General features: G+C 34.6%; 1 protein-coding gene across 1 annotated transcript; it reads right to left on the reverse strand.

Annotated features, from left to right (window-relative positions):
• Positions 1–13,927: 13,927 nt before the first annotated feature.
• On the reverse strand, positions 13,928–51,860 carry ICOS (inducible T cell costimulator). The gene is made up of 5 exons (XM_051983754.1): positions 51,618–51,860; positions 23,136–23,474; positions 20,972–21,081; positions 18,886–18,976; positions 13,928–16,212 (listed from the first exon to the last, which is right to left on the reverse strand). The coding sequence occupies exons 1-5, from the start codon at positions 51,673–51,675 to the stop codon at positions 16,199–16,201; spliced, it is 612 nt and encodes a 203-aa protein (XP_051839714.1). The 5' UTR covers positions 51,676–51,860; the 3' UTR covers positions 13,928–16,198.
• Positions 51,861–72,089: the final 20,229 nt, after the last annotated feature.

Below are 72,089 nucleotides of genomic sequence, written 5' to 3' on the forward strand. Positions count from 1 at the left end.
TCTACCAAATTCCTTTTATGACACTGATATAGTGTTGATAACTAAACCAGGTAGGGTCAAAACAGCAGGACAAAAATAGCCCAATTTCCTTAATGAATATTGATGCAAACATCTTGAACAAAATATTAGCAAAGAGATTACAGCAAATTATCACCAAACTCCTAAGAAATTATTTTACAGAGCTAGAAAATATAATAACAAAGTTCATCAAATATAATAACAAAGCTAGAAAATATAATAACAAAAAATCAAGAATTTCAAGGGTAATAATGGGAAAATGTAAATGACATGACCTAGCTGTATGAGATCTAAAACTATATTCTACAGCAGCAATCATTAAAATCATTTGGTACTGACTAAGAAATAGAGTGGTCAATCAGTGGCATAAGTTAAAGTCACAACACACTATTTTAGGTTCACAATATAATAATCTAATGTTTGATAAATCCATAGATCCCAATTTCTGGGATAAAAATTCACTATCTAATAAAAAATTGCTGGGGAAATTGGAAATTAGTATGGCAGAAACTAGGCATTGACCCATAACTGAAATCCCATACCAGATAAGGTTAAAATGGGTTCTTGATTTAGACATAAAGAGTCATCCTATAATCAAATTAGAAGAACAAAGGATATGCTATCTCTCAGATCTATGGAGAAGGAAAGAATTTGTGATCAAAGAAAAAGTAGAGTACGTTATAGAATGCAAAATGGATAATTTTTATTAAGTTAAAAAGGTTTTTGTACAAACAAAACCAATGCAGACAAGATTAGAAGAGAAGCAGAAAACTAAGAAGAAAATTTACACCCAAGGCCTCATTTCTAAAACATATAGAGAATTGATTCAAATTTACAAGAAGATGTCATTCTCCAATTGATAAATGATCAAAGATATGAATAGACAATTTTCAGATGAAGAAATTTAAACAATTTCTAGTCATATGAAAAAATGCTCTAAATCACTATTGATTAGAGAAATGCAAATTAAGACAACTTTTGAGGTATCACCACACTTCTCAGATTGGCTAAGATAAAAGGAAAAAATTTTGATGAATGTTGGATGGGATGTGGGAAAACTGGGATACTAATACATTGTTGGTGGAGTTGTGAATGTATCCAACCATTCAGTAGAACAATATGGAGCTATGTCCAAAGAGCTAAGAAACTATGCATTCCTTTGATCCAGCAGTGTCTCTACTTGGCCTGTATCCCAAAGAAATCATAAAAAGGGAAAAGGACCCACATCTGCAAAAATGTTTGTAGCAGCCCTTTTTGTAGTGGCCAGGAACTGGAAACTGAATGGATGCCCATCAGTTGGAGAATGGCTAAATAAGTTATGGTATGTGAATGTAATGAAATACTATTGTTCTCTTAAGAAATGCTCAGCAGGATGATTTTAGAAAGACCTTGAGAAACTTACATGAACTGAGGCTAAGTAGAGTGAGAAGGAGAAAAAATGTTATTTACCTCTAGAGAGAGAACTGATGAACTTTGAATACAGATGAAGAGTGATTTTTTTAAACTTTGTTTTTTTTTTTTTTAATAGTGTGTATGTGTTTTCTTTTGCAGCATGGCTAATATAGAAATAAGTTTTCATGATTTCACATTTATAATCACTATCTTATTGCTTGCCTTCTCAGTGCGTGAGGGAAGAATACCTGAGGGAGGAAGAGAATTTGGAACTCAAAGTTTTAAAAAGTTGAATGTTTTAAAAGTTTGCATATAATTGGTAAATATTTAATGAAATAAAAATTTTATAGGTCACAGGTGCAGTATTTTGTTTTGACAAAGAGGGACACTTCTTTCTCCGACAGAGGAGGATGATGGGTTGTGCAAAGATAAAGAGTAATGTTGACAAGAAAAAGGAAGGAAGTTGAGGAAGCTCATTTCAGATGGCCTTGATCTTCTTTGTTAAGTAGTGCTAAGATCATCTCTTGAGAAGAAAAGGGGAGGGTTAGGGTGAGGTTAGGAGATGGGGGAGCTTAAAAGGTTTAGAATAGCTACTGTAAAATTTCACAAATGAGTTAACCAGAGAAGGATCCAAGATTTGCCCATTAATAGTGAAGACCCAGAAGATATTGGGCACAGAATTTTGAATTTATATGGTGTCCCAAAAGATTTAGTTCAGTTTTAAGCTTTAATAACTTAAAGCTTCAGTAAGACTTTGGAGATACATGTATAGTGGATTTCATCAGTGTGGCTAACAAGATTTTTTCCCAAGAATTCTTAGCAGCCTACAAGCAGAGAAAAAAAAAAAAAAAAGCATTGGCTATTATTCAGGACAAGAAATTGACAAAATTTGTTTTATGGAAGATGAACAGGAGAAATGATTCTAGGATACTAGAGACAAAATGGTGGAAATAATTAACTATCCTGTGCAATTTTCTTAGTCTGTCAAAAAAAAACCAGGAAGGGGCTTAGTGGCAAAAACAGGCATCACTTCTACAGAAAGTCAAGTTGTTCTGTGGAAAAAATTGCTTAGCAAAAATTTCTCTTTGTGGGAGTGGCACAGTTTCTAAATAGCAAGTATCAGAACATAGTTTCATTATGCTTGTCCTGAAAGTGGATTTTTCATCTCAGATATGCAGCTAGTCAAAGTTGTTTGAACTGCCCATATGCTGAGGCTGGAGGTGAAGCAAAAGGATGGCCCTGCATTTCTCAAGCTGGTTGAGAGTATGTGAGTTTGAAATAACTCTAAAAGAGGTCTCCAGCTTAAAACAACTTCAAAAAAGCAGTGCACATAAAAAAATGATTAAAATAGTGATAATTATAGGGAGGTAAAAGCTAAACAAGATCACACAATCAATACTACACTTTGAAGATTCGGAAGGAAGTTAGAAATAGATAGCCCCAGTACTCTAGCTTGTTTTTCAACATTTTGTGTTTTTGCGCCTTGCCTCTATTCATCTAAATTGAAGGTCTTTAAGAGTATGTGTCATTTCTTATATTGTCATATCTTACAGTCTTTGTTACCACCACAGTATGTAGCATAATGTCCTACATATAGAAAGCACCCAACAAAAAATTGTTTATTAGTCATTAAAACAACAGTCCTGGTCCCTCCATTCAAGTAAAATTTCTTTCAAATAAAACTTTAAGCCCTGCTTGGTCTGGCTCCAGTTTATCTTTGCAGGTTTAATACATAATATTCTCCTTCTTCTGCATTACAGACAAACTGGCTTTCTATAGCACTGCACATTACAAACCAGACTATCCCCTCATGACCATGTAATTGGATAGGATTTAGAATAACTTCCTCTCTGGACCTTGGAATATGTCAATTAACAAGCATTTATTAAATACCTACTATATACCAGGCATTTGTTCACTGGATTCAGTGATTAGAGCCGATATGCCTCAGGAATCCTCAGTCTCAGGATAAATTCAAGAATATAATCAAGGAGTAGGATAGAGATGTGAACAAAGAGAGGGCTAAGTAGTGGGGATTCCTAACAAGAGAAGAAAGGTGTGTTCTCAGAAGAATGGCCAGACCCTGAAGGGAGAGAAACAATTCACTGAGCAAAACCTTAGTTTCTAGTAAGGCATGTTAGAATGTATTCTTTCTATGGTTGTCCCTCTTTTGTATGCTTTGGGGATCAACTCAAGTCCCACCTCCTCAGTTGCTTGGTAGCTATCTCCATTGACCAAAATTACTATTTATCTACATTTTTTTCATTTATTTCTCAGTCATGTACAGCTCTTTATAACTTCTTTTTTGGCATTTTCTTGGCAAAATACTGAAATGTTTGATATTTCCTTCTCTAATTCATTTTGCAAATGGGACAACTGAGGTAAAAAGGATTGAATGACTTATTTAGGGTCACACAGCTAGTAAGTATCTGGGGCTGGGTTTGAACTCAGGAAGATGAGTCTTCTTGATTCCAATGGCACTTTTATCCACTTAGTCATTTAGTGTTCTTTCCCTTCTCACTCTTCTTCTCCCTCTCTCTCTTCCCTCTTTTCCTTTCTTTCTCTCCTTCTCCTTCTTTCTCTCTGTCTCTCTGTCTGTCTGTCTTCTTTCTCTTTATTCTCTGTCTCCTAAATAAACGTGTGTGTGTGCGTGCACACACACACACACACATACTATTCTGCCACCTCCCCAAAAGACTAAGAGCTCCTTGATCTCCCTTCCACATCATGACTTTCCCCATCATAGTTTTGATACATCACAGGGCAATATAAGAAATTAAATGGGGATTTGCAGGGAGTTTACAGAAGCCACAGACAACATGCAAAGGCCAGTAAATGACACAGAGCCTATGACAAAATCTTTAAACCAAATTTATAATAAGTATTGTAAATACCCCATAAAATAAAGAGAAAAAAATCAAACCTTCTCTAGTGTGAAGGGAAGGCCAAAAAGTTTTATGCAGATTTTCCAGATCAAGGAGTTACCGTGACCCTACTCCCTACCATAATGTGGAAGGGACAATTATTTAATTTTTGTCTTTGTATTTCCAACATCTAACAGAGTACTTGGTACATAGTAGTTGATTAATAAATGCTTATCAAATCAATGTATAAATAAAATATCAACTAAATTCAACAAATATTTATTAAGATCCTATTATGTTTCAGGCACAGAGCTAATCAGGTTCATATGTAAGGGAATAAAAACACTAGACTTTGGATCAGGAAATCTCTATCATATAACTTTCTAGGCCTCAATATCTCTATCTGTAAAATAGATAAGTTGGACTAAGGAATTTCTCAGATCCCTCCTATGATTCTATAGCTCAAAGACAGAGGTCAGGATTTTAGGATATTTTAAGAAATGGTGTCACTAAATTGCCACACTAAGCGTCCATCTTGTTCTTGAGTTGTGTTTTTATAAAAGATAAAAAGGCAAAGAGTCTTTTAAGAACATTTAGCCTAGAGAATAAAATTCCTTGAAAATTAAAATTGATGAAATGGAAAAGGAAGTACAAAAGCTAATTGAAGAAAACAACCCTTAAAAGTTAAAATTGGGCAAATGGAAGCTAATAATTCAATAAGACATCAAGAATCAATCAAATACACTCAAAAGAATGAAAAAATAGAAGAAAATGTAAAATATCTCTTGGGAAAAACAACTGATCTGGAAAATGGATCCAGAATAAACAATGTCAGTATCATTGGACTACCTGAAAGCCATAACCAAAAGAAGGCTCTTTCTAAAAATTATCAAGGCAAACTGTCCTGAGATCCTGGATCCAGCAGGTAGATAGGCATTAAAAAAAATCTGCCAATTTAGAGCTATAAGCCAAAAGAAAAAAAATACTGCAAGTGGCCAGAAAGAAATAATTCAAATATTAGGGAGTCACCATCAAGATTATATAGGAAAATTGGGAAAAGATAATTTGCTCTTGGTTAGGCTGAGCCAATATAATAAAAATGACAATTTTGCCTATTTCATTTATCCAGTGCCATACCAATCAAACTACCAAAAATATTTAATAGAACTAGAAAAAGTAACAACAAAATTAACCTCGAAGAACAAAAGGACAAGCATATCAAAATATAAAAAAAAGTGGTCTAGCAATATCAGATCTCAAACAATAATATAAAGTAGTAATTATCAAAACTATCTGATACTGTTGCTTCTTTCACAACTGTGACTGATATAGAAATATGTTTTACCTGATAGCATATGTATAACCTATATCAAATTGCTTACCATTCTTGGAATAGGGGAAAGGAGTGATGGTGGAAGAAAAACTTGAAACTCAAAATCTTGTAAAAAAAATAAATGTTAAAAATTGTGTTGACATGTAAAGGGGAGGAAATGAGATACTATTAATAAAATAATTAAATCTAGGGATTTTGATAGATTCCAGGCACTGTGAGCCAACTGAAACATGGTAGCCACAAAAAGCTAAGTCTATACTGGGCTTCAGTAAGGAAGGTATAGTGTCCAAAACAAAGGAGATAATTGCTCCCCTGTTCTATACTATAATCAAGGCATATTCATAGTTCTCTGTTCAAGTCTAGGTCCCTCATTTAAAAAAAAAATCTCTTTCTGTAGCATATCTAAAAAGGGTGATTAGAAGGGTGAAAAATTTAAGGTTATGCTGACCATAGACCTATTGAAGGAGTTGTGTGTTTTTAACCTGGAAAACAAAATCTTGAGTCTGTTCAAGTATTAGAAAGTTTGATATTTTGAAAAGGAATTAACCTAGGGAAAAAGCTAGAAGCTAACTGTGAAAGTTGTAAGCAGATAGATTTAGGCTCAATGGAAGGGAAAACTAATCATAATGAGTGCTATCCAAAAGTGGAAAGGGCTGCTTCGGTGGGTTATTTGGATTCCCTTTCATTATTGGTCTTCAAGCAGAGGTTGAACAACTGTTTTCAGGCAGAAGTGATTCTTGGTCAAATATGAGTGAAATGGGTAGAATGCCCACTTCTGATTCTTTCAAATAAAGTAAAGCACATATAAAGTAGCATGTGTGAGTACACACATACAAAAATACACGCACAATAAAACCAGAACAATGAAATGCACAACTACAATCATAAAAGAAAAAGTATATAAGAATGAATGGACAAAGAATCCTGATGGAGATTTAAGAAGTGACCAAAATATTTCAACTTTGTGAGTTAAATATAATTCATTTGAATGTAAATAATTATTAAGCAAATTTGTTTGCTTGGATTGTTATGTCAAAATTTTAATAAATTAAAAGGCCATGTGAAAATGTAAGAAGGGGAAGAGAGGCAGCTAGATGCGGACCCAAGTTCAAATCCTACCTCAGCTCTTAAAACTTACCATTTAGTAGTAGTTAAATGAGCAAATCACTTAATCCTAATTGCCTTGAAAAAAAAAATCAGGTAAGAATGTGGGAAGGGCCACCATTAGGAATTTGGCAGTTAGGTGGCTGAATAGGTAAAATTCTGTCTTGGTAGCTATGTGACCCCAGGCAAACAACTTGACCTCTCTATACCTCAGTTTCCTCATCTATAAAATGAGGATGTTCCATTTGCTGGCATATGATTTCCCTTTCAATTCTACATCTATGATTCTGTGAAAAGGAGAGACAACCATGGCTCCCACCACACCTGGAATCAATGTGTTCTCTTAGAATATAGGCTAATAACCTCCACTCTTCTTGATTCAAATGAAGCAAGACTGAGTATTTTCAAGAATTTTACTAGTAAACAGGAGGAAATAGAAGAAAACAAAATTGCCAGTGAATCTACAGAGGAGAGATTTCTATTCCTGAGGTAACTAAAGCCTAATCCCAGATTGATTTATCTGATATAGCATTAGGAATATTCTGCGTATTCTATGCCTCAATATTAAATCTCAGATCCTGGATCCTTCAGAGATGCATGGTGGTTTTTATTTCTTATTCTATGGGACCTTTTGGCAGACTATTGTCTAACTGCTAAGTTTTTTTTTTTTTTTTTTTGGTGGGGGGGTGAGACAATTGGGGTTAAGTTACTTGCTCAGGTTCACACAACTAATAAGTGTTAAGTATATGAGGCTGGATTTGAAGTCAGATTCTCCTGACTTCAGGCTGGTGCTCTATCCCCTGTATCATCTAACTGCCCCTGTTTCTTAATCTAATCTAGCCACACAGCATTATGGCAAATAATTCCATTGCTGGGATCTTTCTTCTTTATATCAGTTCCTTCCAAGAACCAAAGATAGGTTGTCTTCTTGTCCTGTTTCAAATCAATCTCTCTCTCTCTCTCTCTCTCTCTCTCTCTCTCTCTCTCTCTCTCTCTCTCACACACACACACACACACATACACACACACACAATTCGAGTTTCTGATCTGAGAGATGACTTCAAATCTAATATCATCAGAGCATACATGATTGCCATACTCTGATCTCTGATCAAGCTATTGCCACAACTAGAAAGGCAAGAGCAATTGACCTGGAGGATAGGAAGGCAACAGGAATTGCCAATAACCATGATGAGGGCATCAACCTGTTCCCTGGCCCCTGCAGAAGCAACCTCTGGCCATGCTATGAAAGTAAAATTAGCCCAAGTTTCCGGGACAATGTTTATGCTGCTAAACTGACTATAACAGATGACAAGGTGAGATCTGTATGTGACATCAGGGAAGTTCTAGGAAAATCTATGTAGTTGGGTAGCTCTTCCTGTTTATCTAAATATATATTCTCCTTTGTGGTATAGTAGGACCCTCATGATATGATCTCACAGAACTTTCTGGTAAGATTAGATCCCCTTGCAAACTCTAAGTCAAATCAGCCAGTCCTAATACTGAAGGTTTGGGGGTAAATGAAGATGAACTCCAGTTTACATAGGTACAAATCTTGTCCAAATTAGGCATTGCCCAATTAATATCCAGAAAGTCTCATGTAGGAAAAATTCCAGAACTATGAGGACAAAAGCCCATTGTTCTATTTTCCAAATAATCTTCTATTCATCATGCTGCCCATTGTCCTAGGAGCTCTCGGTCTGGTGTTCTTTGACCTCATATTTTATGTTCTTACCCATATTCTTACTCATTTTTGTCCTAAACCTTGCCAAAGCTTTTTCTGCCTGACTTCAAGATAGAAAATCTATCCAATTCTCTTTTTGTTTCTGTCTCTGTCATAGAAAGAGTGTTTTTTTTCAAGTTACACATGCTACCACTTAGAGAACCCATGGCAGAGACATGAGACATAACTGAGTCAGCCTAGATCCTTTGGACACAGGAGACTGTGTATCACAACCATACCAGTAGATTTTGTCAGAAATCTGCAGATAGGAAAATAGGTCTGCTTCCATTCCACTTAGGTCTTTGAGGTTAAAGGCTAAAATTATTCTATTGGTCCTTATAACAAGGTTGAGTTTGAACCAAAACTCTATCCATGGATCTGTAGTGAATACAGTTAATTATGAAAAAGCAAGAAATTTCATGTCTAGGTGGTGATTGGCTCATAAAAATAACAATGCTATGTCTAATATCTAGTTGACTGGCAGAAGTATAGCCCAAAATAAAGGACAAAGGAGTTTATGCCCTGAAGTTGGTAGAGGCCTCCATGGTTTCCTACCACACCCTATATTTAATATTGTTATGCCTCAGTTTCCCTGAATTATTTTGCTTCAGTTCCCTTGGTGGTAACCCCCCTTCCTGGACATTAGGACTGAGATAATTAGTGTTATGGACCAGAGCTCTGTATTTGAAACAAGGATTCTTACAAGGTGTTAAATCAGTGGAATAGATGAGACAAGGGTTATCTAGTTTAGCATGGTGCTTAATAGTTTTCTAGTTCAGTATGATTGATTTAATCTTACAACAAATAATGGTTTCCTAGGGATATAATGATTGGCTTATACTCAAAATAGAACATATAAAGCTGTGATAAACTCAGCCAGAGTCAGAGTCAGAGACAGACACAGAAGGGCTTGGAGAGAGACTCAGAAGGGCCAGACACAGTTTCAGAAGGGCCTCAGAGCCAGATTCATTCACTTCATCTCACAATACCATGGTAGCTGGCCTCCTGCACTTCTCCCACTGAGACCAAGGCCTGAAAGGCCTCAAAGAAAGCTAGCTCAGGCCCCAGGCAAGGAAACTAGATTGTGAAGGAAATAATAAAGGATTTGGACTTTAACACCTACTATTCTTGTGGTGATTACTGAAATGAAGGCTGCTACAAGACCTCCAGAAAACCACCAAGAACATTACAAATTAGGGCTGCAGAGCTCTGGTCACTTTGGCATTTCAAAAAGTCATAAACCTCAAATACTTAGACGGAACTCTCTACCTTTCTGGCCCAGACTTCCTGTCTCTTGCTTAACTAGCTTCTTCACTCCCATCTTATAAGAATTTATGATTCTTCCTTCTTCACCCTCAACCTGTCAGAATTAAAAAGTTATGATCCTTCCAGGAATTTCCACTCAACCAGTGCTCTACCTCACCTTTGCCTTTTTTTCCCCTGATTGCTGGAGCCTTATAAGTGTCTCTGGAATTACTTGCTTGGTTGCTGGATGCTTTGAGATAAGCGTCCCATCCAACCTGGCTGGCTATAGCTTCGCCAATCTAACTTCTCCAGTATTAAAATATTAAAAACCTCTAATCTCTGTCTTGCCTTAGTTTCTCCAGCATTGCAATATCCACAGACATGTTCTATGGGGAGAAATGATATTTGATTGCACAGCTTCACTATAATATACGTTCACAAATGGATGTGATATATGTGTTGGCCCATGACTACACTGACAAAGAAAGTTTAGATGAGGGAAAGCCTTGCTTCAATAAAAGGATGATTACATTAAATAAATTTTCCTTTGGGTGACAACTTTGATGATATGAACCTCCTTATATCATGTGTTATCTCCTGCCTTGCCTCCTGTTCCCTTAGGACTTCAGAGTAATTTCTATATTTTATGATATAATCCTTTGGTATGGCTTTATTCACCACTCTGAAATTCAATTTTTAATGGTTGTAAGTGATGAGATAAGTGGCAGTCAGAAAGTTTTAAAATATCCTTATGATCAGCACAGGTTTTCCATGAAAGAATTTATGAAACCCCAAATTATTAACTTGCAAAAATGAAAGTTTATTGTTGGACCGAAAGCCAGTCTTGCTAAAAGACTGACTTCCATAGTGGCAACGTCCTATTAGAGAAATGGAGTCCGGCACTGAGAAGAGAATGCCTTCTCAGTGGGCAGGGTCCTAACAGCTGAGGAAGCTACTTTGGGCCTCTGCAGAGTAAGTTTAGAAACTGCCCTTTAAAAAGAGTCTTGAGGCTTCAGGAAGCCAAGATTCTCATCCTAGATGCTTATCAGTATCCTGCCCAGATCTACTAGAATTAACAACACTTCAAAAATTATGCCCAAAAAATTATCAAATTGTGCATACCCTTTGATCCAGCAGTGTTTCTATTGGGCTTATATCCCAAAGAAATACTAAAGAAGGGAAAGGGACCTGTATGTGCCAAAATGTTTGTAGCAGCCCTGTTTGTAGTGGCCAGAAACTGGAAAATGAATGGATGCCCATCAATTGGAGAATGGCTGGGTAAATTGTGGTATATGAATGTTATGGAATATTATTGTTCTGTAAGAAATGACCAGCAGGATGAATACAGAGAGGACTGGCAAGACTTACATGAACTGATGCTAAGTGAAATGAGCAGAACCAGGAGATCATTATACACTTCGACAACGATATTGTATGAGGACATATTTTGATGGAAGTGGATTTCTTTGACAAAGAGACCTGAGTTTCAATTGATAAATGACGGACATAAGCAGCTACACCCAAAGAAAGAACACTGGGAAACGAATGTGAACTATCTGCATTTTTGTTTTTCTTCCCGGGTTATTTATACCTTCTGAATCCAATTCTCCCTATGCAACAAGAGAACTGTTCGGTTCTGCAAACATAGATTGTATCTAGGATATACTGCAACATATCCAACATATAAAGGACTGCTTGCCATCTGGGGGGGGGGGGGTAGAGGGAGGGAGGGGAAAAAAAATCGGAACAGAAATGAGTGTCAATATAAAGTAATTATTAAATAAAAAATTAAAAAAAAAAAAAAAGGCGTGCTTTTTGTCCAGGATTTCTAATTGAATCAAAGGCTCTGGCATCCCCAAAAGATAACTTATCTGGGAGGATATGCCTTCCCCAGGAGGGGCTGACACTCCAAAAGGGATCACAGATCAAAAGGGAACACTGTTTCAGAATGATAATCTTAAAGGGAACACAGCTAAAGTAAAGGGAACAATTTCCCTCCCCCTTCATAAGAACCAGTATAACATTAGACTTCTTCCTGCCAACATCGCACACAATTCCTTCTTTGACCTAGTCTTCTCTGATTCATGTAGCCCCTGGCCAAAATCAACTATCATGAGAGTCTCATGATCAAGTAACTTTTTCAAAGAGTCTCCAGTGAATCAAATTATATATATTTTAAGCTATATATTCTTTTTGAGTAACATTAGCATTTAACTTCTCAGTAAACACACATTCTTATCCTTTCCCAAATGTCTTTGATATGTATCTCCAAAACCCCTCATAGGCCTAGTGGAGTCTATACCATGTAGATTACTAAGCTTGGAATCTCTGAACCAATCTTCTACACTTAAGCATTCCTGACATACTCTCATTCTTAGCTAAACCCAATTTCTTGCTTATTCCTCTCTTATTTCCTCTTTTTCTTCTTGATTTGTTCAATCATTGGCAAATGCTAAACACTTTTTATAAGCTGACACATTTTCCTTTAGTAACTTTAAAGTTCTAATCCACAGAATCCTCTTCTCTCTGGAAACTCCATCTGGAATGCCATGAAAGCCATAGGAAATAGATGCCATCCCCTTGGCCTCTTCCTATAATTGGCTGGTTTGTCCTAGAATCAACTGTCTTTTATGTGTTTTCTTCCTCTATTAGAAGATGAGGTCCTTGAGGGTAAGGACAATTTCTTTCTCTATTTATATTTATATTTTCAGTGTTTGCACAGTACCTGGCACATGCTAGGTGCTTAATAAACCTAATTGATTTGTTGACAAGAACATAAAATATTTAAGTATACATATGTATGCACTTCTATAAGTCTATAAATTTTAGCTATCAAAAGATAATTACAAGATAGATCAATGGAATGTCCTAAACATAGCATACTTTGATTTCATAAGGCATGTGAAATTACTTCACATGATTTTGGGAGCCTAATATTGTGGAGGTAGGGAAAGGACCCCAAAAGTTGAGGTCATAGATGGGTGTCATGAGGTGTCTCAAAGAAATTTGCAGGCTTGAATCCATTTCCAATCAAGGGGCAAAGTTTATTGTAATTGTCATGCCATTGAAGCAGTCTAAATTCCAAGAGAATTTAACAAAGAAACAAAAGCAAGAAGACACATTTATCTAGTTCTTCATGTTATAGATATATTAATTTTATGGCCTAAGAGGTAGAACCAAGAAGTGGTCTCAAAAATTTGGTTATCACTGACCAACAGATTATCCATCTGACAGTCAACAATGAACTGAGGACTGGTCTATTCACTGTTATCTCGGGAGTTTGATTTATGAGACTATCCTGAGGCCAGAAGACTTTGGAATCAGATAGATTATTAGAACAGAAGCCCCCTATAGTCAGGGGATCTTAAAATTATTACTGTTTCCCCTAAAAGCTATATTACATCAATATTAAGAAACAGGAGCTGAATGATAGTATGATTAAGAGATTTTGTGACTTACTAGAGCCAAAAAATGCCTATCATCAGATGGATGTCCACTCAAAAGCAGATCAATCAGTTGATAAATAAACACTTATTAATTATCATATGAAACAGAGAGCTGAGTCTGGAGTCAGAAAGATCTGAATTTAACTCCAACATTTAATTAATTATGTGATCTTTGGTCAAGTCTATCCACACAAGCTTCCTCAATTATAAAGTGGGAGTAATTATAGCATCATCTCTCGTGTTTAGTAGAATATCTAATACATAATAGGTCCTTAATAAATGATTATTCCCTTCATCTTTCTTCCCTTTATATCCCCAGGACTTAGTACAGTGACTTACATATAATAAATACTTAATAAATGTTTGTTAAATTCCTTCAGTATTTAATTTGATTAATTTGGCAAATGTAAGGGGAAAAGAACTTGGAAACTTGCTCTGCTCCCAATTGTCTGTGTGACATTGGATAAGTAATTTCACCTCTCTGAGCCCCAGTATTCTCAAAGAAAAAATGAAAGATTACATCAAATGATCTCTAAACCCCCTTTCATTTTGAACATTGTATGATTCTGAATCAGGTACTAAGAAGGCAGCAATAGCAATCTGAGTTTGAAAAGTCAGGGACAGAAGTTACTGCATTCACACAGGTCACTTGTCTATGATTGCCTCTGGTCCTGAAATGAAATGGTGGCAGATAGGTCTCAAGTGAAATAAAGATTCCTTCCCTGTCACCCCAATCCAGTTCAGAAAGACACTTTGAGTAAAGTACTCCACCCCCCAAAAAATAAGAAAACCACTAAGTCTGTAAAACAAAAAAACAACTTTTATCTTTATTACTTTTGTAATTCATTCGAAAATCTAATACTATTAAACCAAATTCATTTCACAGAAATTTTGTCCTTTAATAAATTCAACTTTGAAATGTTCAGTATATTGACAGAAGGAACATTGTATTTATGTGCTGTTGGCCAAAATACCAGTATACCAAAGTTCAGTCTATCTGTCCACTCGACACCCTCACTCAAAAAAGACTTGTAGAAAAATCTCTTCTGAATAGAGTTGATCCAGGTGAATGTAAGGAAATAAACATCAACACTTGATTCAAATTACAAGTTCAGTATTGTACTGTACAAACTCAACACTATGCATACTTAAAGCACATAGGTATACATAATGATATTATTGACAACTTAAAACATTTAGAATTCTAGACGTTCGTTTTGCATACTAATAGAAACTCATTTAACATAACAGACAAAAGTACAACTTAAACACATTTTTTAACTTGGAAGCTGTGATTTTGTTAGTTCAGGTGAATTTAAGGCAGTAAACATCAACATGATTCAAATTACAAGTTCAGTACTATATTGTACAAACTCAACACTATGGATACTTAAAGCACAAAAATTATTAATATTATTATTGACAACTAAAACATAAGGATTCTAGATTTTCATTTTGCTTACTTATAGAGATTCATTTAACATAACAGGCAAAAGTAGAACTTATATACATTATTTAACTTGGAAGCTATGATTTTGTATTTTAAAAAATGAATCAGAGGGGATATTAGAACCAAGGATGACATTTTATATGTATTCCACCCAAAAAAGACCTCAAAAGAAATCTATCTTCTTCTATTCTATGTAACTAGACCTCCACCATGAATGTAAAGTTATTCTTAATAGTTTTATCAGAAATTCAGACCTTGCAAGTGAGGGTTTTTTTCCCCTGAGGCAAATGGGGTTAAGTGACTTGCCCAGGATGACATAGCTAGGAAGTGTTAAGTGTCTGAGATCTGATTTGAACTCCTGAATTTAGGGCTGGTGTGCTGTCCACTGTACCACCTAACTGCCTCCATGCTAGTGAATTTTAAATAAATTGGTTCAGCATAAGGTTCCTATAACTCATAAATTGTTTTTAAACTTAAAGCAAAAGGACCTAGATCTAAGGCATTCAACCTTTATGATGAAGACAGACCTCTAGTGCTTATTTCAGGTAGCATGTGGGCTATAACGAACCTTTTCATCTTTAATTCTTGGGTCTAGAAACTCTGGGAGATCTTATACAATATAAGGATATAAGATGCAAAGAACCCTTTTGTTAAGATTATCGGCCATTTAGCCAGACTAGAACTTTTCAAGCAAATTATCTGTTATTCTACTAGAAGGATGCCAGATTGCCACAGAAAATCCTCTGTTTAAATTTAATCTATGAAAATGACATTGCCTGGAAGCCACCAAATACTACAACAGAGGGCTGATAAAAGTGGGTGAAGCTACAGCAATTCTGAGTATTATTTCCTATCAAGATGATACTGAAGTAGCAGATATGGTTAGATAAATTTGAAGGAACAAGTTCGGTTTCTGTGACAGTTCAATTGTTTTAGGGAAACAGATTATATTTATCAAGGTCTCGAAGTACCATTTAATCTTTTTGCGCTTCAGAGAAATAATATAGAAATATCCCCTTGACTCTGCTTGATAGACAAGTAGATGCACAGAAGGAAATGAGTAAATAAGAGAGCACTAGTAGAAAATAAAAGATACTTAAGCCCTTCCTAAGTTATATCCTGGCATTGCTAAAATATTTGAAGTCAGAGCAATATTATAGCATTGCAGAACTACCCAGTATTTTCAAAGTTCTTAGGTATAGTTCAAGTATTTCCCCTTATTTTCCTGTGGGTGTATTTCAAGCTTCTAGGATGTTTGCTAAATACAGTAAATTGGATTCCACAGGAAAAAAAAGAGGTAGTCTGTCAGTGATATGAAGATAAGTGCTAGATGTTTTCCTTAGAAAAGAGTCCATAGCATTGGATTCATTCTTATTTTGTCTCTTTTTAAGGTGGATGCGTTTATTTTTGTCTGAGGCCAAAAATCCCATGAGCAAAACATGTCTGCTCTGAACAGGGCCCTGTTATCCCAACCTGTTGAAAAATGATTGACATATATAGTCGCTAGAATCCATGTATATAGTAAACCAAATGAATTCAAAACCCCGAGTTGAATAAGAATACAGAATTTCAAGTAGGCAGAGTTGACTTGTGTGCTTCTCCGTTGGACACCTGAGTTTCAGATTAGGTGCTCATGCCTGTAATGCAAATTTAGAATTAGTCATAAAGAGACCACCATTTGCCAGACTTCTATTTAATGAACTACCTAATGGAATGTTCTTTCTCTATCCTTTCAACTATCCAAATCTTGCCCATCTTTCAAGATCTATCTCAAATCTGACCTCCTTATTGATTCTAGGAGCTAGAAGGGACCTTAGAATCAATATAGTTCAACCAAGTGTATATCACAAATGAGGAGACTAAGATCTTCAAAAAGCCTTCCCCAACCACCTTATCCCACATTTCTGTGACTTTCAGTTTTTGGAACTGCAGATATCTGTGCCCTTCATTTGGCATTTAATGATATACTATCCAAAAGGAAATGCAAATTTCTTGAGTGGAGGAATTATTTCATTTTTGTGTTCATAGCCCAATCACTTAGTAGCATACTGACACATAGTAGTCTCTTAATAAGTGCTAATATATTAACAAATCATAAATGTTTATTGACTATTATGATAAATACTTATCCTAAAATCTTAATGAATGTTTATTTATTACATATTAAATGACTGATTACTAGCTGGCAATCTTCTGGGTCTGAAGGGCACTGTCCTAGAAGCTCTTCTGGATTAAGAAAAAAATATATTTCCTATTACGCTTACATTCCATTACCTTCTTTCAAGTTTTTTTTTCTTTTTAATTCTTGTACTTATATCCTTAATGTAGAATGATGACATGAAGTCTAGTTTTCAGGGCTCCTGGTATGGGAACCAAAAATATGATCAGATTTAGGTTTGGGGGTTCCCTTTTATAGGGAACCAAATGATAAGCTCTAGATTTAGGGACCAAAATGAGATTAGTATTTCTGGTGGTCAAGGAGTTAAATGATGAGGTCTAGTGTCAGTTTCAGGGTTCAGGGAACCAAATGGAGAGGTTTGGCTCCCCTGCACCCCCTTGGGATTCCATGCAAGGGTAGGGAGTTTTAGGGAACCCCCTTCTGGTGCCAGAGGGATTCTGTGTAAAGGAATTTACAAACCTGAAAACCTAGATTGATAAAAGAAGTTTATCCCATCAATTGGAGAATGGTTGAGTAAATTGTGGTATATGAATGTTATGGAATATTATTGTTCTGTAAGAAATGACCAGCAGGATGAATATAGAGAGGACTGGCAAGACTTACATGAACTGATGCTAAGTGAAATGAGCAGAACCAGGAGATCATTATATACCTCAATAACGATACTGTATGAGGATGTAGTCTGATGGAAGTGGATCTCTTCGACATAGAGATCTAACTCAGTTTCAACTGATCAAAGATGGACAGAAGCAGCTACACCCAAAGAAAGAACACTGGGAAATGAATATAAACTGCTGAATCCAATTCTCCCTGTGCAACAAGAGAACTGTTTAGTTCTGCACACATATATTGTATCTAGGATATACTGTAATCTATTTAACACATATAGGACTGCTTGCCATCTGGGGGAGGGGGTGGAGGGAGAGAGGGGAAAAATCAGAACAGAAGCGAGTGCAAGGGATAATGTTGTAAAAAATTACCCTGGCATGGGTTCTGTCAATAAAAAGTTATTTAAAAAAATAAAATAAAAGATAAAAGAGGTTTATTATGGGGATTAGGAAGTAAGGCTCAAAATCCTAACAGAGAGGCATAAAGTCTTGTTAGGGAAATAGGTGAGGATAAAGAGAGGATAAGAGAGCACTGGAAAATAATATTCTCCAGTGGGCAGAGGCCTTCTTGGCATAGTAAGCATGGCATAGCTGACATATCTAGAACCTCTACAAAGAAATGAGTTTTTAATTGCCATTTTTATAAGGAGGTCTTTGGCTGCAAGCTGGGTTTCAGCTTGAGCTGAATTTGAATAGAATTGAATGAGTTTCTTTAATTGAATAGGGTTGGAATTCTTTTGCTCTGGAATGAACCAACTCCACCTAAATAACAGAATGAAGCTGTTTATCTTGTTTCTCTTGGGCAGGGTTCCTTACTGAGGCAGAGTCCAAGGAGAATTTCTCCTTCAAGGAGTTTTAAAGTTTCAAGGTCCCTTCTCCATATAGCATAGTACCTGATACATAGTAATTGCTCAGTAAATACTGAGTTTATTAATTGAAAATGAATTGTTATCTGAATCTACATTCCAATTTTTTTCTTTAGAACCCAGAAAATGCAGTGCCAATCAGTGATTATGAGTAATATCTAAATAGAGCTGAGCTTGGGATACCCATGGTTGAGGGAAAACACTTAAAAAATTAAATTGTTATCCCTTCCAGCTCTTGGACTATTGTCCAATTATTTCTAAGGCCTTTTCTTAGATGGTTTCATGTCATTGTTCCTTTCCCAAAGTCAGTAGGATAATTGCAAAACTGGTAAAGTATGCTGCTCTATCACTAGATCATCCCCACCTCCCTCATATTTGCTCTCCCTCCTCACTCTAATCCTGGAGATTTCTGAGCTTTTAAACTAACAATGAAGAATTCAATTCAAAGAACTATCATAGACACAACTTCTGAGTGGTTTTTTTTTTTTCCCTCAAATAGTAAAATGAGAGCAAACTTCAATTGTATAGAAATTCTTGCTTCTATCAAACTTGCTAAAATCAATCCAAGCAGAAAGGGACCTTTACTCTGAAAAGAAAGCATAAATATTTAGATCCTAATACTCCAATCATTAATTAAATCCCTAAATTAAGACCCACCTTTGAATCCAGGGTTTTTAGCTGCAGTCACTGCTGCCATAGGCATGTATTCGCTATTAGTTTCATGCAAAAGAGATTGACTTTGGCTCATCTGAAAAGAAAGAGCATCCTATTAACAACATGAGTAGTTACTTTGTTTCCTAACTTCTGCCTTCCAGCTTTGTTCTCCACCTTTCTTTTCCTATTTGTTATAAATCCTTGCCAGATTCTGGGCAAATAATTCAACTTTTATGTGTCCCAAGAAACTCCTTTGAATTTTTCTAAATCATAGCTCTGTATTGGTATTTGGGGTAGGAAAAAAAAATTGTCACAGCTTATGAAATCGTGAATCCTTAGAGTGGGTCCCAAAGTTTTAGGAGCATCAAGTCAAGCTTTTAGAACAGACAGTAAAGTGAGTCAGTAAAGAACACATGGAAAGAGTTATAAATTGTGTGACTTTGAGTAAGTTATTTAACATCCACAAAATGACAACTCTCTTGCACTTTATAGATGACACAGAAATGGAATGGAATTATCATTAAGGTTTCTATATCTCTTAAGAACTTTGGAATCGATTATTTATTGGGAGATACAACATAGCCTGCTCTCATCAGAGAAGATGCTGTGCTTTATGAGCAAGGTGGAATTGAAGTAGCCCGAAGGAAATGTGAGATACGCCAAATTAGAGAAACTACCCCAAATGTTTATAGGGACTATTTGTGTTCAACCTGTGGCAGATATTGCTCTTGAAGGGTCGAGGGAAACTGTTCCCTCTACTGAAGCTGTGTTCCCTTTAAGATTATCACTAAACTGTGTTCCCTTTAAAATTAAATTGTGTCCCCTTTTTGATCTCAGAGATTAGGATCTCCCAGGCTCCAAAAGTCTAGAGAGAGGGCCCATCTTCCCCGATGAGAGAAGCAACATTATTCAAGGGCAAATCAACTCCCATTGATCTTTCTGAAATTCTAAATTCTCATTCAATTGAGAAATCCTGGTCTGATCACAGGCTGTCCCAGCCCCCCACCAAGCTACCCATATAACAAACTTCCTTCAGCTCAATTCCTTGCATAAGGCCTAAAGTAGCATGCTCAACTGCTAGGACTCTCTCTGCCCACTGAGAAGGCATTCTCTCAGCACCAAATTCCATTTCCCAATAGAACTCTGCCACTATAGAAGTCAGTCTCTTCACAAACTGGTTTCTATCCAACAATAAACTTTCATTTTGTAATTAATAATTTGGGAATAAGTGGATTCTTTCACTTTAAACCTGTGGCCGGCCAAAATCAACTATCTTATTGCCACTAACCTCATCACCATCTGGAATTGAGGGGATACAAACCTCTTCACTCTGATCAGCCATATTCAGATACTCTGTAACTTGACTCTAACAAAGTAATGTCATTTTGGTCCTCTTTGAGAATTAAGGACAATAACCAACCAGTTCTATATTTATGGTCCTACATGTGTGATGCATAATTATCATGCCATGATATCTTTTTTTAAGTGCGATTTTCCTCATTTTGGCCTACATTCCCTTACATACCCTATCTTGAAGTTATATCCCTTTCTTTCCTTTTTCTCTCTTCTTCAAAATTTAGTCTATCATGGATTTATTTGTTTCTTTTTCTTGGTATCAGGAATATTTGTGTATTTAACAGAATATCTTGTGTATTGAAACTTCAGAGCCACAATGAGCTATGAAGCTAAAACAAACCCACTGAATCTAGGAAGAGCAAGGCCCTCTCCCTGGGCCCTGCCATTCTTCCATGGTTCAAGTTCAAGAGACTGGGCAGGTAACTCAGTCTACTTGCATCTCTCTACTCCACTTATCATACTGTGAAAAAACCAATAGGCAGATTTCATTCCTGAGTACCTTACTGATTTATATTAAGGACTCTTCTTCCTTTCTGATCCAGATAATTAAATTAACCAGGAGCTACAGCTGGAGAAAAGTTGCTCTCATTTTCTTGAAATATTTTGGCAAATACAATTCATCCTTCCCCCTAATAAGCACATCTCCCTGATGTTTTTCAGTCAGTTAGGTCCAAAATGTATCATCTATCTTGTAGAGGAATGATTTTTACAGGAAAAGACAGAATCTTCTCACCTTTTTTCTTACACAGTAAGAAAATGTGCCAACAAATATTCCAATAAAACAGAGGAGACATGCAATTCCAATAGACAGCCATAAGATCATATGAAAGCAAGACTTTGATTCTAAATTGGAAAAAAAAATGAGACAAATGTTAGTGTTAGGAATGTAATTTTGAAAATCATTTTTCCTGTATTAAGAGAGCTCCTTAAGAGACTCAGAATATGCTTTTTAAACACTTGTGACACTCAATAAATGTAGAATAATATAAATATCAACTTAAGTTAACAACTTGGACAGCAAAAATTGCACATATACATATGTGTATATGTATGCATATATTTGTATATTTACAAATTTGTATACACACATACATATGGTCTGTGATTGGTAGATTAGCCTTCTCTACATCTACATAAAAGAGGTAACCAGGTAATGCAGTGAATAGTGTGAACTTGGAGTCAGAAGGACTTGAATTCAAATCTAGCCTCAGACATTTAGTATGTGAACCCAGACAAGTTATTTAATCCTGTTTGCCTTAGTGTCCTCATCTGTAAAATGAGCTGAAGAAAGAAATGGCAAACCATTTAATACCTTTGCAAGAAAACCCCAGATGAGGTCACAAAGAGTCAGACACCACTGAAAACCAGAAAAACAATATGAAAAAGTGAAGTGACTAAAACGACTGAAACAAGAGCAACAAATATCTGTGTAAGGAATAAGCATTGGATATGTCCAAAGTAATTTTTATCCACTCTATTTTGTTACTATGTCACATGCCATGTTATATTCTTATATTCCCTTTATTAGTAATAATTCTTAAGGAAAGGCAATGTGACAGTGTGAGTAGAGGGTGAACCTTTCAGTCAAGAAGTCCTCAATTCTAGTCTTAAGCTCCAACATATACTGGCTCATGGCCATGGACAGATCTCCTAAAATTTCAATCTAAACTCCAACACCCTCTAAGAATATATGTTGTGACGTATTTGCTGATTTGTATCAGTGTAGAATCAGAGTCAATTCCATTGCACTAAACTTTAGAGCTGACTGTGTACAAGGAACTGGGGAATCAAAGTTAAAAGTGAAGCAAGTCCTGGCTCCAAGGAGTTTAATGCTATTGGGAGGAAACAACATCTATAGGAATAAGTAGATGCTGAAATTTGAGGAGGGATTGAGAATTAATTACTGAGGAAATGTTTTGCCTAGAAGATGGTACTTATATACTAAGCAGGAAGGGAAATAAGGATTTTAAGAGATAAGGTAGTAATGGACTATGCGGTAGAGGTAAGGAGATTGTTATTATTAATAATTATTGTCATAATAATCTATATCATCATCATTATTCAAGAAAGGCAGTTATCAGAACTGGAATCTGAACCCAAGCTTCATAATTCCATATTCAACCCTTTTTCTACTAAACCACAGATAGTTCAGATAAACATTTTTTGAAGTTTCTGTCTATAACTTTAGGTTTTAGGTTTATGCTATCATCATTTCATGTGCAGTGATTATTTTCTTCATATTTTACTCAGTGGATTTTAAGTTCCTTGAAGCTTCTGTTTTAAATTTCTTAACCCCCAGCATCTAATATAGCACTTTGCACATAATAGGGACCAAAGAATTATATTTTGAATCATTATTGATTATTAGTTTTTAAGAACATGCTTTAAAAGGAATATGACATTAGGCAACTAAATGGCACAATGTAAAAAACATTAGAATCAGGAAGATTTGTGTTTAATCCTTGCCCCTAACTGTGTGACTCTGGGCAAGTCACTCCCACTCAGACTCAGTTTCATCATCTTTGAAAAGGGTATGATAATAGCACCTATCTTGGAGAGTTGTGTTGAGAGGGAAAAACAAAAAGGTTTGCAAACTGTAAAGAGCTAATAAATGTTAGCTACTTTTGGATTTTTTAATATCAATGAGTTAAAAATGTTTCTGTAACTTTTTAATAAAAACAAAATTTAAAGTTACCACCTTAAATTTTTCCATTAGAAAATAATTGAGACTTAGTGAAGCTAGAAGAATGCCAATACCAAAGGCATTTGACTTGTTGATTTATTTTATAATATTTAGCAAACTGCATGTGCACATGTCTCTAAGAAAATGGCTTTTTTCCCACTACTATTAGAGGAAATCTCCTTTTAAGCACAATAGAATTTGAAAGTTCTTTTACCATAGATATGTAAATAAGCTCCATTTGAAGTACTGTTCTGGAAAGGAGGAGGAAAACTAATATGCAGGCTACAGAAGTAATGATCAGTATGAGTGCTGTCCAAGTCGGTCAAGAAGAAAATTACACTTGTGTTGGAAAACTCGGGTTGACAAGATACCGACTCCTTGGTCATTTGAATAACATGCTTAAGCTTTTGGAGTTCACAGACTTTTTGCTTTCTAGTCGCTCTCATCAACTGCATTTTAAAGTCCCGGACGTTTTCAGGATAGTGGCAGGTCAATTTTAATCCTCCATTATGGAATTCAATCAACTTCAGCTGAACAGACACATTAAAATTCTCTGGGGGGAGGAAAAAAAAAAAACAACTATCGTTTTATGTTTAAAAAAAAACAAGTAGTATTTAATGTGCATGTATGTTTCTGAGTAATAATATAAGAATATAAGAATAATTACCTTTCACATCTTAGCTTAAGTTAGAACTTTATAAACCCGATAATAACAGCAAATTAGATCTCAGAAAACAAAAGTGAATGGCTATTGAAATCAGGGTAGTTTCTGTCAATTCATTATTTGAGGTTTCTTAATGGAAATCGACAAAAATGGCATGACTCCTAACAGTAAACAACAAATATTTATGTCTTTAGTTCTATTCCTAGTTCACCCCCTAATTTGGACTCATAGAATCTCACAAAATATCTTTGGTCATCTAGTCCTTCATATCTAGATAGGAATCAGCTTTACTTGGACAAGTGGTCATCATGTTCTACATGAAGACCTCACTGTCTAGTCAAGCCCATAATATGATGTCCCAAAAGTCTATATATATTAATGACCTAAACTGTTTCCCTCAAAACTAAAATGTAAAGACAAAAGAGGATAAATACATGAAAAATCTGAATAGGAAACTGTTAAAGTTGATGGTTGTATGTTAAATATCCTATTTGGCATAGAAAATCATTCTAAATTTGATGGAGAAAAAGGGACAGAGAAAGAGTGAATTAATTTACTCATAGCTATTCTGTCACTATGAGACTTTGAGTAATCTTTGACAAATTATTCCATTTCTCTAGGCTTCTATTTCCTTATCTATAAAATGAGAGTGATTGACTAAATGACTAAATTTCCACCTCTAAATCTTTGATTTGGTGCTCTACTTTGTTATTCACTTATCCCTAATAGGAAGAAGTCAACAACATTGACTCTTCCTAGCTCTCTTTTAGTTGTTTCTAGGTCAGTTGTTTGAACCACTGGGGATCTTGGAGGTGTCTGTGGTCCCAACCCTTATAGTCAGGAGGTAGAACAAGTAAATTACTAAAGATCTAAAATTTCTCACTAAAAAAAAAAAAAAAAAAAAAAAAAAAATTTTTTGAATCATTGCTCCAGTGATGAGGAAATCAAGTGCCCTCAGTCTATTTGCAGCATGGTACTTAGAAGAATCAATAAACATTTGAACAATTATAAGTTGACCAGTCAAAAAAGGAAAGATGTGATAATAGTACATAGTAAAAATATACTTCTAGAAGAACAAAATGTTCCAACCTAAATATGGGTAGAGATAATTATTTTTCAAAATCCATTCATTCTTTCACTAGAGACCCAAAAGATCAAAAAAGCTCATTTTCCAATATGAATGTCTGTGAACCAGGACATATGTATTGAGAAAATGGAGGAGGAAATGTAATTGAGAATGAAAGAATAATTAGTTCCATCATTCAGTCAACAAATAAATATTTACTATTTGTCAGGAATAGTAGGACTTTAGTGAATTCACTGCATGTTATATCTCCAGGCAGGTCTGAGTTCAAGAGTAGCCAAAGGAGGAAGATGTGATTTTCCTGACTAAGCTATAGAAATCTCAAGATTAAATAAAACTTGATACCTAGAATAGTTTTTATTCTTTGAGTCTTATAAAAAGTACAGTTCAAACACTTCTGACCTTTCTTTTTTTTTTTAAGAGCAATTCCTTGTTGAAAAAAAATCATCCAAAAGAAAATTATAAACAAGGTATGTCATATGTAAACTGGGAAATGGATTTTCATTTAAGGATTTGATGCGAGAGAGAGAGAGAGAGAGAGAGAGAGAGAGAGAGAGAGAGAGAGAGAGAGAGAGAGAGAGAAAGAGAGAGAGAGAGAAATAATGTTTTAAAATGTATGGTCTTAGGCATTTACAAAAAAAAAAGAAATGATTTGGGTTATGCATACCTAAATAAGTATAGCCCTCTTACTCAACATTAATTAGTTCTATGCAAATCTGAGGCTAAAGCAGTAATAATACAGGCTGACATTTTTATAACATTTTAAAGTGTTCAAGCCTTTTACATATATCGTATCATTTGATCTTTATAATATCCCTGTGAAATGTATTCTTGGAATTCGGGCATTGGCAGCTAAGGCAGAGGCAAAATAGACACAGGCACCTTTAGGGGTGACTGTTACCCCTAAAACACTCATCCAGAGATTCTAAAAGAAGTATCAGGATCTTCCCCTAATGCTGGTATTCATGACAGAAGTAGATGTTGCTCAGTTGGCCTATAGGTGATTAAGGAGAATTGTGGTGAACAGATTATAGGATTTGCTATCCTGACTGGGATAGAATTTTGTGATCATGCTGAGTTCAAGCAGTACATGTACCCTGGATACGAACAATGAATGGATGCATTTCTTGGTGGGAGTTGGGAATCAGTCCTTTCATCAGGGAGAATATATCACTGTTAAAAGTAAATCTAGTATATTTCTATGTAAACATACCCAGATGAAGACTCCTAGACAAGTTTAAGGGAATATGAATTTTCTGGCTTTTCTGGATACTCTAGAAAATTATGGGTACAGTATGTATATGTTGAGCCATCATAATTTAGAACTTCATCAATCCTTATTTAGATCATTCTCCTTATTGGTTTAGTGTCTCCTCTCTTCAATCTATCCACCTCACAGCTATGAATATATTCTTCCTACAAAATTCTTCCCACAAATGTGACAGGGAAATTCTATTTCCATTGGGTGGATTCCAATTACATCTAAATAAATGGCAACATCTTCAACTTGGTATTTGAAACCTCCCATAATGTGAATCTAACCGGCCTTTCCTAGTTTATTTCCTGTGAATCCTGAACTCATCACATCTCTTGCCTGCATGCAAGCACATAATACGCTTCTTCTCCATGCTATGGAAGTGAACCAAAGCCCAGACAATCCATTATAATCCATAACATGAATATAACAACATTTTTTTACCACCATGCTTTAGAATCTTTAGTTTCCTTTAAGACTCATCTACCACCTCCCCTGAAGTTTTTTCTAATATTTGTCTCTACCACCTCTTTGTCTCTGTCTCTCTCTGTGTCTCTGTCTCTGCATGTTTCCGTCTCTCTCCTTCCCTCCTTCTTCTCCTTTCCTTTTCCTCCCTCTTTTTCTTTTTCCATCCCTTTCATTCTATCTTCTTCCCACCATTTCTCCCCTCTAAATTCCTTTGCCCTCCCCTCTCTCTCCCTTTTCTTCCCTTTCTCTCCTTTTCGCCTTATTTCTCTTGCTCTTTCCTGCCCTCCCTGCCTCCTCTTAGTACTTCTTTGTATATGAATGTGTCATTTCTCCCAGTAGGGTGTAAGAGGGAGATGCATAAATGGGTTTCTTTTTTATCACTAGCTCTTATTTTATATCTTTTTATTTACAAAACATACGCATGGGTAATTTTTTCAATATTGACCCTTGCAAAACTTTCTGTTCCAAATTTTCCCTTCCTTCCCCCACCCCCTCCCCTAGATGGCAGGTAAATTGTAACTTAAAAAATTTTTTTTGCTAAGGGAGTTGGGGTTAAACGACTTGCCCAGGATCATACAGCTAGGAAGTGTTAAATGTCTAAAGGCAGATTTGAACTTGGGTCTTCCTGACTTCAGGGCTGGTGCTCTATCCACTGCACCATCTACCTGCCTCATCACTAGCTCTTAATGTTGTGCTTGGTATATAGTAGGTATCCATTGAGATTGAATTGATTTAAACAGTTTGTCTAATAATCTTAAATTCTGATCTTATATTATATGTTTGTGTGTATGTTGTGAGTGTGTTTCACTTTTTTCTTGCACAGGGTTGGATAAATCACCTCTCAACCTTTTTCAGAAAGTTCTTGTGGATGTCCTGATGACTTTAGAGTAGTAGCTAGAAATCACAAAGGAGCCTGAGAAGACAAGGAGCAGTAGACATTAATCACGCAGGGAGAAGCTATTTTAGTTGACCTTTGTCTAAAACAGATGTCAACAACTCTGTTCTACATTTGTGATCCAATTTGCCTTTAAAAATCTAACATAACCCTCCCTACCTAGTTACATTTGTAATCAATTATTTTTGCCTCAGACTTCTGGAAAGATCTAAAACCAATGGAAATCTTAACTTGACACTGATGCAGCCTCCCCCTTTAGGGGTAAAACAAACAAAAACTGTACTGAGTTTTTTTCAGCTTCTGATTTACCCTTAGACAGTGGATTGTGATTGCTATATATCTATCTGATAAGCTGCCTAGCCTCTGCCCCATTTTCCAGAACTATATCTATGTTTTATCTGGCTCACACATAGTGGGCTAGAATATAGTCCAAGAGGGTCAGGACATGACATGCAAGACTGAACCCTCAAAAGTAGAGGAACTCTCAAGTGACCCCATGGAGAGAAAAAGTTGTGTTAACAAAATTCTTTTCCTGTCCCAGTAGTCTTTTAATTCTTTTAATTACTAGGCTACTTCCATTCTACCCCCCCCAAAAAAAAAAAAAAAAAAAAAAAGGAAAAAGAGAAAACTAAACTGGATTTCCTTTTAAGCCTCAACCAAAACAGAAAAGGGAAAAAACCTGAAATATATTGCCTTGTGTCAAAAATGTGTGAAAAAGTATAATGGTATAATGTAGCCTAGCAAGTCCTGAATGTATTTCTTGGCTATTTCAAGTGTTATCAGTAATAATAATAATAATAATAATGCCAGAAGTATTCTGGAACCAATTCAAACTGCTTCTCTCAGATTAGTTTATTTTCAGCATGAACATTTATATCTTGGGAATCTGAAAAAGCTACAAATCAGGATTTTCTTTTTTTTTTTTTTTTTTTGCTGATTATCTGAATTTTTAAAAATTGATGGACAAAATGTTAAAAATACATATTAAACTTAAGTGTGTTCTGATATGATTTTTTTCCCTTTCAGAGAGCCAATTGTTAAGTATTTGCCACCATGTCCTTAACAATAGTTCATATTTTTACTATATTTTTCAGTTTATAAAGTTTTATATGTATATGTGTCTATACATGTATAGTTGTGTATTTCTATATCACTTGAGGCTTACATCTATCCTGTGATGAAAGTATTACAAATTTTTTATCCCAATACATGAGGAAACTGATTCACATGAGAACGTTACTTCCCCAAGTTGCTACTGTTAGAATTGAGACTTGAACTCAGATCTTACTGTAATTCAATATCCATTGATCTGCAATATTGTCCTTCTTTTTTGGTATGAGACATAGAAAAACTTTAAGGTATAACAACATTATGGAAATCCCAATGGACCAGGAGTTATTGAGCCTGGGATCCAAAGCCTCCTCTGTAAGAACGATCTATGTGAATTTAGATAAGCCATTTATTTATTATGCCTTTATGTTGATTTCCTTGGTCTCCTCATTTGTAAAATGAGGATAACTTTGAGAGTGCTTGGAGTTCAATCCTATCAAGATATTTGAAGGGGAGGAGCACACTTAAAAAGGAATAGTTATAAAGGGATTGAAGTGCCATGGCTAGGAGAAAGGTGTTGCAAATGCTGTTACACACCTCAATGGTAGTGAGGGAAAGTTGAGAAAATTAATTTTTGCTCATTTTAATCAATTAAAATCAAATAATTAAATTAAAATGTTTAACGTGTTAAAAGAAAGAAAGAAAGAAAGAAAGAAAGAAAGAAAGAAAGAAAGAAAGAAAGAAAGAAAGAAAGAAAGAAAGAAAGAAAGAAAGAAAGAAAGAAAGAAAGAAAGAAAGAAAGAAAACACATTGAATTTGGATTCAGAAGCCCTGCGTTCTAATGCTAGTCTGCCTGTGTGTGACTTGAGGCAGGTCATTCTATCTAACTTCGGCATTTGTGAAATGAGAAGATTGGACAAGATCCTTTCCAGTGATCCTATGATATAATCTGCCCTATTTTTCTCACCAAGTGGTAAGAATTTAAGGAAATGCTGTATTCTGTTTCAAATAAAGAGCAATTATATTGTGTGAAGTATCAGTAAATTAGTAAGTAGATGGAGGTGATAAGAACCCTCCTCCAGAATCAGATTCACTTCTTTTCTAATCCATAAATGTTTATAACTTTCTTTGAAAATATTCTTTTTCTGTTGTTCCTTTTGGAATCTGCTCAGTAATTCCAATTTCGATTGATATTTTTCCATCTGGTAAAGATCCATCTATGGCTACTGTTTTCCCTTTCTGCAGTTACAAAGATATTTCTTCCTTTTGATTTTTCTTGACCACTAAAAACCTCTGAAGGGCCTCAAGATTGATCTGGAGATAGTCATTTCACCTGGTCTTTTCCAAAGTCTATGATTTTAATACCTTGTTTTAGACCAAAAATACCTAAGAAGTCTTTCCAGCTTCTTTCTTGCCCCCATGCTGTTTTTGGCATGCTCACTTCAATCTCAAGTTTACCATAAGCATCATATTCTAGTATCCATAGTACTAGGCTGGATGAAAAGGAGGAACTTCCATTTTTGTCTCTTCTTACTGAAATTTAATTCAATAATAGCTTTAAAAATAAACTTCAGAAAGTTGTGCCTCAGTTCCTCTCTGACAGAAAGAATCAAAAACATTTTCTATGTGCCTCAAAGGAATGTCAAAGGCTCATAATTGGTCAGTTGTACATTTTTACCTCTCTGTATTTTCATCACATTTTAAAAACTAGTTTAACCCTTCTTTCATAAATATCAGACTTTAATGATTTCCAATGATTTGTTTATTTTTAACTATGAGTCTAAGGAAAGCTTGATCAACCAGATTAAATTACTCTTCATTCTAGAATTTGAGTATTTCTTTTTGGTAAGAATGAAGATTCGGGACATGACTTTGTTCTGCCTTTAGTTTATAAATTATATGTTCTCCTACTCTCTGTAGCTATTTTTGGCATGTATAAAACGTTGCTAAAGAGAGTTAGCCCTTTATAAATAAAGCATGTAATGTAATGGCAAATAGCATAAAAATAACCAGGAAAAAGACTGGGATTTATTAGCCTTTAAAGCTTTGAATGTAATTTTTTTCTTAATCCCACTTTTTGTTTTTTCTTATGCTCTCCTGCCTCTTCTTTTTCTTTTTTCTTTATCTGCTTGTTTTCCTCTATCCTTAGTCTATAGTTCTTCCCCTTATGTTAATATATACACATCCTTCTTTAATATCTTGTCTTAGTTATCCTTACTAATATACAATCTATGATACCAAAACTTAAATATGTTTCAATTATACTTGAACATTTGATACTGCTTTCCACATAGACTAATTCAAACTTATTTCCTAACATAACTTATGCCTTCCTAAACCCTAGCCTCCACTCTTTATCGTCTTTGTTCTTAGTCTTGCATTACTGATTTATGCTGGAGAAAGTCACATAACTATGACTACTGATATGATCATTTTACATATCTTTTATTTTTATATTATTTAATTTCAACTTGGCTGTCACAGCTGTATGGCAATTTTTTTATTCTTCCTCATTGATTCATTATCATACTCTTCCTCTCTCTACAAATATCTTCTATATTCCACCCTAATTCTTCCCTCTCAGAAGAGCACCCCAGCTCCTATTTTATTAAGAAATGATGTCTTCCATCTTGATCTTCCTCTTCAGTACTACTTCAGACTTTAAAATCCTGAACATAATTTATTGCTTTTTCTTTTTTTAATGTTTAAATAACTTAGGGAAAAAGATGGCCCTTCTTTTTACTGAAGTCTCTTCTTATCTTCTCAATATCATCTCTTCCCACACTTATCTTCTCAATATCATCTCTTCCCACACTCATTTTCTCTGGGAGCTTGCCCACCTTAAATATGCTTTCTCCCTCCCTCCTCCTCTCTCTCCCTCCCTCCTTCCCTCTCTTTCTCCCTCCCTCCCTCCCTTCCTTCTCCTCCTCCTTCTCCTCCTCCTCCTCCTCCTCCTCCTCCTCCTTCTTCTCTCTCTCTCTCTCTCTCTCTCTTTCTCTTTTTCTTTCTTTCTTTCTTTTCTTTCTTTCTTTCTTTCTTTCTTTCTTTCTTTCTTTCTTTCTTTCTTTTCTTTTTTCTTTCTTTCTATTAGAATTAAGTGATTTGCCCAGGGTCATGCAGTTAGGGAGTTTTGTGTCTGAGGCCAGATTTGATCTCAGGTCCTCCTGACTTCAGGGCTGGTGTTCTATTTACTGTGCCACCTAGCTGCCCCACATGCTTTCTTTTTCATCTGAAACTTCTCATATATTGATTTCTTTCTTGTTACCTACAAGCTATGCATTTTTTAAAAAAATCATTTACTCTTTTTACTTTCATAGCCTAGTTCCTTGGAAATGTTATCTATACTAATTGGCTCTTACCTCACACTCACTTTTCAATCCTCTACAATTTTTTTGTGACCTTACTTTTTTACTGAAATAATTTTTCCAATAAATTGCCAATGAACCAATGACATTTGTTCAATATTTATTCTTTTTAACTTCTCTACACTTTTTGACACTCTCAATCATTCTCTCCTTTTTTGGCTTCTAAGACACTACTCTCTCTCTCCTGATTCTCTTCCTATATTCTTGGCCATTCCTCATACTTTTTTGTCATGAATCATTTCTGCGATTTTATACACACATGTTCTCTGAATCTCTGAAGGCTTTGGCTGTCTTGTCTTATCTGTCTGTCTCTCCATCTCTGTCTCTGTATATGTATCTTTCTATCTCTGCAGTCTCTCTCTCTCTCTCTTCTCTCTCTCTCTCTCTCTCTCTCTCTCTCTCACTCTCTTCCTTTTTTTCTCTGCTCCTCCTCTTCCTTCTCCTCTCCTTCTTCTTTCTATTTCTCTGTGTGTGTGTCTCTCTTTATCTCTCTGTCTCTGTGTCTCTCAACTCTCCCCTGTCTCTCTTCTCTCTGTTGCCTTTCTCCTCTCCTCTCTTTCTTTAGATGGATAGATGGATAGATAAACAGACAGAAGGATAGATAGGTAGGTAGGTAGGTAAGTAGATAGATTACTATTATAAATGTAACTCTGGCATGTAACTAACATGCACTTGCATTCAGGAAGGCCCAAATTCAAATTCTGCCTCAGATACTTAATAGCTATATGACTACAGGCATAACATTTAACTTTGATGAGTATTGATTTCCTTATCTATAAAGTCGGGATAATCATAGTGCTTATTATACTGGGTTGCTATGAGGGCCAAATGAGATACCATATGTAAAGCACTTTGTAAACCTTAAAGTACTACATCAATACTATCATTATTATTCTTTCTCTTATTTATTTATTATTTAATGTTGTTATTTATTTATTATTATTCTATCTCTTTCTTGGTGATTTTATCAGCTCCTGTTGTTAATGAAAATTTTAATGCAGATGATTCAAAAATCTATATATTAAGTCCTAATCTCTCTCTTTTAAAAAATTGAAATGAGAAGTAGTTTGGAGTACTGTCCTTGGACTTGAGAAAAATCTGGATGGCCATTCCACCTCTGATCATTAGCCATGTTATTTATATTATTTAATCTCCTAGTGGTCCAGGTAATTCTATAAGATATAAATTTTAGTACAGTTGTTGGTCTTTATTGGTAGAGAGAATTTTCTCACCAGCATATCACCACACCAATGAAATGTTATTCTACACTATCCTCTCTCTTGAACTCCATTTTCAAATTAGCAGCTCCCTTTGGGATATCCCCTTCTCAATGCTTTATCAGCATTTCAAATTCAGCATATCCAAAATCCATCTCTAACACTTACCTTGTGATATCTTTAAAAAGGGAAATAATAACACTTGCCTCACAGAGTTGTTTTTGGAATCTGATGATATAATATATTTGAAATGTTTAGTATAATATGAAGTAATATATAAATATCAGCTACAAATAATTCATTACATTTCATTTTGTTGCTACCTAAACACCTTCCTTCAAACTTTTTTATTTATTGACAAAGCCACCATATTTCCAGCTATCCATTCAGTCTGAGGTTTATAACCTTAAACTTATCTTTGACTCTTTCTTTTATTCACAAATACTCAAAATTTAGGCAACAAAAAAAGATTAAAAGTCTTAATGCAAGAGATAGATTTCACTTCTGAGGTAATGCTGAGATTTAGTGGAATGAAACCCATGTCTAAATGTAGTTCTGTAAGCCTATATAATATAGTGTCTTTTCAGATTTTGAAAAGATATAGGTTATGAGATAAAGATAGAGGCAATGGGAGTTTTTGACAGGAAGATTTTCATGACACAAAGAATTTATCCCCAGTAAATAGATTGCCTAGTATCTTGTTTCTTAGATATTCATTTTTAGAAATTCTTAGATATTCATTTGCTTAAGAGGAAACTTGAATTAAAAAAATAATAAAAGGAAGATTAAGAACCATTTGGTTATTATTGGGTATAAGATTTTGAGAAATGTGCTGAATGCTCATGTTAAATTAAAATGAGGATTCTCATTGGGGGAATACAGCCTTGACCCAGAAATAGGATTTTGAAAATTAGCCACTGAAGCCATATCTTTCCACATGGCCCCTACTACCTGGGAACAACCCCAGCTGAAAAAGGGTACAATCCAGCATAAGAATAAAGCAGTCACATAGTAACAGTGACACAGTCACACAGAATATAGTCACATAGTAACAGTGAAGCAACCCAACCAGCAAAGATGCTAGACCTTGTGAAAGGCAAACTCAGCCTAACATTAGAAAGACTCATCCTAGAAGCAAGACAACTGTACAGAATCATCCATCCAGCACAGATACCATGCACAGCAGTGAACTTGATGAGGGCAGTTCAAGAGAAAGAAAAGAAATCAAGGTCCTGTAGTTCCAGACTTCTAAGTTTAGTGCCACCTCTGTTCCTCATTATCATGATAATAAGTTGATATACACTCATGATAATGAATAAGTTGACACTCTCCCTGAAAAGGTGCTGATAGGAGAGTTCATTTCAAGTCTATGGGAGAAATAGTTTATAATATTTGTTTTTCTTATTCTATTTAACTTAAAAATCTCCCTTAAAAGTTAAGTCTACTGGTTGAATGTTAATTAGGAGCATATCAATGGGGTCTCAGAAGCTACAGTGTTATGATTCTGACTACTTACTAAGGTTGCCCCAGCAAACACAGAAGTAATAGTTGTCTCCCTTTTGGAGTCCTAACCTACAAGTGTGAATATGAGTTAGGGTTCTACATGCTTAATCCTATTCCAAAGAAGCAGAATAAATAACAGGTTCAAGAAGAGGGAAGGGAGGAGAAAAAGACATTGTATATTAAGAAGAAGTATTCAAATGAAGAAATATAGTAAACAGATAAGGTAAGGTATAGAAGCGTGGAGGAAAGCATTTGAATTAATGAAGGATGTTTAAATGAGAGCATACTTCAGACTACCTAGACAAAAAGAAGAAATAAATGAAGAGATCAGGAACAAATTACCAATGCAGCAATGAGGCACAATATAATAGTAATGGAGGATTTCAATTATCCATAAAACTGCTCAATGTCTTTTTCTGCCAAAAACAAAGTAGTCGTAGATTAACTATTTTAGGGATGATTTTATGTATTAAAAGATGGATGAGTCAACAAGGGGAAGTTCTATTCTGTGCCCGAGTAGTGAATTTGATAAGTTTGTTGAATTGAATTGAACAAGCAATCAGTGCTATCCTTATATGTGCTATTTGGTGTATAGTTGCTCCAGAATTTTTTAAAAAGATAAATACAACTTAGAGGAAAGATAACATGCACACAAATAACTAACTACAAAATGATGTCTCAATGTAAAAGAGCGAGAGAATCACGTGAACAATTATCAAGCTTGACTTGAATTCCTAGAAAAATTCTGTTATTAAAGAAAAGGTTACTAAACATTGAGAAAAGGAAATGGTGATCATAAAAAGTAAGTATGGCTTTATCATCAAGAGATCATGCCATACTAGTTATTTTTGGACAATTACTTAACTAGATGATTAGAGAAATGTTATAGACTTGCCTAGATTTCAGCAAGCTATTTAAGGAAGGTGCTTCCATTATCTTTGAGGACATGATGGACTGATGTAGACTAGATGATAGAATAATTCAATGGATTTAAATCTGGTTGAATTATTGTTTATAAAGGATAGTCATTATAAGGTTGAATTCAAGTTCGAGGGAAGTATCCCAAGAATCTGTGTTTGGTCCCATGCCATTTAACTTTTTAGAACAATTACTTGAAATTATGATATATTAATTTAATAGAATGTTTTCTATAAGAAATGAAAAACAGGCTGATTTCAGAAAAACCTGGAAAGACTTGCATGAATTGACATTACATGAAGTGAATAGAACCAAGAAAACATTATACACAGCAGAAACAACATTGTGTAATGAACAACAGCAATGGTCTTGACTCTTTTCAAAAATTAAGTGATCCAAGACAATTCCAATAGACTTTTTTGGAATAACTTTTTTTTTTTTTTGCTGAAGCAATTGGGATTAAATGACTCCTCCAGGGTCACACAGCTAAGAAGTGTTAAGTGTCTGAGGCCATATTTGAACTCAGATTCTCCTAACGTCAGGGCTGGTGCTCTATCCACTGCACCACCTAGTTGCTCCTAGTTTTTTATTTTCAAAATGCATGCAAATAAAGTTTTCAACACTCACTCTTGCAAAATCTTAAGTTCCAATTTTTTCTCTCTCCCTGCCCTGTAATCCCCTCCCCTAGATTCCCAAGAAATCCAATATAGGTTAATGAGTAATTCTTCCAAACATATTTCCACATTTATCATGATGCACACAAAAAAATCAGATCAAAAACATGAGAAAGAAAAAATGTAAGTAAACAACAACAACAAAGGTGAAATACTAAGTTGTATTCCAAAATTCAGTTCCCATAATTCTCTTTCTGGATGCAGATGGTTCTCTCCATCACATTTATTGGAACAATTTCAATAGACTTATATGGAGGGAGCAATAGGCATCTAGGGAGAGAACTGTGGAGACTGAATGTGGATCCAAGTCTAGTACTTTCATTTGTTGTTGTTGTTGTTTGTTTGCTTGCTTGGTTTTTTCTCATGGTTATTTTTTTTCACCTTTTAATCTGATTTTTCTTGTGCAGCATGATGGATATGGAAATACATTTGGAAGAGTCGCATATGTTTAACCTATATTGGATTGCTTGCTATCTATGGGAAGGGTTGGGAGGGAGAGGAAGGGAGAGAGATTTGGAGCACAGAGTTTTGCAGGGATGAGTGTTGAAAGTTGTCTTTGTGTGTATCTGGAAAAATAAAAAAAAAACTATTAAAAGCAATTATTTGGATGAAGATACAATTATCAGATTTATAGAAATGATTATCAGAAAAGAGTTAATACATAAGTCAAGATCCCAAAACATCCTGATAGACTAATACATTAGACCAACTCTAACAAAATGAAGTTTAATAACAAAATGAGTTCCAAAAATCCATTTGAAGAGTAAAATCTAGAGAAAATGTGGCTATGTAAGTTAAAAGTGATAGCGATGTTTTTAGTGCATTCAAAGCTTCATATGGCAAACAAAAAACCTTATGTACTTGTAAAGGCATGACATTTAGAATATGGGGAAGTGATAGACCCACTGTCTTTTACCATAGCCAGATTACATCTAGACTGTTGTGTTCAGCCAAGAATATCATTTTAGGAAGGTGCTTCCATTATCTTTGAGGACATGATGGACTGATGTAGACTAGATGATAGAATAATTCAATGGATTTAAATCTGGTTGAATTATTGTTTATAAAGGATAGTCATTATAAGGTTGAATTCAAGTTCGAGGGAAGTATCCCAAGAATCTGTGTTTGGTCCCATGCCATTTAACTTTTTAGAACAATTACTTGAAATTATGATATATTAATTTAATAGAATGTTTTCTATAAGAAATGAAAAACAGGCTGATTTCAGAAAAACCTGGAAAGACTTGCATGAACTGATATTACATGAAGTGAATAGAACCAAGAAAACATTATACACAGCAGAAACAACATTGTGTAATGAACAACAGCAATGGTCTTGACTCTTTTCAAAAATTAAGTGATCCAAGACAATTCCAATAGACTTTTTTGGAATAACTTTTTTTTTTTTTTTTTGCTGAAGCAATTGGGATTAAATGACTCCTCTAGGGTCACACAGCTAAGAAGTGTTAAGTGTCTGAGGCCATATTTGAACTCAGATTCTCCTAACGTCAGGGCTGGTGCTCTATCCACTGCACCACCTAGCTGCTCCTAGTTTTTTATTTTCAAAATGCATGCAAATAAAGTTTTCAACACTCACTCTTGCAAAATCTTAAGTTCCAATTTTTTCTCTCTCCCTGCCCTGTAATCCCCTCCCCTAGATTCCCAAGAAATCCAATATAGGTTAATGAGTAATTCTTCCAAACATATTTCCACATTTATCATGATGCACACAAAAAAATCAGATCAAAAACATGAGAAAGAAAAAATGTAAGTAAACAACAACAAAGGTGAAATACTAAGTTGTATTCCAAAATTCAGTTCCCATAATTCTCTTTCTGGATGCAGATGGTTCTCTCCATCACATTTATTGGAACAATTTCAATAGACTTATATGGAGGGAGCAATAGGCATCTAGGGAGAGAACTGTGGAGACTGAATGTGAATCCAAGTCTAGTACTTTCATTTGTTGTTGTTGTTTGCTTGCTTGGTTTTTTCTCATAGTTATTTTTTTTCACCTTTTAATCTGATTTTTCTTGTGCAGCATGATGGATATGGAAATACATTTGGAAGAGTCGCATATGTTTAACCTATATTGGATTGCTTGCTATCTATGGGAAGGGTTGGCGGGGAGAGGAAGGGAGAGAGATTTGGAGCACAGAGTTTTGCAGGGATGAGTGTTGAAAGCTGTCTTTGTGTGTATCTGGAAAATAAAAAAAAAACTATTAAAAGCAATTATTTGGATGAAGATACAATTATCAGATTTATAGAAATGATTATCAGAAAAGAGTTAATACATAAGTCAAGATCCCAAAACATCCTGATAGACTAATACATTAGACCAACTCTAACAAAATGAAGTTTAATAACAAAATGAGTTCCAAAAATCCATTTGAAGAGTAAAATCTAGAGAAAATGTGGCTATGTAAGTTAAAAGTGATAGCGATGTTTTTAGTGCATTCAAAGCTTCATATGGCAAACAAAAAACCTTATGTACTTGTAAAGGCATGACATTTAGAATATGGGGAAGTGATAGACCCACTGTCTTTTACCATAGCCAGATTACATCTAGACTGTTGTGTTCAGCCAAGAATATCATTTTAGGAAGGAATTCATTTACAAACTGAAGAAACTATAGAACCCAACCAGTAAATCCAATCTCCTCATAAAGATAAGGCACAGAGAAATTAAGTAATTTGTCCAAAGTGATACACAGCTTGTATCTCAGACAAGATTTAAAATCAGATCTTCTAAGTCCAATGTCCTGTGTTTCATATTATTCTGCTTCCATCTTTTCTTCTCTTGTCCTAATTCTTTCTCTTGGTGATCTCCTCAACTTCTATGACATCAATTGCCATTTCTATTCAGATGACTTCCAAATCCATATAGTCAGTCCTAATTTCTTTCCTGAATTCCAGTTCTGCGTTGCCAACAGTGTGCTGAGTATCTCCACTTGGACATCTACATACTAGGCATTTCAAATGTGTCCAAAAATGGAATTCATTAGATTTTCCCCCAAAACTCATATCTCTTCCAATTTTTTCTGTTTCTGAAAATATTACTACTGTAATTAACAATTTCTCATATTTGTCATATCTAATCAATTGCCAAGTCAATTGGTCCATAAGCATTTATTCAGTATCTACCATACTACGTATCAAGTACTGTGCAAAGCTGTGGATAGCTTTGTGCAGACACAAAGAAAGGCACTACATAGTACCTGTTCTCAATGAGCTCACAATATAATGGGGATGACAATGGAAAAGAAACTATTTACAAATTAGGTATATACTGAATTGATAAGAGGGAAGATATCAGGCAAGGCTCATGGTGGAAAGTGGGATTTTAGTTGATATAGAAGGAAGTCAGGTAATCTAGGAGGCAGGAATGATGAGGGAGAGCATCATAGGCATAAGAGGAAAGCCCATGAAAATGCCCAAAATTGACAGAAGGAATGTATTTAGGTCCTGATTAATGTAAATAAAGATTCCCCTGAAATGGTTAAATAGATTTAAATTCACTTTTTAAAATTACGTTTCCACAAAAGTTAATCACAAGATTTCAAGATTCTATTCTTGGAATTGTGCTAGAATTGGAAATAGAAGGATAAAAACATAACAGTCCCTGCCTCAAAGAATATTCTAAGATTTTAGAATCTGTAAAATGGGAACTCAACACAATTCAATTGAACAAGGATTATTCATGATCTCTTTATTTCTAAACCATTGGCTATTTCTCAGATCTCTTTCTTCTTGACCTCCCTACAGAGCTTTTGTTAATTTCCTCAATGCTTCATCCACCTTATTTTGTTTATGTCTTGTATTTGCTCTGTGATTGTATTGTATGCATTCAGTAGAAGAATAACTCCATGAAGATAGAAACTTTTATCTTTGTGTCCCCAGTGCTTACCATATACACAATAAGATATTAAAGTGGAAGAGGAAAATTGATTGATTTTTAAAAAAAATCTTTAAGAAAAATTTATTTGCTTGGGAAGGCTCCTTAAATAGCTATATTATATAATGAAATGGAACAAGGGCATTCTCCAAAATAAAACAGACTGACTTAACTTCTTTCTACTTACAAAATTCTTTGCAAGCAAAAGCATTCTTCATTTTTGCACTGATGGTGGGACCTTCAGAGAAGCACATATTCAGGATAAAATTATTGATAAGAACAAGTAACAGATAATTAATTAGAACAAGAACTTATCAATTGGTAAGTACATTGAGAACACATGATTTTATTGACATAAATATTCCTTCAAGAATGCAGAATCTGCATGCCTTCCACATCAATATACAAATATATATTAAGTGCTTATTGTGTGCTAGGCACTGTGCTAATATTAGGAATACAAGTAGAAAGATGGACAAAATCTCCATTCTCAATAACCATTCCCGATAAGTGATATATGATTATGACTTTCTGGCTGCTGCTCTGGGCCCGGGCATTTCTGAATTTAGCTTGGATTGTTCTCATATATACCCAGTTCAACATTAGGCTAAAAGAGGGGACATTTTAGAGGGAGCTTATAGGTTATTAGTACATCTTTCAGAAATCCCAGGTTATCTCCTTACCACGATAAGGTACCAAGTTAGGACTTGAGTGGAAGTGTTTAATACTTCTGTGGGTGGGGGAAATTATTTAACTTCACAAGTATGTATTGTGAGGGAAAAGAAATGAAAAAGACCTTCCTATAAAAGCTGTTTTGCTTTGCGGTAATGGAAAAAAAAATCCCACAGGTGTTCAACTCAGGTGGCCAGAGCATCAAAATAAATTATTTGCAGACTTATGCTGTGATGTCAGTCACTACTTTGTGGTTTCTTTGAATGACTGTTTTACCAGAAAGATATCATGAGATTAAATAAACTGGCTTTTCTACCTAGTAGTCAGAGTTAAGACTGGAATATGAAGAGAGTATGAACTGTATCCATCACATTCAACCAATTGCATTCAAGAATTTCATGAGTATTAGGATTTTGTATCATAAACGTGAAGGTATTGATAAAAGTCTCAGGAAGACCCAAGGCAAGATGGCTGCTCATTCAACCACCAGATTCCCCGTCTTCCCCCCCAAAAAAAGGGCCTAGTGCACAAACAGAGCTGGTAGGAGTGTAGTAGTAAATTCCTTCAACAGTTCAATTCCTTCATGATTATTCTTCTAAACAAATAATTTAGTCTGAAAAACATTAGACTTCTAATCAAATGTACATTCAAGCTCTGATTCAGTTATTTATAAACTAGCAATATGACTTTGAGTATATAGAATACTGAATCTGGAGGCAGGAGCTCTGGATTCAAATTCTGCCTCTTTTGCTATTTATGTTACATTAATAGATTATTTCCCCACTCTTGTTTCTTGCTGAGGAAATGAGAGAGTTGATCTAAATTAGAGAGGTTTAACTTTTTTGACTATGTGTTATGGACTGCTTTGGGAGTCTGGCAAAGTCTTTTGGACTCCTTTCCAAAATAAATTGTTGTTGTTGTTGAAGAAAATATCAAACTTCAATTAGAGGTTAATGAATATAAACTTATAATTTTTTTTCATCCATATGTCCTGATGATTACCTATGGACCCTTTTTAAAGAATATCTCATCTAAATGATCTTTAAGACTTTTTTTGAGTTCTGACATTCTGTGATTCCATGATGAAGTGGTAAAGGAAGCAATCCTTTTTCCCCTGTACACATGATAAATACTTGTCCTCTAGTACCAAGGAGAAAACATAGTTAATTGATTCCCCAAAGAGTCTGCAGTTACCAAAATATCCAAGTTATTAGTGGCTGTCATTTTGAGGGGTGTCATTTCTACTAGAAACAGATGGCAATTTTGAAAAGCGTTGGCTGGTGAATTAAGCAGAAAGTTGGGTAAAACCAGACCCTACTTTTTCACTACCAGAAATCTGGTACAGGAACACTTCAGCAGAATATAGGTATGAAGGCATCTGTTTAAGCTCTGTTCTCAAGGGTTACTTAGTGAGCAGGCAATTCAGACCTTTTGAGAGTCTCCAAAACTAGAATACCTAATTAGCAGCACCAGACAGACTTTGTCACGTGAGAGAGGCAATCTTTTGGGTTGATAAATCTCAAGAACTAAAAAACTACTAAGTTACCTCAAATCTTTTATCTTGTTTTTAGTTACATAATACTAACACAATGGAAGTAAGTTTTATCTTCTGTGAAAATTCTTTAGACATTTGTTTTACTTCCCCTTCTATTCTTCTATATATGTGGACTGTTTAAATTATCTGTGTAGCCTCAGTGTCTCTTGCACAGTCCCTTCTTCATATAACGTAGTTAATAACTATGAATTAAATAATATTTTATACATGTATATGTATTTGCATACATGCATGCACAGAAAAATGTATATATACACACAAGAACTTCATTTCCTTAATTCTTAATACAGAACTCTACAGGTGCTGTCTATTCCTTTGATCTAGTTTCAAAAAAGAGAGAGCTTTTCAGTATGGGTTTCTAACAATTTGTTTTCAAACTGCTTAGGATAGAAGGGAAATGAAGGTTGGTGAAGACAGAAGGAGAATTGTCAGTTTCTAAAATAAAAATAACATCAAAAGATATAAAGGAATGAAATAGCAAACTAATGGAATGCTCTTATTGTTCATTTAGATGAAGATACAAGCAAAGAGAGTGTCTAATTCCATAATTATTTTTGTTTTTGTTGATGTAGTTCTTATTATAATTATTTACAAAGCTACAAATGGAGGGGCTACTCACACACCTCCTCCACTATAGCTTTAACCCCTCTCTGATCTGACAGTTTGCTACTTCTTAAGGCCCCTGTACCCCATTCCAGGAGGCTCACAATAGAGGTACCAGAATTAGTACAAATATCCCATTAACTTAGCCCTACTTTAACTCAGAATCCAATTCACCAACTCTAGTAGCAAAAATTGCTAATATGTACTACCAAGCCCAGTTCAAAAATGCCTTACTATTGGAATCAAGTAGTAATCTTAAAAGGATTATCTATTACATACAAAATGCCATTTTAAAAAATCAATTTTAAAATATTGAATTGTTTTACTCCTAGCAAGTTGACTTCACTATCAGTATCACTAACATTTATTAATCATTGTCTTTGTCGATATCACTGAACTAGTGTTTGAGAATTTAAAGAAATCGGGAAAGACATTGCTCTGCCCTCACAGAGTTTAAACTCCAACAAATATTAGTCACTGTAGTAGATAAATCTTATAAAAGATACTTGAGTCTTTCTAATGCCCAATATCAAAAAACAAAAAAACAAAAAAAGAAAGAAAAGAAAAGAAAAATAAAGAAAAGAGAGGAAAGAGAATGTTTGATATTGAAAATTAATCTTGATTATAATGAATATGAAATCTCAGGTTTTAGTAAATCACAATAAACATTTTCCATTTAAACCTTACAACAATCTAATGAGAAATTAATGTAGATGATTAATTCTAGTTTTTAAGATGAGAAAATGAAGGCTCAGAAATGTAATTGACTTGTTCAAAGTTATATAGCTAGTGACATAGTGAGTTAACTCTAACCATAATTTATTAATTCCATGAAAAATCCAACAAACTGATTAATTAAATATAATGACTGGCACTAAAAAATATTTGATCACCCCAACTTCTGAATAGAAAAATCAATTCAAAAGAAGTTGATACTTGCTATGTATGTCATAGGATTTTTGACTCTAGAATTCTCATTTATTTGTTTATGTATACTAATGACTATACATTTCTATAAATTTGATTGTTTAAACTTACTGGTCAACTTTGTTTTTATTTTTTAAAGTTCAAAGCAAAGAAAAATGACTTTCAACTAACAATAGTTTGGAAATAGCTTTGAAAGCCTGAAGTTTTATATTTCCCAAAATAATATTTTGAATTCCAATAGAACATTTTCAAGTGCCATACATAAATTATTTCATGTAAAAAAAATGAAGCAATCAGCAAAATATGCTTTTGGCTATCATTTTTAAAGGAATAGCTTTGGTTAGGACAAGAGCCCCACAAAAATCCCACTTACATGGAAAATTTTGAGATTTTATTTGTCTTTGTAAGCCTATGTAAGCTATGAATGGTTCCTTAGGAATAATAATGACATTTTGTCCAAACCCAATCAATCATTTTATAAATTCAACTAAATCTTCTTAGTTCTATTACATATGGGCCTTGGTCATAACCTTTGAAAGGCTAGTAAGGTCAAAGGTATTTCCACAGTTAGAGCTAAGATAAACATTTAAGTTTTCCCTGAGTTTATATGTGTTTTGATTCTACCCAGAAAAGATATTTGTGCATACATATATTTAAGATTTAATTGAGTATCTTTTTAAAAATAATAGCTTTTTATTTTCAAAATATATGCAAAGATAGATTTTAGAATTCACCCTTGGAAAACTTCATGTTCCAAATTTTTTCTCCTTCTCTTCCCCCCACTCCCTTGCCTAGTCAGCAAGTAACCCAATATATGTTAAACATGTGCAATTTTTCTATACATACTTCCACAATTATCATGTAGCACAAGAAAAATCAGCTCAAAGAGGGAAACAAAATGAGAAAGAAAACAAAAAGCAAACAAACAACAAAAAAGGTGAAAAAAAATTATGTTGGTGATCCATATTGAATCCCTACTATCTTCTTTCTGAATGCAAATGGCTCTCTCCATCACAAATCTATTGGAATTGGCCTGAATCATTTCATGTTGAAAAGAGCCATGTCCATCACAATTGATCATCACATAATCTTGTTGCTGTGTACAATGTTCTTTTGATTCTACTCACTTCACTTAGCATCAGTTCATGCAAGTCTTCAGAAAGTCCAGACCTTTCTGAAATCATACTACTGATCATTTTTTATAGAACAGTAATATTTCATAATGTACATATAACTTTACCTATCCAGCCATTCTCCAACTAATAGGTATCCAATCAGTTTCCAGTTCCTTGCCACTATAGAAAGGAATGCTAAAAAACATTTTTGCATAACACATAAATATTTTTTTTTAATTTTAATCCCTTTGTGTGTTTTCATTATTTCATGTTCAGTCCTCTAAAATCTACTTATTGAGTAGAATTATCTGACATTTCCTTTTTGCTATTTGTTTTGTTTCGTTGGTTAAGGTTTACAAATTTAAAAAAATAATAACTTGTACTTATATAATGCTTTATGATAATAAGATGCTTAAAATAACTTTTCTCCTTTCATTCTCATGATTCTAAAAGTTGTGATCATAGTGGTAGTTCTATTTTTCAGATGAGGAAACTGAGTTCTCAAAGAAAATAAATGGCTTGCTGAAAGTACCGGTCAAAACCAGAAGTTCAACCCAAATCTTCTAACTTTGAGGCTCCTGCTCTTTTTAATTTGCCATATATGAACTCATAAATTTTTTTTTATTATCCTGATATTTTAAAAGTTGAGATACATATATACTTATTTGTATCTAATGATAGCCATCTTTAGGGTTAAGGAGGGGAGGAAAAGAAAAAAAGAAATAAGAAATTTACCTGATAACTTTATTACATATTTAAAAGGAACAGCAAAGTTATATATAATAGATTCACAGTTTCATGTGTAATCATTTTAATGCTATGTTATGGAAATGCGTGTTTTATTCCATAAATTAAAAATAAAATAAAGAAATGTGGGGAAAATTGAAGTACAAATGACGAATTAATTGAATGATGAATTTTCTACTTTTTCAATATATCTGCTCTGATTTACATTTCAGAATCATAGGATAGGAGTGTTAAAAAGGACTTCAGAGGTCATCTAGATCCCAGCTTCTTAAATTGTGATTTGTGACCCTATATAGGATCTCTTAACTGAATGTTGGGGTTACAAAATTTTATTTATTATCAGTAAATGTTTGAGTTGCATACCTATTTTGTATATCTACATACCCAAAGTCACATAAAAGTTTCCCAGATGAAAAGGGATTGTGAGTGGGAAAAGATTAAGACGTCCTGATCTAGATGAATGCATACCTGAAAAAAGAATCCATCTCCTTTACTACATACCTGACAAATGAAGAAACCTGTAAAATGAAGATAATAATAGCATCTCTCCCATAGAGTTGATATAGGATAAATGAGATAATGTACTTTATAAATCTCAGATTATATAAATGCTATTATTGTTATAAATGTTATTATTATTATAAATGCTAATATTGTTATTGGCTCCCACTTTTGTCCCCAGTACCAAGTAAAACAAATTGAATACCTGTTCTATGTGGGAATTTTTCAAATACTTGAAGATAGTTCCCATATCCTGCTATCCCAAGGATTCCCTTTTCTAGATTATATACTTTCATAGACCCTTCGCTTCCTTGAGAACTCTCCACAGATTATATTCTAAGCCTTTCCAAAATGTATTTCCCCAAACTGAACAAAGTATTTCACATATGGTCTGATAAGGGAACCATCCAGGAAAATTATCATACACCACACTCAAAATACTTCCTTAAGTTAGTGAATTTTTTTTATTTGGATATTTGTTCCTATGATGCAGTTAACATCCCATCCATTCTTACCCATTCTGTGCAATTTTTCCTCATGTGTTTCAATAACACCTCATAACTTAGTGAATTTTGCAGATTACCAAATCATCTTGTCAATTTTGCATTCAAAACATTCCCATTTGCTACAATGCTAAGTCTAGACTCATCAACCTACTAGTCAAGGGTCTTCGAAAACTTACCATACAATACAATACACATTTAAATTTTATATATATATATATATATATATATATATATATATATATATATATATATATATATTCTCAACGTAAACTCTAGACAAACCAAACTGGACTTCTCATTGTTCCCTGAACTCACTTTCTGTTTCTTCAACTTGGAATGCCCTCTCTTCCCTTCTGCTTATCTTTCAAAATCTAGCTTTGGTCCCAAGCCTTCTCTGAGGACTGCAGCTTATGCATATACATCTCTTCCTTTTCTGAAATTCTTTAACAGTTGTTTTCCATGGCATTTGATCTGGTCAATTATTAATTTATATTATTGTTCAACTATTCCATATATGTGAGTCACCTCTCTTCAATCATAATGAAGTCAATATCTCAACCAATGATTTAAGATCAGCCAGACTGATCTCTTAGAAATCAGTGATTCTGTGTCCCACTTCTTATCTATCTCTCCCTGCACCTGGCATAATGTAAACTGATAGTTGGCATTCAATAAATAATTGTTGAATGATAAAAATGTTTCACTTAATTAACATGGAAGAAAGAAGAGGCAAAATGGACCAATATCTAGAGAATAAGTGTGAGAGAATAGATAGAACATTGAATTTCTCAGAGAATCTAAATTATAGTACCACCTGCATTGTTAACTGGCTACGTGACTAGGGACAACTGATTTTACTCTTCAAAGCCTCTGTTTCTTCAGCCACTAAATGGAAACAAAATGTGCACTAATTATATCATATGGTTATTGTAAAAAAAAATTACTACATACATTTTGAGCTCTTTGAGTTGTTATCACTATCTTGGGTTTTCCCCTTATATATGTATACAAAAACTTATATGAAATCTTATAAAATGGCAACTAAGTGGTACTGCAGACGAAGTGCTGGAGTCGGAAAGAACTGTGGTCAAACTCAACTATTTATTAGCTATGTATCCCTGGCAATAAATCTCTGTATGCCTTAATTTAGTGTTCTGTAAAAATGGGGGTAATAATGCCATTTACATCATGGGGTTGTTATGGGAATAAAATGAGATCATATTTATGGAGCATTTCAAAATCTTGAAACATTTTATAAATGCTGTTATTATCATTATGGTAATTATTGTTAAATCTTGTACAAAGCAATGCTTCCATGTGAACTCACTGAAAAACTGAAGCATATAAATTATGCTAGCATGTTTATTAATATATTTTATTTTAGGAGCACGTTTTAAGAACAAAGAACATCAAACTTTGTGTGTGTGTGTTGCGTGTGTATATTTTCCCCAAGATGAGATAGACACGTTTGGCTTGTGATTTGAGGGTAGGAAATCCTTGCACAATTCAATCCCATTTCATTGGTAGACAAAGATGCATTTTTACTTCAGCCCCATGGGTGCTAACTAGCCCAAGAAAGAACAAAAGGTCTTCTGTACTTCAACTCATTAACAAAACTGCCAGACAGCTTCTGACTCAAGAAGCTGTTATAAGGGATAGCGTGCCGTGGCAGATGATACATTAAGTGGAACAGTTGGATGAGCTGTACACATGCTGAGCTGAGATATGTTACAGGCAGTTAGAACTTAGGAGAATAGGGAAAACAGTATACAAGTCACTTGTGGTATAGGAAGATGCTATTTTTATAGGATAACTTCTGGGTTCTTAAGTCAGTGTCAGAAAAAAGGAATTATTTTTTTTCTTTATGGGTAACTAAAACTTGAAGTATGAGAGGCTGTGTATAAAGTGGAAATGGAACTGAATAAACAGCCACATAACCTGAATTCTTATCTTTAAACTGCCACTAACAGACCACATGGATATTTCACTTTGTCGACATCACTTAACTTCAATCACTTAATTTTCATCATTGGTAATCAGATTTACAAATTCATACCATTATTGATCTTTGCCTAGGGTGTGAAGATTAAATGATATAATATATATGAAGGTTCTTTAAAGATTGTAAAATCTGCTGAGGATGCCCATAATCCTAGTTACTGGGGAGGCTGGACAGAAGGAGTTCATAAACTTAAGAATTTCTGAGCTTAAATACGGAAAAACTGATTGGATATTTGTACAATGCCTGAGAGTTGGGGATTGAACATCAAATTGCCAAAAGTTCATAGAACCAGCTCAGAAATTAAACATATCCAAGTTTTCCTGTTAATCAATAGTGGGATAGGGTCTATGAGTAACCTGTGTGCTTCCAGCTGGAAAGAGAGGGGAGACAGGGAGATCTAGTATGTATATGTGTGTGTACATATGTGTATATACCTACACGCTCATATGTTACATATACATATATGTATAGGGATGCGTATAGATATGCATACAATTATACATATATACATATAAGTATGTATATATATAACTTTTATAAAGTTCTCTACAGATATAACCTATATTATTTTATTCTCATAAAATCAGGTGCTATTATTATTCTCAGAAAACTGAGGAACGCTGAAATTAAGTGACTTGCCTAGGATCACATAAGTGAGTCTGAGGTGTGATTTGAAGTCAAGTCAGCCAGATTTTGAGCTCAGCACTGCATCTCTTGTGTCACCTCACCACCTCTTGCTCTTCTATGCACAATAAACAAAAGATTTACAAGATTTAAGCTTAGCCAATTTTTTTTAATTGAAAAACTGGAATAAATTAAAAATTCCCTTATTGACCAATCTCTCCTATTTAGCCAAGCTATCATGATCTGTTTACAATTTTCACATGAATTTCAGAACCCTGAGCAGTCACATGAGAGTTACAAATCCTGAGCTCTCATTCCTTCAATTCCTTCTCTGCACTCACTTCAACAAATAGTTATTGAACATTGTCAACCATTGTAACAGGTACTTGGTCACAAAGGCAAACCAAAATAACCCCTTCTCTCTAGATGCCTAAATGCTACAGGACTGCTTACATTCTACTTCTATTGCATATCTATTGTTAAAACCTATAGAATTTGGCAGAAATATGATCATCATTATCATTATTGTTATTGTTATGTATCCTTAGTTACTTGTGCTTCAGTTTCTTTAGCTATCAAATGAAAATAAGATGTGCCCCTGGTGCTATTTGTACTATGAAAATCAGTGAATAAATGTCAAAATGATGTAGAATTAATTGTACTCTAGAAAGATGAAATTACTATCCAGACTTAAAATATCACTCTGGAGGCTTGAAGTGCTTCATCTAAGACTTGGTCTAAACTAGAAAATAAAGCTAATATTAACATAATTAACTTGGAGTCTAGCTGGCAAAACTCAGATTGATGTAGCATCCTTCAATGTTATTTGACAATTCCTCAAAATAATGCACTTTGGAAGAACAAAGAGAAAACCAACAATGCTGTTCAAATATAAGCATTCTGAATCCATATCTTAATTAATTTTTGCATCTCCCTGGCCACCAGGTATGATATAACACGTCCTGAATAAACATCTCTTAAATAAAAGAATACCATCCAGGTTTCATTCATTCTAACTAGTTTTGGATTTTCCTTGTTTATAGAAAAAAAAAAAAACACAGGCAAATGTGTAACTATGATGAGCTGGAAGTAGATTTTAGACATCCATTAGGACTCAGCTTCTTAAACTGTGGGTCATGATTATATATGGACTTTCATAACTGAATGTGGAGGTCATGAAATTTAATTTCTTACCAGTAAATGTTTGATTTGTATACCTATTTGATAGACCTATATACCTAGGGTCACATAAAAGTTTCTTGACCAAAAAGAGGTGGTTAAGTGGAAAAAGTTTAAGAAGCCCTGGACTGGAACAACCACAAGGTCTGTGTGTCCTAAATACTTCATAGTCTCATTTAATCAGGGTTTTTCCCTCTGCAGTACCACTGATTCATCTTATCTCACCACAGTGTCAGGCACATACATTTGTGTCAAGAAAGAATCATTTAAAAATTTGGAGGCAAGTTAAAGTGTTTGTCTCTATACCACTCCAAAATATATTTACTGATGTGATTAAGCCTGTCAAATTGTCTTCTTTCAACTCTGCTGTTAGCAGCACTTCCTTCTCATGTATCACTTCAGTTGTATGCCTTCCCAGCCATCAAGAATATGGCACAGAGTTGAAGAGCAAATAAAAATAACACAAAGTGAGGCATCATCTACTGTTTTCTGAGTTAGAGACAAGGACATTTGAATCTCAATTCTATTATTAAGGAATCATGTGAGAATAACTTTGGGACCTTTTGTGGTTTATAATTAATATACACCAAAAACCCTCACCTAAATCAAAATATAGAAATATTTTTCTGAGTGCCTTGAATGTACAGTTTTTTTGTTAAATAAGACTAAAATAACTAGGATAAAGAAGGATAAAGGGGGATACAAAATTTTTTTTAAATGTCCTCTCGCCTGTTCCATTCATCACTTAATGCCTGATATAGTTAAAAGTCCAATGTCAAGAAAATCTCTGTGTCTAATGGGACATTGTGAGCTTCAAATCACAGGAAAGATAAAAATATCAAATTGATCTTCCTAAAAGACCATCTATTTAGTTTCCCTGGACAATAAGAATCCCCATTCCAGATGTGAGTGCTATTTATTTTAAATAACTTAGTAGTTTAAATCTTGTTGACAGGAGCCATTTTAATTTGTATTTTTTAGGAGAGAAAAAAAGTAGAATCCTACTTTCTGACAGTGAAAGGTAACTCCAAGAAGTTAACAAGAATATTATGATACAACACTATTTTCCTAAGCAAAAGAAAACAGCTTCATGGGTTAATAAATTATGGAAAACTGAATCTGACCTCAGTGACAGGCCCAAAGTTGGACACATAAATCTTCGCTTACAATTCCCAGTTCCCCAAGCCCATCCTCTGGTCATTGGTTTCTCTTGCCAAAATGTTCTTAATCTCTCTATGGGTCATAACCTAATAAGAAAAGCACAGTAGGGACACTCACCTGCTAGAACTTTAGCCTGGAGGCAGAGGAGAACAAAAAGTAAGATGTCTGTCTTCATATTTGCCTGAAACAGATGCTACCACGCTCTCTCAGGATTTTTCAAAGCTGACGGATGAATTCACGTCTTCAGTTGTTTTCTAAGCTCTGGGGAGGAAGTGTATTATATGGGGGTTGAGTTGAGAGTAATGCAAAAGCAGTAAGTCAAAGGCTTTCACTTAACTCCCAAAGGCTATATTGGTCTTATTGTGGCTTGTGAAAACCAAAGACACATTTGTCCACGAATTACTGGCAGATTAACATAGAGATGATTCTACAAATGAGAACACGTGTTACTGGACTTGTTGCCCTAAAGAACACAGGTGTTTCTCTCATTGTTAACTTTATTTCCCCTGACATACTTTTCCTAAATTATCAACTCCTATGTATAACAATATTTCTTAGGCAAATAAATGGTGAATATTCCCTATATTCTCACATATTCCAAGTTATTCTGTTATTTTTAAAGCTGGGAGAGTCTTTGGAAAAAGATAAGAAAAGAAGAGATTTATATGTTTATTTATATGTATACATTTATATGTATAGAACACTTTCCTCTAACAGTCTTGTGGGATGGATAGATAGAAATAAGTACTGATATGATTTTCTTGGTATTGGTAACTCCTAGATAAAGGAAAAGAGAATTCTCTCTACCAAAGTTAATGTCATCTTCTCTGCAACTTATGGTATTGATGGTTCTATGAGGCTGAGACTTGCCCAGAGTCACTCAGAGATGAATCATGAACCCATTCTCAAGTCAACATTCCCTCTTAAGATAAATTAAGCATGTGCAATCATCCATATTTTATTGATGAGGAATATGAGTGATTTGCCAATAGTCGCACAGTTTGTAAATATGAGAACTGCGTAACTATTGTAAATATGAGAACATATGAGAATATGAGAATAGCATTGTCCTGATTTTAAGTGTAGTGCTTTTCCCACTACCCTGCCCTACCTTTCACCAATTAGAACAGGTAGAATGTGGAATGGTTAGAGTTCCATTCAATTCAACAAACATTTCGTTAATAACCAGTATGAAAAGTATCATGATAGGCTCTAGAAATAAAAACTTGAAAAAACAAAAGATATTGCCCCTGGAAAGACAAAAAGTAGAATTATAGGAGCTAAAGTGATGAGTAGAGTCTAAAGCAGAAATAAGGTCCCAATTATCATAATGATGGCCATGAAGATGCTAACAGGAGGCAATGTCTAAGGTTCAGGGTACGATAAATAGTCTAAAAAAATAAAACATTACATCAGTCTGCTATTTTCAGTTGGTCTGCAAGCATATGAGTGTTTTTATATGTAGAACTGGCCCCTCTCTACCATCTTCTTCTAAAGCCTCTTCTGCTGGAGCCTTCCAATTATCATAGCCTACAGGAATGAAAAACTCTAAAAAGTCTTGGAGAAGAGAATGATTAAGTATTTTTGATTATGTCATTGTTTGCTGCTACTATGGTGGTGACTGAGAATGACTAGCCAAAATGCTTGCACACATATCTAATACATTCTTATTGCAAAAGGAAGGGAAGCCTATGGACTAACAGCAATCATATGTTTTGTTTTGAAAATCTTAAGCAAAGAATCACCTATAAATAATTTTATTTTTTCCCCAGTACTGGCAAGTCTTGTCTAATGTCATTAATTGGTCCTATAAAAATATTGCATAAAACAATGTTTAAGCGCATTCAGTTGTGTAGGTAGAGAACTGAGATCAAAACTTGCCAGGTACAATTCAAAAGAGAAGTAGGATAATAGTGAAGATGAGGACAAAGACCAACCCTGGCAATATCTTGTCTACAGAAAGCTGCTTTTGAGAAACGACATTACAACAAGAAAGGGCACATAAAAGGGAGAATGGAGAAGGGGGGTAGAGACAAATGAATGATGTGCTGTCAGGATCAAATCAAAGGCTAGAAATTATGAGAAGATGGTCTCAGAAAGAGAAGCTATAGGAGGAGAGGAGGAGAAGGAAGAAGAGGAAGGAGGGAGGAAGAGGAGGAGGAGGAAAGGAGGAGGAGGGGAAGAGAAGGACAGGAGGAGGAGCAAGAAGAGGAGGAGGAGGAAGAGGAGGGAAAGATTTTAAAAGGGGGGAAAGGAAGATGCACTTACTTGGGAGGTGATGGGGGTTCCAATAGATGACAAGAGATAGTCAGGAAAGAGAAATGAGGACCTTCCACTGAATAAGGCTTAAAGCCTTTGGTGCTTGCTACTTTTCCTAAAAGGAAGGAAGTTACAACCCTTAGAGAAAATTTGCATCTGGAGAAATTGGAGAGCATGGACATCGGAAAGAGATTTTCAGGCAAATATAGAAAAGAAATGGTCACCAAGAGAGTATAAATCAGAGTTGGGTGGCATGATCAAAAATTAGTTGTTGAAGACCTTAGCTTAAAAAGTTCAGTCTCCCACTGCATCCAGGGCCATCTCCAGTGGTTTTCATCTATAGCTGGCCACTAGACCCAAGTGGCTCTGGAGGGAAAGTGAAGCAGGTGACCTTGCACATTCCCCCTCACTTAAATCCAATTTACTTGCATGCCACGGCATCACTTCCCTGATACCACAGTCCTCTTTGAGAACAAACAAGAAACAACAACCTCTGGGAGTAAAGCTGGCCCACAAACTGGAATTGGTCAGTTGAAAAGCTTCCCTCCTTCCTTCCTTCCTTCCTTCCTTCCTTCCTTCCTTCTTTCCTTCCTTCCTTCCTTCCTTCCTTCCTTCCTTCTTTCCTTCCTTCCTTCCTTCCCTCTTCCTTCCTTCCCTCCCTCCCTCCCTCTTTCCTTCCTTCCTTCCTTTCTTTCTTCCTTCCTTCCTTCCTTCCCTCTTTCCTTCCTCCCTTCCCTCTTTCCTTCCTTCCCTCCCTTCCTCCTTCCTTCCTTCCTTCCTTCCTTCCTTCCCTCCCTCCTTTTTTCCTTCCTTCCTCACTTTCCTCCCTTCTTCCTTCCCTCCTTCCCTCCTTCCTTCCTTCCCTTCTTTTTTCCTTCCTTCCCTCTTTCCTCCCTCCCTCCCTCTATCCATAGAAGGTTTTATACCCTTACCTACAGATGCACTTAAAAGCATTTTTTTTCCTTTTGTCTTGTAACTCTGAACCCTCCCAAGATATCTTTGGGTTTACTAGCTAGAATTTTTTTAAAGGATCAAAACCAATCTTAATTCAAAACCAATCTGATTCTTCTTGATCACCAATAAGTTCCAAGGCAAGCCCCATTTGGTCATTGTTTGAGTCCTTATTGATTCAAACAGTGTGTAAATTGCAATCATTTCTGCTTTGACCAGAAACTCTGAAGATCTTCCTCTCCCATATTTATTTATTTATTTTGATTTGGAAGGGGCTAGCTGAAAAAAAGAGATTTTTTTGCTTCCTTGCTACCTAGCTTAATCATTAAATGGGTTTGGCCTCAGTGAAACTAATATCTGTTGCAGACTTTATCTTTAAAAGACCAAAGTTTCCCATTTCATCCAGGGCCATTTCCAGTCTTCTTAAAGTATATCTTGTCACTGGACACAGCTCTGGAGGGGGAAAGTGAGGCAGGTGATTTTGCATAGCCCTTCATCACTTAAATTCAATTCGTTTGTATAATGTGATCCTTTTTGAGAAAGAAGGACAAGCAACAACCTCTCTGACACCTGCAATATTTGTCTTTCATTGTTTTGGAGGTGTGGATCAATGGAAAAGGAGAATCTTTGAGGGGTGATACTACAATGGATGCCTTGGAACCTTTGATTGCATTAAGAATATAGAGAGAAGAGAGAGACTAAATTATTATAAGGGTCATAAATCAGAAAGTGAAGATCTAGAATAAACAGAAAGATGGATAATGAAGAGCATAGAAGAAATCATTTTCAGAAAAGGGAACCCAAAATGTGAAAACTAAGGAACAAGGGGAAGAGAGAAAGGGAGAATATTAAATGAGAAGAAGAGCTGAAGGATGATGGGAAGAAAACTAATGCTGGCAGGGCCATCTTAAAAAAAAAGATTAAAATAAAGTAACTTATGGAACATAGTATTATGTCTACAGCAGAAGAGGCCAAATAGGAAAAAAAAAATTTATTTTAAAATTCTCTGATAAGGGATTTGATTTCCAAAATATATGAACAATAAATACATCTAAAACTAATAGTCATTCCCAAATAAATGAGCAAAGGATATTAATAAATAATTCTCAAAAGAAGAAAGTATTCATAACCACAAAAATGCTCCAAATCACTAATAAGAGAAATGTAAATCAAAACAATCCTAAGGTTTCACTGCATACACTGCAAATTGGTGAAAATAATTCCCAAAAAATTACTAGTCAATATTGGAAGATTGTAAAAAGATAGACATATTAATGGAGCTGTGAAATGGCACAAACATTTTGGAAAGCAATTTCAAATTATATAAATAAAGTTACTAAAATGTTCATATGCTATGAATCAGAGAATGAAGTACTGAGCTTATATTCCAAAGAAGGTTTTATACAGTTGAAAATATATGTAGTAGCGTTTTTTTATGACATCTAAGACAATGTAAAACAAAATAGATACCCATCTATTGGGGAAATATATTTGGTATATTAATGAAATGCAGTAAGAAATTATGTTTGATAAATGCAGAAGATCATAAAAAGATCTATATGAACTAATGCATAATAAAGTAATCCATCAAAAAAACAATATATGCAATGATTATAATGATGTAAATAAATAGAAAAAATAATACACCAAAAATTAAAAGTAAATATAACAAAATTATACAGACTAAGCAGGACTCAAATGAAAAGATATGAAAAGGGAGCAACTAAATGGCTCAGTAGATAGCACAGTAGCCCTGGAATTAGGAGGACCTAAATTCAAATCTGGCTTCAAAGATTAATACTTACTTGCTATATGACACCGAGTAAGTCACTTAACCCTAATTGCCTAGCCAAATTAAGATAATTTAAGATAAAAGATAATAAATAAAGAAAAATATGAAAGGACATTCCCAAAGTATCTTTTTTTTTTTTTTGTTAAGATGGAAGGTCCCCAAGCATTACATGTTCCATATGTTTCAGACTTTTTCAGTTTATGGATTATTTCTGCTGCCTTTTTTCATCTCTCCAAAAAAGCAGTATGTGTTATATGGAATGGTACATAGGAAGTGGGAGGAGAAAGAATACAGAACTCATGAATTTAAAATTATATATATATGGAAGTCCAATGGGCAAAGAACTTTTCTGAGCAGAAATTATGTTGACCAAGTGATAGGCTAGAAAAAGCAAAGTATTCTCCTTGTCAGAGATTACCTCAACTGGTGGACCAAGTTGGAAAAACTAGAGCTATCTAGGAAGTCTCTGAGACCACTCTATGTTGGGAGAGAGGGAAAAGAAAAGGAACATTTTCTTGGAGCTAGAATAGAGTGTAATCAGAATGGTCTCTGGCAACTGGTCTTTATTTTTCTTTTTGTTTTGTTTTGTAATTTGGGGAGGAGACAAATACATTTCATTTTCAAAGTATCCTTCTCATGCTTCTTCTTTCAGAGAACTGTTCCTTATAACAAAGAATAAAAAAGGGGGGGGAAGGAAATCAATTCAGCAACACTAACCAACTCATTGAAAAAGTTTGACATTACATGCAATGTTACACATCTATTTTCTCCCCTTAAAAAAGTATTGTCTTTTCACATATTTTCTTGGGATCAAGCTTGACTATAACTTTATCTCACTCCATGTCAATTATTTTTTTTTTCCATTTATACTGTTGCAGTCATCATGCATATGGTTTTCCTGGTTCTTTCCCTGGTTCTGTATAATTTACTTTATGCCAGTTCATATGTCTTTCCATGTTTCTCTTTATTCATCATATTAACTATTTCTTACAATATAGTGATATTCCATCAAATTTACATTCAGCCATTCCATAATTATTGTTAATAATTCTTTTCTATTATAAAAAAATGGTTAGAAATGTTATGGTGTGTATGGTGCTTTATTTTTGTCACTAACTTCCTCGGGGTATATACCTAGCAATGAAATCTCTCAATCAAATGGTTTCAACATTTTTGTCACATTATTTGCATAATTCTGACTATTTCAAAAATGGTTGAATTCATTCATAGCTCCACCAGCATTGCCTTTTGTGCCTATCTTTCCATAACCCCTGCAACTTTGTTATCTTTTGTTATCTTTGCTAACTGAATAGGTATGAGATAAAATCTCAGAGTTGGTTTGATTTGCATTTCTCTGATCAACTTGTAGCATTCGTTTACATGATTGTTAATAGTTTGAGATTCTTCTTTGGACAAATGTTTATATGTTTTGACCACTTATCTGTTGGATCTGGTCGTGTTTTAATGGAATTATTATAAAATTGGACTGATCAAGAAAATGTCACATGGACCATGAGAACAGGAAGTCCTTTGCTTATCTTTGTATCTCCAGTGTGCACAGTGCCTAGCACATGGTAAATGTCTAGTAAATATAGTAAGTCTACCTGTGTGGTATACATTTACCCTTGTACAGGCACAAAATGGTCTCTTGGACTTTGTAAGAACTATTCTCCCATTCTACAGCATGTTCACTGTACTACAGTAGTGATTGTAGTCACAGATTGGTGACCCAATTGATCTCCTGGTCAAAAATTACTTCAAACATCATCTTTTTTTTTTCTTTTGGGGAGGAAGTAGATGAAGTTTGAAAATCCTGGATATATAAAAATTTCCAAAGAAACAACTAAAACATAAGTCTAAACAAACTTTTTGTTAACATATTGAGGGGGAAAGCAGACTATGGAAATTGATTCCATTAAGGTTGAACGCAGATTAAGTTGGGAGGGTAAAGAAAGATGTGGAGTTTTATTTTATCTGAATCTCTTTGCCCCTTTACAACAGTTTGGTTTCTTAGTCTTCATAAGTTCCTGGCTAAGTACCCTATTCTATACACGTGGCCAAACATGATCTTTGAGTAGCCATAACTCTTACCCTTAATTATATTTCATATTGAACTTTTTTATGTGTGTTCTTTCTCATTCCTCTCAAATCTCCAAATATCATCAATCAAACTGCTTGTAGTTTCCAAAATTCAGGTTACTTTTTAACCCAGTAAAAATTTCCATTCACCCCACAGGAAGCCTTTTTTTTTTTTTTTTTTTTTTTTTTTTTTTTTTGTTCATTCTGTGACTTACAAATGTTTTGATTTGTATATGCAGATGCCTGAGGTGGGAGTATGTGGGATGGAAACTTTGCAACGATAAGAACTGAATGGAATATTTAATAATTCTTGCCTTTCAGGCATTTAAGTTCAAAAGCAAATGCTCTCCTAAACTCTGCAGGTGAATATCTATTTCATACTTTGAATCCCTGGTTTCCTTCAAATTAACTCCAATACCACATTTTGCATGAAGCCTGATATTGTCTCTCCCAATTAAAGGTAAGTTGCTTCATGGCAGGGACAGTTTTACATTTTTATTTATTAATTATTATTTTTTTTTTTTTTGCATCTCAGTTGGGAACACAATTCCTAACACACAGTAGTTACTCAACTAACATTTATGGATTAATTTATTGGTTGCAATGTATTAATTGTAACACTTCCTTCCATGTGCCAAAAAGGCTACTCATTTTCAACTTGAATGAAGATGGAATTAGGAATGGGGTTCACAGAATCAAATCCCCACTGCATGCGTGCACACAAACTCACACATCCATTAAATCTAGATGCTTCATGCAACCTTGGTGAAACTATTCAAACATGATTTGCCATCCTCAGGTAGAAACAGTAAAACTATATGATTGTACACACATGTTCTTGTATCTTAGTTGCATGAAAATACCAAAGGGAGCACGATAACTAAGGTTTTATTCTCTAGATTATATTGTGACATAGAATATATAGCATCAGAGTAAGAGGGATTTATTTAACCCTTCCAATGACTTATGGTGTCACCAGTGAAGAGCTGTGTCTTTCACTGGATCAGATAATTATCCTCCCACTTTAGCAGATGGATTCTTGAGTTACCATAGTCAAAAGAATGTCACTTGATGCCAAATCACCTAAGATGTACTTTTTGGAATTTATTTAAACTAGTTCTTGAGTGACATTTTGTCACTGTCTTTAAGGTCTATTCAGCTCAGTAGGACCTTCCAGAGTTTGTTGTGACTTTAGCAGAATTTTTGAGAATACTATCAAATCCTGATGAGAAATCAGTGTAAGAATTTAGTGGAACATTAAGGTATAATAGCAATTAACTCAAATTCACTTTTGGTTTATTTGTTCTTCCCATCGTTAGTTGTAACCCAAAAAGAAAATTGAATTTTAAATCAGCCTGAAATGTTTTGAAGTTGTTTGGTATTTTTTTTATCCCCAAAGTAATTAATTTGTCTAAAAGTTCCAATATCCTTTTCAGACAAGGCTACTTTTTTTTCTAAAGAAGGTAGGAAATCTACTCTACAAGGTATAGCAATATAAACAGTTAATAGCTAACAAGCAGTTATTAAGCCTTTATTTAGTGCCAGACACTGCGCTAAGTATAGTAATGTGACTCATTTTGAAATAAACATATAGGAACTTATATACACAAACAAGCATTATCTTTCAAAGAAATCGCAATGGGAGACTGTGTCAATCATTCTTCTAATGCTCAGGACCTTTTCTGAAGTATATCATTTAGAATTATCTTCAGAATTTGAGACTCAGATTTTTCAAAATACTTAATGGTGACAAATCTTTGTCTTTTGGGGCTAGATCAAACTTTTGGAATCACTTAAAAGTCATTCAGAGCCACATCTAATTAACAAGATAAGTGGTCAAACCGAGAAACACCATTTTCTGCCTAATTCATTAAAAAAAAAAAATAGAGAGCAATTCTGCAATTGTTTTGATCAATATCATTCCACCAAAATGTTGAAATAAACACATAAAATAAGGTTTTGAAAGACAACAATTATTTGGGTTATGGAAGTTCTATACAAATTTAGTAGGAGGGATAATCACCACAATTCCTAGTCACCTAAGCCTTCATGCTCTGCTAGTCCCTAATTTTTTTGGTGGTATGGTCCTCTGCTATGTCTAACCACTGGGAGACTTTGATCTTCCTTGAATACTTATCAAACATTAGCTTTTAGCAACCACTTCACTAATGTACTGGTATATTTTTAGAATAAAATGATGACAGTTCTATAGCCATTAAAATCATTCATTTCCTTCACCATTAAGCTCCTTGAGGGCAGAGACTATTGGACACATAACACCACAGATTTAGAGCTGCCAAAGTCCATAGAGAAAAGTTATTGACTTCCAGCCTACATCATTTTACAGTTGAGAAAACTGAAAATGCTACACGTAATGTAATTTACCCCCGATTACATATCTGCTATCTGAAGCAGGAGTGAGCATACTTAAAATAAAAATCATCAAATCCAAGTTATCACACTTTGCTTAATTATGTAATGCTTAGAGATAGTAACAATTAATTCAGATTTGATTCCTAGGGCAAAAGGTACAGGAGATTAGCCGCAAAGATGCTACATGGTGACCATAGGTTTTCAAAGTATTAAGAGATCATGAGTTATGTTATTGACAATCCTATAGAACATCTTTAGAAAAATTGCAATCACAGTCCCTAGATTGATACATAAATCTCTCTAGGGAAGTTGAGTCTTGCTAACTTCAAATTCAGAATCATACCATAAGCCATTGCAACATGCTCCCCTCCGAAATCTTCAGGACCCAATTCTGTCTGCTGCATTCATGGGATTTTAGATTGGGGTTCAAAATAAAAGGCTAAAATTTAGTAGATGTAATATAATCGATTTTTGTAGTGAAAGTGACAAAAGAAGAAATGAAAGAAAAATTTCAACAAAACAAAACAAAAAACAAAACAAAACAAGAGTAGGCAGAAGGCAGCTTAGGAAGGAGCAGCAGCAGGGTGATTTTGTTACAACCATGTTAAATTTAATATATTCTTTCTTTTAAAATCAACAAACATTTATTTTTCACCTACTACGTTCCAGTTATTATGCTAAACATTGAGAATACAAAGATGAAAAGTGAAATAATTCCTGAAAACCATTCATAGTATTTTCACAGTTCTATAGACTTTCCTCAGTCTCATTCTTCTTTCTATAGTTAGGTCCCTATTAGTGAGAACAATGAATCTCCTGAAGTGGTCTAGTTAGATGTGTTTGAATTCACACAATTTCAGGTCATAATTATATAATATATAATAATTGGGTCCAGCCTAATGGAAATATGAAATGTGATTTGTAATGGTAATATTATTCTATTATTGATACCAATATATCTATTATTATAGATGGAATAATACTACCATCTCAGGAGATTCATTATTCCCACTAATCAGGCCCAACGATACACTGAAATATTCCAATCTGTTGTTTAAGTTCACAACGAAAATGAAAGTGGATATTTTTAAAAGGAATACAGTATTTTTTTTAATTAGAGAGGATTCATTTTGGAGGGGGACTTGACATGATGTTTCCAAAACTGACATTTAATTCGTTAATAGCATTTAATTCAAAAATGACATTTAGTGAGTGAGCAGTAAAATCTGTTTGATATTGCTTGAGGGTTTTTTGTTTTGTTTTGTTTTTTTATGTGAATGGCTGACACCTACTGGCATAAAAAGTAGTGGGTTTGGGTTTTTGTTTTGTTTTGCTTTGTTTTTCAGAAGAAAAAAGAATTGGGCTAAGGTGAAGGAAATAAAGAAAAACCTATTTAATGCAAGTTAATAATTACTTGCCTTCATCAATGAAGTAGTTCTGGGTACTAACCTAGATTATTTTGAAATTACTACATGTAAAAGAAAGAACATAGAATGCCTAAGGCACTAATCCATAAAACATCAGTGAGGAGTTGAGTCCTCTGGATTCACTACACCTAAGAAATTTTCAGCTAGGCCAAAACTTTCTTAGTTTGGGTTTGTAAACTTTATTTGTAAATGTGTTTAAACCTGTAATCCTATGTATTTTATTTTATGCATTTAAAATGTTATTCTGGCAAAGGTTTCACCAGACTATCAAAGGAATCCATGATACAAAAATTGATTAAGAACCCCTGATTTAGAAGAAGATAGGAGTCTGGAATAAATGTGAAGGCTGGAAAGAGGATTCCATGGGATAGGACAAAAAAAGAGGGGAAAATGTTCTAATCATTATTTTAGAATAGAATTTGGCCATGTAAGATAATTTGAATTTGTATGGATTGAATCAAATGATCATAGATTTTACAGGTGCAGAAACTGAGACCCATAAAAGCCAAGGAGCCAATTTAGGATCATACAACCGATAAATTTCTAAGATGGGGTCTGAATCCAGGTTATCTTGAGTCCAAGTCTAGTGCCCTATCTACTATTCCATGCTGAAGATGGAGGCAGAAGACATGTGCAAAGTGTTCTGGAATCAGTTACTTGAAAGAGGTTGGTGGCAGAAATTGGAAAGAAAGAAGTTGTGCTAGGGATTGTAGACACAAACAAAAATTAAGTGGTCTCTGACCTCAAGACCATTACATTCTATTCGAGAAGGCAACACATACACAAGGAAGTATATACAGAATAAATATGAAACAAAAGTAATTTGGAGGGAAAGTTCACTAGCAGCTGGGGGAAATCAGTTACAGCTTTGTGTAAAAGGAGACAAAGAATTCTCTGAGGTGCTGATGAAAAGAAGTTTTTTTCTTTATTATTATCCCATGGAAACTCAATCTTTGGATTTGTTCTAGACCCCTATCTCCTTCTAGGAGGATAGTTCTTACTTTTTTTTTTTTTTTTTTTTGTATCATGAGCCCCTTTGTCAGTCTAGTGGAGCCTATGGATTGTCGTTGCTCAGAATAATGTTTTTAAATGCATTTACAGGAATAGAGGAAAACTAGTGCAAATGCATGACGATCCAGGTGCAATATTGAGGAACAGCACATACAACCAGTTTGGCTTGACTAGAGAGTGTAGGAAAGGGAGTCGTGTACAATAAGAATATAAAAAAGGCTGGGATTATGTTTCGAAAGACTTTAAATGTCATGCTGAGGAATTTATATTTTATTCTACAGGTAATAGGGAGCCCCTGGAAATTTATTGAGTGGATGAGTATCATTGTCACATTGGTATTTTAGGAAAATCATCTAAGCAGTTGTGTGGAGAATGTTTTAGAGAAAGGAAAATTTTGAAACAAAGCAACAGTCCATCATGAGGGCCTAAACTATAACAGATACTTTTTTAATTGAAAGAAGACCCTTTTCCAACTTCAGAGAAATGGTGGAGGAATTGAATGATTATGTGGGGTTAGGGATACACCAGTGGAAATTCAAAAGTAATGCAGATTGTAACACTGGGAAATGGAAGGATGATGTTGCCTTCTACAGATTATGGTAATTTGGAATGGTACTGAGTTATAAAATACATAATAGACCTTCAAAAGATATGTCTTGATTTGGGAGAAAAATAAATTTTCTATTAAGAACAAGTTTTATTTACATGATTCTAAATATCTGGATGAAAAAAGAAAAACTCTGGAGTCAAAGCACCTAGCTTTACTATTTAAGTGCCTTTAGCCAAGTTTACTTAGCCTTTATGAGCTACACATTCTTAAATCTGTTACAGTAAATTTTGTATAAAAGATCATCAGATTTCTTTTCAGCTTTAAATCAATGATCTCTGTAATTGAGCTGTTTTTTCCAGCTAATATCAAACAACTAGCTAGTTAACTAAATTGTTCACTTTTCATTTAGATGTTTGGCATTACATAAGCATGGTTTTAATAAGCCAACTTTGTGATACCAGAGGGAGATTCAAAAAAATGGAAAATGACACAGTGTAATCTTATTCTTTTCTTAGAAATCTGTATCCCTAAAATAAGATTTGGAAAAGGCAATAAGGCTGATGGAAAATATAAAATATTCTGTTGCTTTTTTCTAGGTCATTCTGATTCAAGGATCTATATTTTGGATTGGGTCAGGATTGAAGGGAAGGAAAATTTGACTACATATAATAAGGAGAACTTGCTTGAATTTTCTTCATTATTAGTAGATTTTAGTTGCCCATTCTATTCCTTCCTCCATCTCTATAAATAATTCAGAGCTTTCATTTTGTGTACTGAACTCTTTGTCTTTCAAAAGATAAAAGGAACTCCCTGACAGCATTTTTCATTATTTCACATTATAAAATCATGTTCTTTTCAATTATTTTGTTGGATTCTATTTTCCTACTGCTACTACAACCCTTTCACCTGAGAAATTTTAAATTTCTCTGTATAAAGGAAAGACCACTGGACTAGGAATCAAAAGAACTTGATTTAAATCTTATGACTTTTACTTAATAACATGAGTTTCTACAAGGTTGCCTATCATATAGACTAGTTTTCCCCAAAAAAAATGATTCTTTTAACTGTCCTTAAGGCTTAATTGGTCCAAGAGAACAATGGCCATCCTACTGACATCTTCTTTGTAGCCAAAGTATGAAATTCAATCAGGAAGAAACCAAAGGTTCCTCCATGATTCTTGACCATTGTGCCATCATGGCCATCACAGAAGCAGGAAAGTTATGCTCAACTGGATCAATGCTGTGTAGTCAATGTATATCCTTTCCATGCTATAGCTAAACAAACTTAAATTTGGTCAATAAATGACTCATTTTGTTCCAATATTGAACCACCAGATCCACCCAAATAACTTCATATAAAATATACAATAACATCATATGGAAGAAAGTCCCATAAAAGTCCAATATATTTTTAAAAATTTATTTTATTTTTAATTCATGGAACAGAAACAAGCATTTCCATAACACAATACAATAAAGCAATGATTGCATATGAAACATAAATCTACAATGTACAATTTGCTATTCTCTCCAAATATACAACAAAATTAGCATATAAATTTATTTTTTTCTTTTTTTTCTTTCTATCCTTCCTATATCCTAGAAATGACTACCATTAGATATAAATAAGTGTGTGCATATTTGATGGATGGATGGATAAATAGACAGATTTCTATGTGTATATAAAATTATCCAATATTTCTATTTACCAGTTTTTACCCTGGATGCAGATAGTGTCTTTATATATCCTTTCTTTTTAATTTTTGTATTTATAATAGTCAAAATGACTTAAGCATTCTTAAAAACAATATTGTTGTTACTGTATACAATGCTCTCCTTTTGTTGCTCACTTTTCTCTTCATATCATGAAGTTTTTCCTTGCCTTTCTAAGATCACTGAGCTCATCCCTTCGACACAATAATATTTCATTACAACTATATACTATCTTGCAATTTCTAGATTTTTGTCCCCATATGAAGAGCCACTATAAACATTTCATTCACATAAAAGTTATGATTCTTCCATTTTATTTTTATTATTTTCTTTCTCAGCCTCTTTTTTTTTTAACCTTATCCCTATTACCATATCTTCTCCACTTACCCAACCAAGGTATTATTTTAGCACGTTTGGAGCATTACAAAGTGAATCCAGATCTTCTAAATGGATGTCTTCGATATCTTCCACCTGATACTATAAGCACTCAGGCTACAAAATATCAAATATAGAATAAGTTCTTAGCCAAACAGAAAATTCCAGACATCACAGAAACAGCCCATACTTGAGCTCCTCAACTGTCACTTGTGCTCCTCTTCATTTTCCCAAGGCCATTAAATTATCCTCCCCTCTCAATGGTCACACCAGAATCCATATGACTCACGGTACAGGTTGTGCACTGCTGTTGTCAGCTTACCACTGTGATGAGCTCTACTGCAAGCAAGGTAAAGTCAATGAATTTGTCCTTCCCTGTTGTGTCTCTGATGCCATTCTACTGTCTCTGTGTGGTATCATTTCCAGTGTACATGACTCCTGCTAGAGGATTCATGAATATCTGGGTCTTTCTCCATAGCCCATGCAGTTCAGGATCTTTCTCTTCTATGGTTTGGGTCTCTTTTATGTCCTTTTTAGCATGCACTCTCTGAGACTTCTTTGGATGAGGGGAAATGAAGGGAAAGGAGAGGAAAGGAAAGAGAAGAAAGGAAAGGAAAGGAGAAGAAAGGAGGGGAGAGGAAAGGAAGAAAAGAGGAAGAAGAAGAAGAGAAGAAAAGAGAGAAGAGCAAAAAGATAGAAGAGGACAGGAAAGGACAGGACAAGAGAAGGGAAGGGAGGGGAGGGGAAGTAAGAAGAGGGAAAATGAGAAGAAGGTCAGGAAAGAGAACTCAGGAGAGGGGAGGAGAGGAGCATTTATTTATACTTACTATGTAACAATGACTACGTCAAGTGCTTTACAAATATTATTTCATTTAATTCTTATAACACCTCTTTCAATTTGGTGTGGTTAGTATTTCTATTTTATAGTTGAGGAACCAGCTATTGGGATAAAGCACAAGGTCTAGAGTCATAAAGACCTGTTCAAATATTGCCTCTGACACATATTAGCTGTGTCCTGGTATGTCAATTAACTTTGTTTGCCTCAGTTTCCTTATCTGAAAAATAAGCTGGAGAAGGAAATGGTAAACCACTCCAGTACCTTCACCAAGAAAATCACAAATGTGATCATGAAGAGTTGAACATGACTGAACTACAATAAATAATTGGGGCAACTGAGGCTTCTTCAAGAAACCTCTCTCGGGTGTCAGTTTCTTTGTCTGTAAAATGAGGTCATTAGACTAGATGATATGTCAGGTTTCTTCCAGTTTTAAATCTATGTTCTTATGATTTTGATAAGCTAATAGGGATTGGTAGACTACAAGACATAGTCTAAGTCTAAAGGTAAAAATCATTCTTAGTTCTAGGGCCATACATAAACAAGATTCTAATCCTATTTGGACATTGTTTACTGATCCTTGAGCTAAAATATCAGGATCAATCTAGAAGGAGGAAATTTAATAGCATTAAATATAGTCTTATACTTGGGTCCAAAACAATCAACTATACAAGTACAAAATGGGGCATGTGTGGCTAGACAGCTCTTAAAAGGCTTAGGAAACTTAAGATGAGTCAACAATGTGTTGCAATTTTAGACTGTATTAAGAAAGGCATAGTATCCAAAACTAGGGAGATGGGGAAGGAGAGAGTTCTATTTACTCTGTGGGAAATGGGGAAGGAGAGAATTCAATTTGCTGTTTCAATTATCTCATATATGTAATATTGTGTTCAATTTTAGGAAAGACATTGAGAAACCAAAAGGTTTTCAATACTTTGAGACCATGTTATGTGAGGATCATTTGGAAGAATGGGACTGGATATGTTTATTTGGAGAAAAGAAACCTTAGAAAATCCATGATGTATAAACTTTGATCAAGTATTTGAAGGCTAGCATGTAAAAGAAGGGCAGGAGATGAAGCAGTGGATAGATCTCTGAACTTGGAGTCAGGAAGGAGTTCAAATCCAGCCTCAGATATTTACTAGTCATGTCATCCTGGGCAAGTCACTAAAACTTGTTTGCCTCAGTTTCTCATCTGTAAATTGAGCTGGAGAAGAAAATGGCAAACCACTCCAGTGTCTTTGCTAAGAAAACCCCCAAAATAGGGTCACAAAAAGTTAGATGCGACTGAAATGACTTAACAACAAACATAAAAAAGGAATTCCGCTCCATAGAATCATGAAATTTTGAAATTATTAAGGTTCCCACTTGCCATGAATCTAATTCATAAATAAAAAATAGTAACTCCTACAACACACTAGCTGAGTAGCCATTCAGTCTTTGCTTAAAGACTTCTATTGAGGAGAAGCCATTTATCTCCTAGGGTGTTTGTTATTTAGCTTCTACTGGTATTTCTCCATTGATTTCAAATGGTCTGGTGGAAATAACTTTAATACATTTTTTTTCCTGGCCATCACTCTCTGTTATTAGCCTCTGGATATTTTCTCTTTTGAGTCACTTATTGACCATCTTATCTCAGTCTGCTAAGAGGTATCAGCTACAACCTCTTGCTGATATAGGCAGGATAATAATATTCCATTCACCAAATAAAATCGAGATATAGTACTCCCAGAATAAGATTAAGTCTTGTTCTGGGTTAATCATGGTCCTTAATTCTGAGCTATCATTTCACTTAGTGTTTGACATTACCAAGATCCTCTCCAACTTAAGTATGTAAATGAATATGAAGCAGGTTTTTTAAAAAAGTAATCTAAAAAGGAAAATCATTTTTGTCGTCTATCTAACTCCCATTTCTGTTCTTTATTATGAATTATCCATGTCACTGGCAAAATTTTAACTTTGGTTTACGTTTTGACTAGTGAAAAATGTCAATTTTTCTTTATGTAAAGAAATTGGCGTATAAGATTAATTTAATAGAGATTGGCTTTAAGTTATCTACCTCTATTAGAATACTCATTTTCCATTAAATGAGATGTGATTGTAAAGAAAAAAACAATGAGATCTATTTAATGGAAAGGGAGACAAAGACAGAGATAAAGATATGCCCACATAGAATTTCCAAGGCATAAATAGGAGTCAGGAAGAAATAGGAGGCTTTATTATCCTCTTACCTGTCAAAGTTGAGATTCTCAGTCACTCTTTCCCTGTGTCCTCTAGGAAAAAAATACTGAAATGATGAAACTGGATATTGTATCTAAATTGAGCTCTACAACTAGAACTCTTTGAAAGGGAATATTAAATAAAAAAACCAATATTAAGGAACCTTCAAAAGGAGACAACAAAGTCAAATTATTCTTTCTCTGGTTAGTTGATCAGCTTCTAGCAGGGACTCAGAGAGTGAGCTTATACCGTGGTTAGATTTGTGATGTGAGTTATCTTGGTGGGGTTCCCTTCTCTCTGTGGTTAGCTGGTCAGCTTCTACTTTTCCTGCAGCAGCTCAGAGAGTGGGCTGCTATCGTGGTTAGATTTGTGGTGTGAGTTATCTTCATGGGATTCTGTTTAAGGGTCTAAAGGTGAATTAGTAACTACTGCTTTTCATACTTCAAAAGATAGCCTACAATCACCAACAAAGCCTTGTGAAATTTATTATCAGGTGCTTTAGAAGCAGTAAGGATACTATAAGAGCCTCTGGATATTTTCTCTTTTAAGTCAGTTATTGATCATATTATCTCAGTCTGCTAAGAGATATCAGCTACAACCTCTTGCTGATATAGTGTGATTTAAGTGTGAGTTAGGAAATATTAAGTGTGAGTTAGGAAAAGATAAGAAAAATTAGGGAAAATAAGCTAAGCATAGTGTCTGAAGTGATATTCAGAACTAGGATTATAGAGTTTTATTCTGTTAAATCACAGGGCAATCCACAATTTCCTACCTTTAAGGTTATTTTCCTATCTAGTAGATCACATTACTACCATAAATCTTTAAATTGTATAAAATACAAAAATTTAAAGGAGTGATAATCACTAAATTCATCTGTTAAAATTTGATACTTTTACACTACATTAATTTCCAAATATGCCCTTCCTTTCCCCCTTCTATACCTAATAAAAATTATGTAATTTAGATAATGAAAATTTATTTTATAAGTTCATAAAAATCATGCAATTCCTCAATCCAGTCACAATTGGCTATTTAACATGCCATACCAATAGTTTCTCTATTTCTCTAATAAAGAACTTGGAATCATTTTTCTAGTCTCAAGAAGTTCTAACAATAGTGCTGAGAAAAAAATTTCCCCACGTTCACCAATTTCCTTTCATTTCACTCACACTTCTCAATATTATATTGATAATCAAGCATTGTCAATACTAGCTATAAAGACTTAAATCCAATTTTTCTGACTCCAAATCCAGCAACTAAAAGCCTAAAGTTCCATATGTAGACTTTGGGTCATAATATGCAAATTTATTGGTTGTTATCCTCCATACTCAGAGAGGACCAAAATGAACATGGACAGTCTGACTGTGACTGATTTGATCAACATGAATTCAGAATACTCTGCTATAGGCTGGGCACAAATAGGCCATGTGAACATTTGGTGTGGATTCCTTACATCTATACATCTTACATTTCTTTTGAGCTATACAAATCAAAACTGAAGTAATTCTGCAAATGTCATAGTATGAATGGCCATGATAATCACAATAAGATCAAAGGTGGTCCACCCAAGGACTAAGCAGAACAGAACTGTACAAAGAATGGAACCAGCATCAATTCAGATATTCCAATGGGCAAGTGGGGATAATTGAGCCAAGAAAAGTAGAAGAAAAGCTTAATGTATGGTCAGATAACAGAAGTTTCAAAGTTAGAGGACTACTCTTAATCATATTTGAAAGAAGAGAAAAGGATAGGGGAATGCTTTAGTTTTTTGTTATTTTGGAAAGGATGTGGTTTTGGATCTATGATTTTATTAGTATAGGGAAATCTTCAGTAAGGAAAAATCCTTTCACCTACCATAAATTCACAACTGTTCTATAACTTATAATTCAAAAGATTAGGGGCACAGTGTTGCCTCCTCAGTTTTCCCACCATTTTCTATTTTTAAAATCGGAGCCCTTGCAGGGAGCCTCACATTTTGGTATCCCTTCGTCCCCCATTGCTGCATCCACTTGGAATTTCTGGAGCTGAATTATTCTGTACCATTCTCATTCCAGACTAGGCCAATTTCCTTCCTGTTTTAGGGGGAATAAAAAGACCAAGATCACTCCCTGCATCCAGGGCCATTACCAGTATCCTGAACTATATCTGACCACTGGAACCAATATATGGCTCTGGAGGGCAAGGTGAGGCAGATGATCTTGTAAAAAAAATCACTTAAATCCAATTTACTTGAAGGTCATACCATCATCTCCTTGTCATCATCTCAAGAACAAAGGACAAACAACAACTACTACTACCTAAAAGGATAAGAACAGTTTGTCAAGGGTAGTATCTGAATTTGCAACTTTTCTATTCATTATATTAAGATCCCTCTGTTTTTTGTACTTTTCTGGTACATTAAGGAGAATTAGAGGAAGTAATCAACTCTGTATAATTAAAGCTACTTTTAAAGGGAAATATATAAAAGAGAAAACTCACCAAAACTGATTTTTGACAAGCAATCACTGTAACACACTTGCTTGATATGCCCATATAGTAATTCATTATTCCCCTCTGCCTTTCTCTTTCTCTTTCTCTCTTTTCATACCTACATACATATATATAGGCACATACATATACATATACATATACATTATATTCATATATATTCATGTATATATAGTTTATTTTAATATATGCCTAAGTAAGCCGCACATGTTCTATAGACATATTTATCCAATTGTGTTAGGACTATTTTGCTCTCTGTTCCATAGTAGTTGATTACTGACCCATCCCTTATATATCAGATACTCCAAAACATGAAGTACTGAATAAAAATATTTAAGTGAATATTAAAACCCAAATTCAAATCCAATCTCAGATATGGATTGTGTGTCACTTCTATCATTCAAACTCTGATTTATTTCAATTTCCTCATCAATAAAATAGGGATGATTATAATAGCACACACCTCATGGTGAGGATCAGATGAGACAATATTTATAAAGCACTTTACAAATTTACAA

Source organism: Antechinus flavipes, chromosome 3 (genome assembly GCF_016432865.1).
Source record: "Antechinus flavipes isolate AdamAnt ecotype Samford, QLD, Australia chromosome 3, AdamAnt_v2, whole genome shotgun sequence".
Lineage (NCBI taxonomy): Eukaryota > Metazoa > Chordata > Mammalia > Dasyuromorphia > Dasyuridae > Antechinus > Antechinus flavipes.

Bases quoted from the DNA above. Each gene is read 5' to 3' on its own strand.
- ICOS (XM_051983754.1), bottom strand. From the start codon at position 51,675: ATGAAGACAGACATCTTACTTTTTGTTCTCCTCTGCCTCCAGGCTAAA. The intron at 21,082-23,135 runs GTAAAAGAACTT...TTTCCAATTTAG, and splicing joins AGCTTATTTACATATCTATG to AATCAAAGTCTTGCTTTCAT. The intron at 18,977-20,971 runs GTGAGAAGATTC...CTTTCTTTTCAG, and splicing joins CTTACTGTGTAAGAAAAAAG to ATGAGCCAAAGTCAATCTCT.